The sequence below is a fragment of the Bidens hawaiensis genome, unplaced genomic scaffold (genome assembly GCF_021521415.1).
Source record: "Bidens hawaiensis isolate Kalapana, Puna unplaced genomic scaffold, B.hawaiensis_p1.1 tig00041311_1, whole genome shotgun sequence".
Classification (NCBI taxonomy): Eukaryota; Viridiplantae; Streptophyta; class Magnoliopsida; order Asterales; family Asteraceae; genus Bidens; species Bidens hawaiensis.
In genome coordinates this window covers 41,096-113,184 of record NW_027497321.1, presented here as the reverse complement: position 1 = coordinate 113,184, position 72,089 = coordinate 41,096, and the positions used below count along the sequence as shown (strand labels likewise).

Here is a 72,089-nt window from a genome sequence, read left to right as displayed (position 1 = left end):
TTTCGTACGAAGCAATGAAAGATGCATAGAGAGCAAACTGCTGTTCAGCAGATTTAACACTCATGGGCATCTTAGAGTAGTTGTTGTTAGGAACACTTGAAGAGAAACTACCCTTGGTTGCTTGAGGTTTAGAAGCATTTGTTCCACCAGCTACAAAACACACATCACCATTCATGTTGAGAGATACATGACCTTCATGTGTTGAGTTAGCGCCCGAGTCTCCCTTTGAGTAGTAAGCAGATGATTCAGACTTCGAACTTGAACTTGAGTTAACTTTTGCACCATACATTCCCGGATCCTGAACCTGATCAGTTGGTGTCTCTTTTCGAACCATGTTAAGTTCAAAAGTTCGTAGTTTGTTGACTGCTGTTTCCAAGTCATAGTCGGCAAACTCTTTATCTTCTCTCATCAAGACAGTGTACATCTCCCATTTCGGTGGGAGAGCATCAAGGAGTTTTTCCACGATCTCATCTTCTTTGTAAGCAATGGAATAATTGCTGAGTTCGGTCATTAGGTGATAATATCTCGTGATGATATCATCAAGTGATTCATTCTTCAAGTACTTGAACACCGAGAATTGGGTTTTGAGTAGTTTAATCTTGGATGCACGTATCCCCACATTACCTTCCAATCGGTTTTCAAGTGCTTCCCATAGCTCTCTAGCGGTTTTATACTTCCTGAAGGTGTGAAGAATCTCTTGTGGAAGAGCCATTGTTATCGCAGCATGAGCTTTGCTTTCAGCCTCATACATTTTCTTTTCTTCCTCTTCCATCTTATTGTATTTCTTAATCTGTTCACGACCCTCATACAAAACAGTTAGTGGAATGTATCCATCTTGAATGCACACCCACATCTTAGCATCTTGATATTTAACATACTGCTCAAACCGATCTTTCCACGCCACGAAATCGGTTCCCTTAAGCATCTTCGGTGCCTTAGTAGCTGAACCCGCTTCCACTTCCATTTTCACCAGTTCCGTAATATTTATTGAAGTCATCTTTTACGAAACGAAGACACACAGAAACCCGAAAAATAAAAATTTTATTCTGAACAGTACTGTAGGCGAAGTTAAAGTTAACTTCGCTTAAGTCTTAACTTCGCTTGAATTCTTAACTTCGCTCTCCTTTTTAAATTCGCCTGATTCGGCGAAGTTGTAGATAACTTCGCTTAAGTTAAGCGAACTTGTGAGGTAGGCGAAGTTGTTAATAACTTCGTGTTGGTGCATGATGTCAGTAGTTCAGTGTCTAGTGTCTGTAATTGCGTTTGTAATATTTTATGTTTTGTATAAGCGAAGTTGCTAACAAGTTCGCTGATATGGGCGAACTTGTTAGTCAAGCGAAGTTAATGACAACTTCGCCTGAACATGCCAGGCGAAGTTGTCGTGATTATATAAGCCATCTGTTACGGCTTAAGATTAAAAAAAGAAGAGAGGAGAATTCAGTTTTCGTGTATTTGAGTCAGAGAGAGTCTGTAATCAAGTGATCTTCGTATCACGTGTTTAAGGTTGGTATACAACGTGTTTGATTATCGTGTGTTAATCGTATTGTTTTCTATACTCGTAACGTCTTACGTAGGGATTCCGCACCTGCGTAGTACGCGATATCTCGTGTAGATCCGGCTGGGAACCTACACTTCGCTTGAGATAAGCGAAATTGTGAGGTAGGCAAAGTTGTGGATAACTTCGCTTAACCTTATATCTTCGCCTAAACCCTACAAACAGTAGCGGCAACTTCGCCTGATGAACACGATGATTTTGCAGGTTTGATTTTGACGTTTTGCAAGGTATGCGAAGGTGTAATGGGTTGTTTATGATGGTGGGAGGTGAGTAGGACACAAAAATCGGTAAACTCGTCCCGCGAATAGTCGAATGGAACGATTTCTACACCCGCGTGATAATCCCGAACCACACAATCACGAGCAAATGCTCTGATACCAATTGTAGGTTCCCAGCCGGATCTACACGGAATATATCGTTCTACGTAGGTGCGGAATCCATACGTAAGACGATACGAGCGTAGAAGACGATACACGTTAACACGATCAAACACACTTTACAATAAACAAAGACACGTTGTATTGCAACTAGAAACACGTGATTCACTGATCACCGATTACACAAAACTGAATAACTCGTAAACTAAAACTCGTACAATTAATACTAAACCTAGCCGTAACCTCGTCCTTATATCAGACGACAACTTCACCTAACATGTTTAGGCGAAGTTGTTCCTAACTTCGCTTGTTCCACAAGTTCGCCTATATCAGCGAACTTGTGAGAACTTCGCTTAAACCAAATACAAATCCAACTAACTCGATTACAGACACTATATACTGAACTACCGACATCATGTACCAACATATCATCATCATCATCATAATATCATCATCATCATATCATTATCATATTGTCATCATATCATCATCATCATCATAACATCATCATCATCATATCATCATCATCATCATATCATCATCATCATCATCATATCATTATCATATCATCATCATCATCATAACATCATCATCATCATCATCATATCATCATCATCATCATCAACATCATCATATCATCATCATAATATTAGTTTCATATCATCATCATCATATTGTCATCATATCATCATCATCATAATATCATCATCATCATGATATCATTATCATATTGTCATCATATCATCATCATCATCATCATCATATTGTCATCATATCATCATCATCATAACATCATCATCATCATATCATCATCATCATCATAATATTAGTTTCATATCATCATCATCATCATATCATTATCATATTGTCATCATATCATCATCATCATAATATCATCATCATCATCATGATATCATTATCATATTGTCATCATATCATCATCATCATCATAACATCATCATCATCATATAATCATCATCATCATATCATCATCATCATCATGTCATCATCATCATATCATCATCATACAATCATCATCATCATAATATTAGTTTCATATCATCATCATATCATTATCACATTGTCATCATATCATCATTATCATCATCATAATATCATCATCATCATGATATCATTATCATATTGTCATCATATCATCATCATCATCATAACATCATCATATCATCATCATCATCATCATCATCATATTGTCATCATATCATCAAAATCATCATATCATCATCATATTGTCATCATATCATCATCATCATCATATCATCATCATATTGTCATCATATCATCATCATCATCATCATAACATCATCATCATCATATCATCATAATATTAGTTCCATATCATCATCATCATCATCATCATATCATCATCATCATCATAATCATCATCATCATAATATTAGTTTCATATCATCATCATCATCATCATATCATTATCATATTTTCATCATATCATCATCATCATAATTGTTTATTGTAACACGCCTTTGTTTATATTTTGTAATTTAAAGATTAGATGTTAGCACTATGACCTGTCTAATTTGTTTAAAAATTGTTAGCACTGTTGTTATTTTTATAATTTCTTAGACTATCTTCATTTACAAACCAACCAAACCAACCAAACCACAATTTTTATTATAAAACTAATATCTCTCTTTTCCACCAATTTAATCCAACAAAACCAAACTTCATTATTTTTTATTATATAAATTTAACTTATAAATATTTTTATTAATAATTGTTGTGTTTTTTTTTAAAAAAAAAGTGTTTAAAATAGGTTAAACTAATTTCTTTATTTAAAAATAAACAATATATATTTAATATAAAATTAATTTAAAAAAATATTTATATTCCTTAGAACAATTAAATGAACAATTTCATTATCAACAGTCGCCGTCATCCTACGCCGCGGTAAACGCTTACCGGGGCGGTGAACACGCTCCTCTTGCAGTAGTTGACAGCCTTTTACAGCTTTATGGGATTTCGAGTAACCTTCATAAGCACCGTTAAGTTCTAACCGCGACATTTAGAACACCACAGAAACCACTATATAAACAGGCGATATCTATAGGCTCCATACAACAAAAAATTGTTAATCCCCCACCCATACATCACCGTAATACTTTGGAAATAATAACAATGGAGCCCGAAAATAGCATCTACACAGCCATGCAAATTTTGGTCTGAAATAAACAAGAAAATTGTGGCTGTGTGAATGCTATTTTGGGGCCCATTATTATTAGTATAGAAAACGGTCTCATCGGTCTACGATTTAAGTCCGCTCATCAATATATTACCTGGAAACTAATAACGATGGAGCCCGAAAATAGCATCTACACAGCCACGATAAATTCGGTCTGAAATTAACAAGATAATTGGGGCTGTGTGAATGCTATTTTGGAGTCCATTATTATTAATATAGAATACAGTCTCATCGGTCAATTTAACGTGGTTGGTCGAGCGGATATTGGTGGCTGTGTAGATGCTATTTTGGAGTCTTTATTAAAATCAATATAAAACGAGGGGGATGAACGTGCCTAGAGGGCCCCCTTCATGAATCCCAACAGTCTCGAAAATCCCAAAAGGTTTAAGGGATTTTGGAATTCGGTCAGCTAGGAGTAATGACTGTTGTGCGTCATTACCATTAATCGATGAACAAAAGGTTGCAGGCGGATTTTGACAATTGAAGCAATTGTCGTTAATGTTCTTGTTGTGTAGATGCTATTTTAAAAATCTTAGGACTAGTTTGTAATTACTCGCTCGTTCGTTCTAACGTAACGTAACTTGTGTAACACTATTATTATATTTCACATTTTAAAGATTACATTATCATTGTATATTACGTAAAAGACGAAACGTTTGAAACAAGGACATATTTATCGCCATTTAATATTAGTATACTTTGTATATATATATTTTATATCGAAAATGAGACGATATTATTGTAACAACTCGAAAATTCCAATTAAGATTGTATCCGTAACCCGACCCATTTTGATTTTCTTAGAGAATTTAATCAATGAAAAACCGTGTTTATCGAGTAAATTAACTATTTATTTAATTAATTATATAAAACACATTTATAAACTTTTAAATCTTGGCATTTTTGACCAAAACATAAACTACTACCCCAATATACTTCCATCTCTATATTCAAAGGACCAAACTGCTATATTATGCCTTTTGATCCATAAACCCTTACCCGTTTACCCGTATCCATTTGACAACCCGCAACCCGTTTTGTTATCTTGGACCTTAATTCTCGCCTCAATTTTGGAATCAAATCATTCATCATAACATACATTCCTAATTCGGCCATACCGACAATCGAATTTTGGAAACCATGATCAATATTATGCTTATTGCGTATATGAATAACTCTAAACTTAATTGAACGAACATAGATTGAACGATTTTAATTCCTTCTGGTCTCAGTTTATGGTAATTGATTCATTCCTTCTAGTCGCTCTAACCTATCCTATAATAACCCTAAACTTAATTGAACGAACTTAGATTGGATTGATCGATTTTAATGGTTAGGGTTTAAGATCAATTAAGTGATAATCGACTTCTGGGTTTTTAAATTTATGTTGTTATGATTTAATCAACATTTGACCCTGGCTCAGATGGTTGTGAGGTGTGCGTCTATGTACTCAGCCGGCCAGGGACGCAGGTTCGAGCCCTGGCCAGCCCAGTTTTGGGTAATTTTATTTCTTTTTCATTGTTTAAATCTTTTTAATAATGAAATAAATATCTCATAACTAAAATTAAATATAAATGATATTTTCATCCAACCGACATCCATTAGTTATGTTTTCTTGTCTATAAATTTGATCAGAAGTTTTCGTTTATATGTGTGTCTATATATATATATACACACATACATGTAATATAATTATAAATTAATAATAATAAGCTTTGCTTTATTAAAACACGACACTTCTAATTCATGTATTTTCATCGTGAACAGTTTTATAAAATATGCTTATACTAAATTATATATATATATATATATATATATATATATATATATATATATATATATATATATATATATATATATCGTATGATATAACGTTTGTGTTAAATTAATTAATACAAGTTGTATTTATATGTGTACACAACACCAAATATGTTAGAAGTGTTTGGTTTGTTGTGATAGGGGGTTCGGGGTTTTATACACAATTTTCCACGTGACCTATATACACAATTTTAATAATTATATGTTAAAATAAATATAAAACGAGGGGATGAAATAGAATTACAAAATAACACATACACGACAACTATCAGGCACAGTGATATCATCTTATCAAATAGAATTAGGTCATAACATTGCAATCCGTACGTCGCTGCGTGTTTTATAAAAGAAATCACTCAACATATATCCCACTTGTAAGATGGTAGCATTCCATGTGAGATCACTTCATGCTTGTATTTTTGAGGTGGCACCGAATTCATTAAAAGCCTCGGTCCATCTTCGTGAAGTAGTAGGTAGTTTGAGCTGGTCCGTGCGTGGTGTTCCCCGCTCCAAGGTAGAATGGAGTTTAATGTGCCTGTAATCGGCATTGATGGGATATATGAAGGTGGACTAATTAAGAGTTCTACCTTGCCACAGCTACCCCTACGACTTGTCACCACAAAATAGCGTCTACACAACCACTATATGGTTTTAAGCATATTGGCTTGAATAATTTAAATAGGGTCGATGATTTTTGAATAAATTGTAGGTCGAGAAGGAAATATCGTTGCTAAGAAACATTTTTGAGGGGGATATGGTAGACTAAAGTGTTTGTGTAAATGGTTGATGGTAGTCGTTTTTATAGCCAAAAGTTAGGTGCCGCGTTAAAGGCTTTAGGGGATGATAAGTGTTACCGATGATAACATTATATGCCACCGTTGTGACTTAACGCAGAGGTTATCACCGACATTATTTTTGCATGCTTTGCAGACTTTTTAGAGTTGCTTCAGTCATCACAGTTGTTACAGGCTTTTCAGGCCATATACGCCGCGGTAATGCCTCAACGCAGCGGTAAGACCGACTTTAATTTTGCATGATTTGCAGAGAGGTTGAATACACTTCACACACTTTGTAGATTTCCAGGTTACCCATATACGCCGAGGTGAGATCTTAACTCAGAGGTTAACACCCCTAGAAACCATCTATAAAACATTTAATAAACTACAAGCTAGGTGCAAAACTAGTCAACCCCATACATCACCACACCCATACAACACGATTTAATTCCTTATCCTAGACATAATACCATGCCAAAAATAATATAGAATATGGTTTCGTTGCTCAATATAACTCGGTTGGTTCAGCGTATATTGGTGGTTGTGTAGATGTTATTTTGGAGCCTTTCTTCAAACACGGAAATGATGAACATGTTTATGGGTCATTGATAGCCCCGAGAGTGAGATCAAAGGGATGTTTAAAAAATATATCGGTCAACGAGGAGCGACGATTGGTGTGTACCACATTACTATTAAAGGAAAAAATCTGGTACGTCGATTTCGATATTGGAGCAGTTGTCGTAACACTTTTATTGTATTTGTAATTTAAAGATTAAATTATGATTATAATACATTACATGATGATCGGTTTTGAATAAGTAAATGTAATTGATAGTTCTGAGAGTGAGATTAAAGGCATGTTGATAACATTCTCGGTCAACGTGGATCGAGGATTGGTGTGTACCACATTACTATGAATTTAAAGATTAAATTATGATTAATTTTACTTTTTCATTTAGTTGTTTACTGTAACACTTTTATTATATTTTGAAATTTAAAGATTAAATTATAATTATAACACATTACATGATGATTGGTTTCGAATACATAACTGTAAGTTTAAATTATTAATAACACCCTACCAATATTACATTAAAAAAATTTCTAAAATTGTTGTTGACATCTACGAAATGTTCTTCTATCCTTTCGGGTGGTTCTTTAGAATGTCCTGTGGAAACCGTCTATTGGAACACTAGTAGATGATGACGCCTTGCACGACCGAGGAGGAGAAGTATGATAGACAGGTCTCCTCCGTTGACCCGTCTGTCGGAACACAAGTAGCTGATGGCTGGCACCACTGAGGAGGAGAAGTACGATAGACAGGTCTCCTCCGTTGGTAGCATTACTAGTTGAGATCTACGATGACCTCAACTTGGCTGCTACATCGGGCCTCGACAACCATCACCACCACATGTTACCCCAAAATAGCGTCTACACGGCCAACATGTGGCTTTAATAGTAACCGACTTCATGAGTAACACAGGAAGGTGTTGTTAACAATTTGGGGGTGCTGAGATAAATGTTGTATAGAGGAAACATGGAGGAGGCTTTTATGATAAACATGGAGTAGGGTGTGTTGTATTTTCAAGTTTTGTGTTAGAAAAAATAGTGAATCGGAGGGTGTGTTTGTAGACAAAAATGTTTAGTGTTTGAAAAAATGGTGAATCCTAGTGGGGTTTTGTAGACAAAAATTTTGGTTCACAAAACGCCGCGTTAACAGCATAATGCTGCGTATATATGCGCTGTAAGTTTGCACAATCTCAGATTATTTGTCATTCCAATACTTTTTACTAAATCAATATAATTTTTTAATTGTTTTTTTATTAATAACAGTTGTTTAAGTTATTTAAAGTGTTTAGAAATATGAAAAATAACTTCCTTATTTAAAAATAAACACACTTAAATAAAGTTAACATACGTATTTAAATATGTATAATAAATACATAAAAAATAACTATATTAAACATATGTATTTACATATGTATAATAAATATATACAATAGTTAGGCGCATCATTAAGGGCTTTAGGGGACGGTAAGTGTTACCGACGTTATCATTCAACGCCGCGGTTATGCGTTAACGCCACGGTTGGCGCCGGCATTATTTTTGCAGGCTTTGCAGACTCTTTACAGTTGTTACAGGCTTTTCAAGCCATATACGCCGCGGTAATGCCTCAACGCAGCGGTAAGACCGACTTTAATTTTGCATGCTTTGTAAAGAGGTTGAATACACTTCACACACTTTGTAGATTTCCAGGTTACCCATATACGCCAAGGTGAGATCTTAACGCAGAGGTTAACACCCCTAGAAACCATCTATAAAACATTTAATAAACTACAAGCTAAGTGCAAAACTAGTCAATCCTATACATCACCACACCCATACAACACGATTTAATTCCTTATCCTAGACATAATACCATGCCAAAAATAATATAGAATATGGTTTTGTTGCTTAATATAACTCGGTTGGTCCAGCGGATATTGGTGGCTGTGTAGATGTTATTTTGGAGCCTTTCTTCAAACACGGACAAGATGAACATGTTTATTGGTCATTAATAGCCACGGGGGTGAGATTGAAGGCATGTTGATAACATTCTCGGTCAGTGAGGATATTATAGATTGGTGTGTACATCGATCTTGAAATTGGAGCAGTGGCTGTTGTCTTCAAATTTGTGTAGATGCTGTTTTCAAGTCATTGTTAATTCTCATTTAGTTGTTTACTGTAACACTTTTATTATATTTTGTAATTTAAAGATTAGATATGTATTGTTTAATTTTAAATAAAGAAATTATTTTTTATATTTTTAAACACTATTAATAAAAAAAAACACAACAATTATTAATAAAAAACAATTAAACACTTTTATAACGGAAGATTGGTTTAGGGTTGGTTTGTAGATGGGGGTGGTAAACATAAGTCAATAAAATGTGAACATAATACTACATTCAAATACAACGCCATCTATAAAGTTGGTTTGCCATGTGATGACGGTATCTAACACAAGCCTCTTCAACGTCATCTTCTATCAGCATAGATTTGTTTCTAACAAGGTTTTCCATCATCATGCAAACAAGAACCCCGGCAGTAGAAACATTACCATTATCCTGAGGAACATCTAACTCAACCAAACCAACAGACATTTCATACTTCATGTGGTGAGTTGACCTAGTCCAATAGTGAATATCATCAAGAACCCACGCGAAAAACGAAGTTATCATCTCAATGTAGTACGCAACATAACGTCGTTTTTCATTCCTCCACCTCGTGTCGGTCCAATATTGGGTAATTACCATGGTCCGCATATCAATACGAACGAGGAGCTAGTCCGATTGTTGAATCCATAATGGGAGATAAACGTAATCAACCTCCCAAAATGGAGGGTATGGTTCTTTATCACCGGCCATCTCCCTAGCGGCTAACGAGTTCGCATCTTTTATATGAACGTAGAAATCAGGAGGCAACACCGTCCAACGTTGTTCTTCGCTTGGATATTTTAATAGCCTTGACTGTCTAACACGCATCATTCTAAGTGTCCACGCTTCAACATGTTGTACAATTTCGTGATATAAAAATAATACGTAACAATAATACATGGTCTATATAATTTGTTGTAATATAATTTAAATTTAAATAGTCACTCAAAACATATGACAAACACCCGTTGGACTCGAAACCTAGCAGGGCACCCCAAAAGTTACGATCTAAAGGTTTGGTGATGAAACGAGTATGGCAAAACGGTGCATCCCCGTTGTTATAAAAATCAACGGCATCCTTCGACCAACTCCTAGACTCTTCAACTTCAACCGCAAAAATCTTTGTTTGTTCGGGGCGTTCGACAGGATCTACTTCTTCCGGACCTCCCGAATGAGTACTTGACGACGTGCCTGAAACGTCTACGATAGACGGCCTCCTAACACGCCTCCAATTTTTGTCCGTGATTCTTGCAGATTTTGGAGCCGGTTGAGAACAGAAAAACCCGTCATTATTTTTCTCCATATTTTGCGGAATTTTTGGGGTGTTGGATGTAATGGTCATGTTGGTATATATGTTACACACAAAAGTCGGGGTGCATAAAGTATGTTAACATACTATACGTCGCGTTAAAAGCTTACCGTGATGTTAATCGTACATCAGACAGGCTTTGAGTACTGGAAGATTCCTGACATGTCGGAGACCAGTTGACCAAATATACGCAGCATTATGTTCTTTACGTAACGGTTAAATATATTTTGTCCCTAAATGTAAATCAGCATCTCAACATATAAACATATATGCATCTAGAAAAATTGCTAGTCCCTAAGGAAAAAATGTGGTACGTCGATTTCGAAGTTCGAGCAGTGGCCGTTGTCATCAAATTTGTGTTGATGCTATAATGAAGTTGTTAATTCTCATTTAGTTATTTATCATAACACTTTTATTATATCTTGTAATTTAAATATTTTAAATATTAGATCATGATCATAACACATTACACAAGAACACAATAATATTTTCTTATCAAACGCAATTCTTTCGTACATATTTTGAAAGTGAAGTCACGACAACAATCATCGTCTTCACTATCATCAATTCTCAGTTATAAAGATACAGGAACTTAGAAACACTCTTAATTTAGAAGACACTACAAATATTACATTCAAAAAGTAGCATTTACACAACATAGTATTACATTTTATAGATGTTGTTGACATATACGAAAATGTTCTTTTAAAGGAATTCACTCATCTTTACGGCGCCTCTCGGGTGGTTCTTTTAGATGTTCATTGGAACCCGTCTGTCGAAATGCCCAAACTCTTCCCTCCATCATTTAATGGCGGCCACAGTGCCTGTAAACGGCACTGTTGAGATTTATGACGAGGGATACCTAACAGTTCCATCGGGCAACGACAACCCCACCCCTGCATTTCACTCCAAAATAACATCTACACAACCAACAATAAGTTTTAATAGTAACCGACCGCATGAAACAATGTGAAAGGCTTTATTGAAAACATGAATGAGGGTGTGGTTGAACGAATGGTAATTCGGAGAGGCTTTTGTAGACAAAATTTGGAGGTCGTATAAGCCACGTTAGGTACGAAACCTGGCGGTTTAGGACGACAGGTTACTACATGTTGGCAGATTTTATATGTACTTTGTTATCTTTATACGCCACTTTGAGGACTATACGCGCCTTTATTTCACAAAAAATTCCATTATAAATTAACCCCGAAACCTCACTAACCCTGTATCCATCCAATACATAGATAATTATTATGTTCACCCCAACTCTAATTTCAATGATTAAGAGGAAAATAAGTGTCAACTGAAAGAGATAACGTTGGCCGTGTAGATGTTATTTTGGTCTAGTTATTATTCTTTGGGATAGAAGCTGTCATTAAGATCAACAGTGGGGTGTTGGCATTAAGTTGTTGGAAGAACAACAAGAAAAGAAGAACAAAGTGAGTGTATTGCCACGACCCCGTAATTGGCGTGCCATTAGATTATCAAGGAAATAAGGTGGCGAGACGAAGCTGCGTAGATGCTATTTTAAACTACAATATGTTTTAATGTCTTGTTGTACTAGTTTTATCTATTGTAATCGTTTGTAAATTTTAAGCAACGATTATGATGTTTTTTTCATGCCGGTATGATATATAAATTTTTAACAATAGTATTTTCTAATGTAATCGTTTAGAAATTTAAAACAAATGTTTTTGCCGAGCCGGTTCTATTCAATATTGGAGTAAGCGTTATATGCCGCGTTATTAGCTTACCGCTGCCGATAAGACGCTCCTGCTGCAGCCTTTTCGGACTTTGTCTATTTCGAGTTACCCTCATACGCCACGTCAAGGCCTTAACGTGACGGTTAAGGGATCAGAGACTAACTATATAACAACCGATAATCTATGGCTCAATACCACAATAAATCGTTAGTCCTCAACACCACTCCACCCATTCAACACGATAATAACCTACAAAATAATAACAATGTAGCCCGAAAATAGCATCTACCCAGCAAATCAAATTTCGGCTTGCGATAAAAGATAAAATTGTGGCTGTGTGAATCCTATTTTGAAGTACATTATTATTAATATATAATACGGTCTCGTCGGTCAACTTTACGGCGGTTGTCCAGTGGATATCGGTAGCTGTGTAGATGCTATTTTGGAGTCTTTATTAATATTAATATAAAACTAGGGGATGAAGATGCCTAGATGGCCCCTTTTATAATTCACAAAAGTGCCCCAAAAACCCAAAAAGGAAATCAAAGGAGGGTGTCTAACATCCAAGCCCAGCTATCAGTAAAGGTAAAGACTGGTGTCTGATATTACTATTACTTGTTGACTAGAAATTTGCAGGCGGATTTCGAAATTTAAGCAATTGTTGTTTGTCTCTGTCATGTATAGATGCTATTTTGTTACTGCAATGTCTATCTCAATGTTTAATTTGTTTGAAAACTAGTTTACACCACCTACCCGTTTGCTTCAATTTCTTTGTTTTTTTAATTTTGTTTTTTATTCAAATAGTGAAACAAACTACTCAAAGTTTGCTAATGGGAGTATTCTAAAGATTACAGTATCGTTAAATACTACGTAAATGTGGCATCTTGAAACAAGGTCATGTTTATCGGCATTTATTATTTGTCATACCATGTATATATACATTGTATTAACAATGAACGATATCGATAAAAATACCCAACAAATATCATATTCGAAATAATATGTTGTCATACATATTTTTAAAGACAGAACTCGACAAACTTTATCGTCTCCACTGTCATCAAATCTGAACTACAAATTTAGAGGAATATCTTTCTTCGCAACTTTTTTAGGGGTCAAAAATTTTATTATCATTTTACCCCGCGTTTATGTCTATACGTGACGGTTAAGACGTACATTATTTTCCGCATGCAAACACAGGGTTTCTCTTCAAAGTGAATAGGTGAGTTACAGGCTTTTCAGAGTTTGTAGATTTGCCCCTTACCTACATACGCGACGTTAAGTTCTTAATGTAGCAGTTAGAGATATTTAGGCAATCAATATACGCAAAGGTAAGCGCTTTACGCAGAGGTAAAGGCCGACAATATTTTTTGTATGCAAAGGCTTTTACAGGCTTATCACAGTTTCTAGAGATCCACGTTACCATTATACGCTCCTTGAAGATATTACCGTGGCGGTTAACAATTAAAAACCCTAGTATTCCTATTTATTTTAGTTTATTATAACTCTTTTATTATATTTTAAATTTTAAACATTACATTACCATTATATTGCATTATACAAGAACGCTGATGGGTTTCAAATTTAAGATTACGTAAAACACAATAACAATATTACATTGAAAAAATAACATTTACACAGCAAAATATTACATTAAAAATTGTTCTTGGCAACTACAAAATGTTGTTATGAAATAATTCATCTTTATGGGGCTTCTCGGCTGGCTCTTTTGGAACCCATATGTCGAACGGCAAGCTAGTAGCCAAGCATATCGGCTTGTAAGAAGAATGAAGCGTAATTCCAATCATGTCCTCCTCCGCTGATAGCATTTAAGGTTTCGAAGTTTTATAACCATGGATAACTTGGGTGTTCCTTTGGGCCAACACAACCGCCACCCCTGCATGTAACTCCAAAATAGCGTCTACACAACCAAACGTTGGTTTTAATAGTAACCGACTACATGACTAAAACAGGTTGGTGTTTTGAGCAATTTGGGCGCCGTTAGAGAAACGACATCTAGACGAAACATGGTGGAGGGGTGTAATAGACTGGGTGTGTTTTATGATAAACTTTGGTGTTATGAAAAAACGTATAACGGATTGCCTTTTTGTAGACAAAAACTAGGGTTTCTCAAACGCCACATTCAGCACTTAAAATGTCGGTATTGACACAGTATTTTATTAAAAAACTAAGTTCTCCTTTTTATTACAAAACTAATTTCTCACTCTTCCACCTACACAATTCAATCTAACTCAAATTTTCATACTCATTCACAAACCAACCCAACTAATTATTTTTTATTATACCTATATGTAATATGATTAGTTTTTATCTCATATAAGAAATATAAAACAAAACTGTATATTCAGATTTTTTAGAAAGGTTAAATATTATAAATTATTGACAAAATATCAATTTATAGGTGAAATATTATAAATTATTGCCAAAAAATTAATTTTGATTCTTATTTAATTACAGGTGCCAACCAAACTAGTAAAAGGTTCACGAATGAGAATGGTCTTATAAATAACCTCCGTAGCAACAACATCCATCCTTATTTTCATCAACACAATAGATTCAACATAGAGATGATTACACAATAACATTTGTCACGTGGATTAAAAGACAAAAAATCGTTATTAATTAGAAATTAGAAATTCATTTTTTCTCACGGCCACTTCGTTTCACTATACCCTGTTTGCAAACGGTTGATGATTATTTTAATATAAATACGATACCTAGAAAATCATACAAACATTACAACACATTTAATCATGTCAAATTTAAGTAACACATTACAGTACAAAACACATCACAAACCAAGTACAATACTACTTCCAATGACAATCATCGTTTGACTAGTCAGAATCCCACACCGGATCATTTTCATATGAATCATGATAGTAATCTTCCTCCAGCTCATTGGTGTAGTCGAAAGCTGCTTTCAAAACCTCAGGGTCATAATCATCACCCGGATCTATTTCACGCTCTTCACTTGGTCTAAATAATTCATCATCTTGCACCAAATAAGCAATCAACTCATCTTCTCCCAACTGACATTCTTTGTCTTCCATTTGACTTGCTTCATTGTCAAACTGAACTACATTCACAACATTCTCAACATTCTCAATTTGATCCTTCTCATTTTCATCATGGCTGCAACATGACTGATAATGTGGAAAGTAAATAGATGAAACATGAAACTCTAAACATTAAACAACAACAACAAAGATTACAGCATCCCATACTACAAATACGATGTTATCAGCTAGTCAATAAACACAAACATAAACAAAGAACAAAAACCAACTAATTGCTAACAACATCTTCAAGCTTCTTACTTCTTTGGTTTTCATTCTTGCAACCTCATCTTTCTTGTTCATCATATTCACCATTGCTTGAATTACCTTTTCACAACTAGGGCATGTGGGATCATCGACCCATTTTAGCCATTCACAACTCCCCTTCTGTAATGGACTTAATATGTCAACAAACAAAAACCCCTAATTCGATTAACAGACTAACAACACTAACACCTAAATTTGACCTAAGCCAAATTAAAGGAATCAGCGTCGATTAACAGACTAGAACCCTAATTCGCTAGTAATTAAAGACTTACACAACACAAGAATCGACGACCAGGGTTTGCATCGGTCCTGGATATCCGGTAACATGTGGCGGCTCCACATGGGCATCTCACACAAAGGTCATCTGCACGGGAAGGCTTGGAAGATGACCCAGAGGAATGTTGTCTAGACTTGGATTGAGACATCGTCAAACAGTCGCCGGAAGACGGAATAATACGGGGAAGAGGGGAATCGGTCGCCTGAACAAGAAATATAGAATGAAAGAGGGGGAAACAATATTTTACAGGCTTAAAAATATTGGAACACTAACGCCAAGTCAAGGACTATACGCGGGGTTATTGGTACTGCAAGATTCATGACATGTCGGAAAATAATGGGACAAAAACGTCACGTATACCTCTTAACGTGGCGGATATATATATATATATATATATATATATATATTTTCCAGTTTACAAATCCAATACATTTAAAGCATCTCAACAACCTCCCCCCCCCCACCACCTCATAAACCCTATATCACCAAAAACAACAGCGTATGACACCTCTCTCCCAAACTCATTCACCAAGTTTCACCAAAACAAATACCAAACGTTTTCAAATAAACTAAGTGTAGATGTTACAAGAATATTGCACCCGTCGAACATTCTAAAATGGGCGAAAAGACTACTAATGGTGGTCGTGTGGATGCTATTTTGGACAACTATGTCATCGTGTTCGATTGTTCTTCATATTTAATGATATTCGATTAGTACATAAAATTACATATTTTTATGTTAACTTAATCGCACAGTGCATATAATATGTGGCTGTGATACATCGATTTAAATATTCAATCAAGTGGTTAAATCAACTGTATCACATTCGACTCGCCAACTTGACATGATTCTAACGTACTCGTTTATACGATTTTCATACAAGGCCCTCCAGCCGTAAGCCTCTTCTTTTTGCAAATCTCGCCCAGGTATAAACCGGCAAATGCATCGGGAAATCCCCTTCAAGTTGTATATATAGCCAATGAGTATCTGTAACATTAGCAATGGCCAGTACCGGATGACCACGAAACCGATCTGGTACCTCTCTCATCGAAAAAAAGGTCTGGCTGCTATGCGACTCCAGAAGAATCAGAACACAATTAATTGCTTGAGCGACGACGTATCCATGGGCGGGTAACTGAAACCAACGGTTGCGGGGCGCATCATGAACCGTTTCAAAAAAATCTAACCGGCTACGGGTCGTCTCAAAAAACTCCGGTTGCTCCGTATTTAATCTTTCCCTCCACCAATCTGGGTTCCTATCCATCTCATTCTTCATGGCAACCCTAACCTACCTCCAACTATTTTGACCCATTCCTAAACCCTCCGCAATTGCCCGAAAACCGTAGTTACCGTCAGGCTTTACGTCTATGATCCTTGAGATGTAAGGGTAACTCCAGCTTGGAACAAGGCCCTTATACCGATTTACCGCTGCAACATCTTCCGGATAAACCACTAAAGGAAAACCTATGGCAGCTCCAGTCTCCTTTTTCTTAGACGACTGTTTTGAAGGTTTAGGAGAGGGCATTTTAAGCTGTGAATGGGACTGCGACCGCGAACGCTCCAAGAATTAGGGGGGTTTGGTCAGTGTTTTTTGAGGACGAAGTGGGGTACGAGGAAGGGATATACGAGCTGTGCCTCGTGGCCTCGACCTTTTTTGTTTGTTGGTTTAGGTTTGGGCGCCCGCGAGGGTCCTCCCGTTTCTATGGCTCTTTTTATTTGAGTTGCCGGGAAGAACGGACCAAATCTTCGATAAAAGACTTCTTTTATGTTTTCGATCTTTACGTATCGAAACCGTCTGTTTAAGCTCTTCCATTTCTGCCTCGAAGTCTTCTTCTTCTACCTGTGGGACCACTCGATCGAAGTCAAGCTTCCTCCAAAACGGGTCTATCGATTTTAGTGGAATAGGTACCAAAGTATCAAGGTAACGCTCCACCTCACAAGCACACGGCAAACCCATAGACGTTCGCAACTGGTGTCGGCACGTATGTCCTGACTCGATCATCTTGTCAAGCTTTCCGTACTCCTTTTCTAGTAGTGTAAGAGCCTTAATCGACACTTTATAATGTAGCCTGTAAAAAACCTGAAGGTTATGGTCTCTCTTCAACGTAATCCGGGATTTTTCAAATGTTGCTCCGATTTCAATCTTCTGGGCTTCTATAAGCTCAAGGGCATAAGCCGCAATTGCGTGGAGGGTCTTGTTGGCCCCGTTAAGGTGCCTTTTCAAGTTCGCGTGCTGACTCTCGACTCAGTTTGTTGTAGTCTCGCCGAAGTTTAACCGATTGGCCATCCAGCAAGATACAAACTTTTCCTTGTCTCATACCAGCCGGCTATGATGGATATAGTCCCATACCTCTGAAAACGAAACAAAAATAAACTTATGAAATGTACTACTAGATTAACACTTATTGTATATTAATAATCAGAACGACTTACTTTCTTTCCCAATTTTGAATAACATTTCTTGCAACTTTAAGAAGTTATATTCGTATTCATCGAACGTGGGAGACTCACACAAGACCGTCCATAATAGAGCGAAATCTTCTCTTGCCTCGCTGTCATAGATACCCTTCCACTTTTTCTTTATATTCTCACGTATGTGCCACCGACATAGGTTTCTGGTAGCATTCGGGAATACTTGTTTACAAGAATTCATCAGGGCGGAGTCTCTGTCGGTGACTATGACGCGCGGCTCAATAGAATCCTCGAGCATACCTTTCAGGTGCTCGAGGGCCCATGTGAAATCCGTCTGGCGTTCCCTAAGTAGAACCGCGTGCGTGATACAGAACGACTTCGACGTCTACGTCACGCCAATATACTGAACAAACGGCCACTTGTACATGTTTGTGTTGTACGTGGTGTCAATCAGCAGCAAATGGGGGAACGCACGCCACATTTTATGCGACGTGTCATGACAAAAGAATACGTCCTCTACGCGGTTTGTGGCAGGGTTCTCCCATGTGTGATAAACGAACCCGTTATTAATCAGGAAGCTTTCAAATACCTGCAACCGGTTTTATTTGACGTTAATATATTTTATTGAACATCCATTGCAACAAATCAAATTAAAAAACGTGAACCTGCATTGGGGTATCGCCAACTGTATTTTCTTTTCTCCAGCTCTCTATAAGATTGTGTATGTCCTTGTCAATAACGCAAGCTTCGGGAAACTGTATGCATAACAGTGGACCTATTTTTGATGTCTTCAAGCCATCCGCGTGTAACCTCGCAACCATATCAATCATCTCGTCGGTCATTCTCCTTAGATACGCGTGACCCTCCTTAAAGACGAACGGGTCGTGGTTGTGCGTCTCGTTCACGACCTCAAGCTTCCAAAAATTACTGCCTGTACGCCTGATTGTGGCGGTGAGTTTTGGTTCGCCGCCGCGATTGCATCCAAGATCCACGGCTTTTGGCCTAGACCGCTGGACAACAACAACACACCCATGCTCCCGACCTCTTTTCTTCGCCCACTCCTCCATCTCCTCACGGGAAGAAAATAACTGAAACAGTATTAACGTCAAATTTAAAACAAGTTCAAGCCAACTACTAATTACAAAATATTTTTATTAAACAAAACAAATGGTCTCGTACGATATCCGTTTTATATGACACCCTAGCCTCGCGAATGTAATTATCACCATCGTCGTCAGAATTATGTCTGCCGTAATCTTCATCAACATTCTCGTAGGGGGTTTCAAGAATATGGTCTGGTTCTGGTTGTGACCGATACGCATCACCTACTGGTAATGGGTACGAACGTTGACTACATGAATACGGCTCCTCGGTATTAAAATGGTACGAAGGTGGGCAACGTAATGCGGGTCTCCTGATAAATGGTATGACGGCTGACCGTAATCATGTTCAGGATGTGACAAGTACGAACTGCTGCTAGGCGCCAAATACCAATCCGGTTGGTCGTGCACAAAATATTCCTAACAAAATATATGTTAACAAATCTAATTTCAGAAATTAATGACGAATGGTAACCCAAATAAACATGTGACGATACCTGGTTCAAATTTGGTAACGCCGCCCCCCGTCATAATCTACAAACCCCGCCGGCGCCAGATTCAAATCTGGAATACTTGCCTCGTCGTTTGTCCTCGGCGGGCTCGGAAAATAACCGTCGAACATCCAAGACATTTTCTTGAGTTGGGAATTTGGACCTTTGTATGTAATGTATCCAAAATTTATGTTTCCATGCTAATGTATGCCACCACAAGTCTGGGAATCAACCTAAATAATTGAGGGGTGGAAACGCTACGTTAAGGTCTATACGCGGCGTCATTGTGGACAACGACAGACTTCGCCAATTAAATCATCCATCGACGTCGTGGTCGTCGATCAAATCAGTCACGTCGAATAAACCGCCACGGTAAGGTCTAAACCCAGCGTCTGGTGGGGGTTTGGGGTGTGGTTAGGAGGACCCTTATTTTATCACCTTTGGTTTTGTTTTGATTATGTCTGTGATAGTGTGATCTCACCTATTTATTTATTTATCCTTTTGGGTTTCTCTGGGAATATATGAAAATGTTTGTGATTACACTCTAGCCTTGTAACAATTTGTCTTATTTGTTTTTTCTGTACTTACTAAGTGACGGGCGGTTCAAACACATGACATATTCTGATGGATTATTTACAAATTCGTCGTTTGTCTCCAATTTTTTGTTACAAGTGTTGAGTACACACTTGTTCATGACTTATCATGGGACTTTATTGTAACGCCACCAAAAGCCGCTTCAGATTTCGGTGATTGATGAAAATTGTATGCATATTGAAGTTGTAACTGATTGTCAGTGGTTATATAATGCATCAAAGAGCCCGACGGGGATTCAGGTGTTGTTTTCAATGAATACTAAAATGGTAAATATTTTTTCCATCAACACTAGTTTGGGAAAAAACTCAGATTGAACTTGTTTAAAAATAATACAAAGGTGTTGTTCATTAATAATTGAACTTGTTTAACATCGGTTATCATCGTCATTATTGCTTAGATCAGATTGACCGAATTTTGTTTACTTGCAATCTTTGATGTGTTACATATAGTCATTCAGATGATCCCACGTATTCCAAACCTCTGTTTTATGGCTTTTCAGTTTTGACATCTGATTTCCGACTTCTGATTGTATTTTATATCATGTTATATTAGTGTACGCTAATGATGCTAGGAAGAAGTTGTGATTCGATAAACAATTTATCGTCACTTAAAAACATGGTTGCAGAAGTCGTTAGGCGCTTTCAAGTCAGTCGGCTAGGGAGTTGTGAGCACTCGGCCTAGCCGGGAGGCAGTGGCGGAGCCACCTTTGCAGCTACGGGTTCGCCCGAACCCGGTCTATTTTCAGTTTTATATAGAAACTATAGTACGTATAAACGAGTGAACCAATTCTTTTCTGGCGACCGAACCCATTAATTTTTAAAGTGAAAGAAGGAGAACATTTAAGATAGATAGTTATAATGACAATTTCAGTTTTTCCAGTGACGACCTCTAACTCTGGTTTTAAAAAAGATCATACGGTGTCAAAGATACTAGAGTATAATAAATGCTCATTACCAAAAGTCAAAACCTACAACGGTAAAAAAGGAGCATAACATAGCAAACTAAACTGACAACACGTTGCATTGCATACATATCATTTAATTTAATAGTTTAAAGTAATTTTACATTTTTTCTTATTTTTTATAGATCGTTTTGTTTCTTGATATATCAATTTACAATGAAATATATCAATTTACAATGAAGCCTTATCTTTTTAATTAGTTAACCATAACCGTGATAAGTTTCATACAATGATTATTAATTTTTGTTATTGCTAGTTATTGGTTCGGTTTTGTTAACATTCGACTATAGGACACCCTTAATTATTAGTTAACTTTGTTTTGCTTATTGTCTAACTTTGTTTTCTTTTCGTTTATTGCTACCATAACTTTGTGTTTGCGTATTGTTAACACAATTTTCGTCAATCTATAAGAAAAAAAATATATAATGGCTCATTTTTTAGTACTCATTCGCGGCACCCTTCTTGAAGAAGGCCATAAACAAACCCAAGGATCGAAAAATTCCGAACCCACAGAAAACAATTTGTGGCTCCGCTACTGCCGGGAGGTACTCGGGAATTACTCGTCAAGTACTCGGCTAGTCGGCTGCTTAGACCGATTTTTACGGCACTGCTTATAAACCTTAAAAGTAATACATAAGGTTTCACTATAATTTAAGCCTATCTCTGTATACGTTTGCTCTTCATATTTTGCTCGTAATAATAGATTTGGATCTGCAACTTTTGACATAAAATCTTTGTTAACAACTTTTTAATGAATTCGGGCCAGGAACTTTTGACTTGAAATAATGAATTTAGGGTAAATACATTACCAAACATTAAAAGAAGTTTGGTACAGTTAGGTCACTATGGCTTGGTTCACAGATTCGGTGCGGTTCATTTTGAAATGAGGTATAAATGAAACCAATAATAATTTTCGGTTTAGAAAGAAAAAAACAACTAAGACTTTTAGTTATTTCAGCTTATTGCATCGGTTTTTCTTGTATTTAAATTTGGATGCCAGCACTCGCTTAACATTATGGTTGTAAAAATTGCGTCTAGACGCCGATTAATCAATGGTCGGTACCCCACTAACTAGTCGTCGATTAATTGCTATTTGTGCAAATCGATCAAAATAAAAAATATATATATAAAATTTGGTGTGTGTGTATATATATATGTGTGTGTTTAAATTTGGCATATTACATATAAATTTCAATCCGATTAATCTCGATAACTGTTATTCCTTACCCCACCACCGCCTGACAAGCAATTTCCACAACATGACACAACGTCAACATGACAACAACATTGTCAAGGCGCATCACGGCCCATGTAGAAGCTTCAGACTAGAGCTGTTCACGAGCCAAGCCAAACCAAGCGAAGGTTTGCTCGTTGCTTGGCTCGTTTACAACCGAACCGAACCGAACCGAACGACTAAAATTCGAACCGGGCGAAAACCGAAACGAGCCAATATCGAATCGAGCATTTTTCGATCGAACATCGAGCGATTTCGAGCATTATTTATTTCTTTTTCACTTTAAAATTTTCAATAAGAAACAAATTTGAAGGTTGTAAATAATATATTTTATAAATAAATTAGTAGTTTGTAGACAAACGTGTAATAGATTGTAAATTTTATTAAAAATAATTTTGAAATGAGATATAATGATCATGTAAACAAACTTCTGGTATTATAAAAACTTGAAGCAAAAAAATAAACTATAAAATGACGGAATATGAAAATTTAAAGGGGTAAAAATAATTGTAAGCTTATATTTATGTGTTTTGTCTATATATTTATATATATGTTCATATATAACTATATAAAAAATATATTAGAAATATTCGAGCCGAACCGAACCGAGCAGACCTTTGCTCGTTGCTTGGCTCGTTTACATACCGAACCGAGCAGAGCGGCTCGTTTTCAATCGAGCGGAAAAACGGGCGAGCATATTCCAAGCAATTTCCAAGCGAGTTCGAACGAGCGGTTTGGACGGCCCTACGTCAGACTCCAATTGGCCTAAGATGGCCCAATAGTATTGCGTTTACAAGATAACAACGCATTTGGTTGTAATCACGCTTTACACAATTATTATACAAAAATCCATTTCGTATTTTATTCTTAAAAAAACAAACTCGTGTTCAAAATCTCTTAATGATAGTTACATTTGATCTAACAAATAACAATATATTTTTTCTAATTATATGCCTAGTCACTAAAGATCATGTGAGATGTAGAGGATCAACGTAAGATTATATAATGGATGGTATTGAGTTCCTCACTTCTTCGTCTATTTTGAAGTTCCCTAATGAACTCACACAATATATAAAGTTTTATGTCACTACTAGAAAATAGTCCTTTAATTACGTCATTAAAGGAGTAGATGACACGATATTTCGTGTCAAGGAAGACCATATCATAAGAAACAATGATGTAAATTTGTGTGTCATCTTTTTATGACATGCATTTATGACATACACTATTGACATCTTTTTTTTGACACACGTTTGCGTGTCATGGTTTCAAGTATTATAAAATAGAATGTTTTTGACAGATTTATAATTTCAATATTAAATAATGCCAATTAATGTCTCATAATAAAACTAAAATTCATATATAGCAAAATAATCTATTTCATATAATATTTCAACATACTAACAAACATTCAAAAGTCGACCATTCTTCACAATATTTCAAAGTTTAACATTTAATTAACATCGATACGAACATTCACAGGTAAATAAAGGATGCCACAAAAGTCGACCATTCTTCACGAATCCCATCAATATCAGCATCCGTGTATTCATTATTCCCTCCTCCAACCTGAGAAAAAATTTAGATTAGTTAAACCTAAAGTTCAAATGATTTGAAGATTTATTTATCAGATCCGTTTGACTTTTAACAGTCAAAGCTTCTTTTTTGACCATTAAACTACAATTTTGACCCGTTAGTCAAATTTGCAGTCAAATCCACAAAAAAAAAAATTGAAGTCAAACAATTTCATTCTGAATAACTAACTGGTTCACACCAGGGTATATGGGTAAATTTGTCTGTTTGTACTAGTTGTAAGCTAAAACTTTTACAAATAATAATAATAATACTAATAATAATAATAATAAAATAATTAAGTATCATCTTCAACAGATATGATTCACTTCCTATTATTGTTTCTAAACTGCTTCTGAACATAATACATTTCTCCCTACTAACTCATCATTAGTTAAATCAGATTAATATCCTATTTAAAGTATCATCTAGCCATTCAAAAAATTAACAAATAACAAGTAGTAGTAGTAATAATAATAATAATAATAATAATAACAACAACATTTAACTATCATCTTCAACAGATACCTTTCTCCCTACTAAACAGATCATTAATTAAATCAGAATTCAGTTATTATTATTAGTAAATCATGAATATCAACAACTAATTATTCACAAACATCATCAGCTCTATCACTACTGTAACATCTAATTTCATATTTCATACATCTCATACATAAATATATATAATCCAGTAATTCCTTAGAACCTCTTAATTCTAAAATCGGGTTGCTAACTTTGAATTTCACAGTTAATTAATTCCTTAAAGTTCCATCACTGTATCATAATTGGTGACATGAATAAGTAGATATAATATCAGTCAGTTGCCCTGCATCATCCACTCTACATTTTCACAAGCCCACCGTTTAAAACTTTTGGTTCGGTTTGGTCAACAAAAGTCAAAGCCCATTTATAATCGGTTCATAAATTTACTAAACTGATACAATAATGAAAATATAAAAAGTTGCTGTACTTACATTGTCATTGACCAGTATTTTAATTCCTTCATCAACTATCTCTTTCATGAACTTTAACATAAAGTAGCGACATTCGGTGCTTCCCGGCTGACATGGACACTACATAAATACATTACAAATAGTCATCGTGACATAGATTCATATAATGGGGTTAAAACTACTATTTCAATATGGAATAAAATGCTCACCCTAGCGTTGACCCAATTGAGTTTTACCCCCGATCCACTTTGTGTACCGTACAAGTTCATTGCACTACAAAAATGTTAAGAAATATATCAAACTAGTAAATTGACCCGTGCGCTTCGCTGCACGTGGCATCGTTGCGTGACATCGTTCGATCATACATAAGAATCTGTAGAACAATAAAATTTCAATTCGATTACATGGACATTATTCAAATATGGAAAAATTAATGCACCTACTTGGTCATCAAGGAACACCCAATCTTTGTGTATGATGGATGACATTTCCATGCAAATCTGTGTATTCCACAACCTGTGAGTGCAATCACAAACAGGTCAATAACATGAATTTCCATAGGTACTTGAATAAAATCTTGTTAGAGATGTTTTTACCATTGACATATGAGTTGAAGGGTTGGCTGCTATGCATATGCTTTGGGTAACTACCAAAATTGAACCTTCAACACCATGTCAGCTGGAGTGTACACTTTGTTAAAGACATTTGATATTTCTAATATCTTTTAAATAAATTCGAAAAGGTTACAATTTAAAAAAAAATACTCATTTATTGAAATAATTTAACTTTATGATTCAAAAACAAAAATATGAAACTCGCTACATCATAATTCATAAACATATAAAGAAAAAATCACTGATTTAATCAAGTACAATACAAATGCATCTATCAACGAACATTCAAGAAACTCGCTAATTTAATTAGGTCTGCAACCTATCAGAAGCATGAAACAATTTCAACCAATTCAAGTTCACAATTACAATTTAGAATTATCAAACTATAGTGATTTTGCCTCTTAACAACAAATCAATAACTGACACTCACAATACCTAGCCATGAATTTTGAAGTAACAGGTGGCGTCAATTTTAAAGGAAGAACAATACGAACACTATTAATCGAATCAAAACGATCTCTAAACGATACAGGTTCCGAAAACCTAATTCAAACTCATTTAATCAAATCAAAGTGCTAACAGTTTCCGAAAAACCTAATTCAAACTCATTTAATCAAATCAAAGTGCTAACAGTTTCCGAAAAACCTAATTCGAACTCATTTAATCAAATCAAAATGCTACAGTTTCAAAATAACCTAAATCAAACACAACTAATCGAATCAACTCAAACTGCAATACAGAATCGAATTACACTAAATACGAACCTGAAACCGAACGATCACTAAACAATACCGGTCCGAAACAAAAACCGCAACGGCGGAAACAGATCGGAGGCGAATACGTCAGCAACGGCGATGATATAACCGGGATGATGGAATTAGGTTATAGCCATGAGAGATAGATGATGAGAGATGATGGAATTAGGTTATAGCCATGAGAGATCGATGATGAGAGATGATGGAATTAGGTTATAGAAATGAGAGGTCGATGAGATGAAAGAGGGGTTGTGTACTTAGTTTTTTTTAACCAAAATTAAAAGGTGACACTTAAAAATGACACACACTCAAAGTGTAGCCCGTGTTTTTGAAAAAAAAAAAAAACCTTTTATGACACTAAAACATTAACAAACAAATGTGTGTCTTCGTTTCTTCAAATTTCTATAAAAGACGACAATATTTAGTGACGCGAGGTTTTTATAACGTCATAAAAATACTGTGTGTCATGATTGGCGTGTCATTAAAGGTATATTTTCTACTAGTGTGTGTAACTGTGTATAGGGAACGAAAAATAATTATATACAAATTTCGCCTGTATTAATATATATTTATATAATCCATTGCAATAGTTCATTCCAAAAAAGGTCAAAGAATTAAAGAACGATAATTGCATGTGATTGTGTTTATAACTAGATATCTATAAGTTGTGTTTTAATCATTATGAGTCTTTCGGTATTAAAATTAAGTCGAAAGAAGAGTAAAGAAGGTATCAAAATGTTAAACTATAAACCCACATTAGTTGGCATTTGAGACCTTGTGTTTTGACGTTTCATAGAAAAGAAAGAGATCACTTATGACTATTTAAATGTACATTTTATGATGTGCAATTTAAATGATATTGTTCACATAAGTATGGTTAATAACTCGATTTCAATTTGTTATAGCTGTAAAAGTCGCCACTAACATTTAGGGGTAGTATGTTATATTTGGATCGTATGGTTGTTGTTGGATAAGGAGGGCTGAATATGATGTAGGCCGAGTTAGGCGTTTGGGATGTGGTGCATGTGATGGTCGTTGAGGGTGGCGCAGGGGACGAGAGATGGTGGCCGGCAAGGAGTTGGTAAGATTAAGGGGTGGTGTTTCCAACTAATATTAGGTTTAATAATAAGAAGAAGAAAACTAATAACTTATAAACTAAAAAGCAATAAACCTAAATGGTGTGACATGAAATGGTGACTCAATAACTACTAGATAATAATGTCAACAAAAGTAATTTAAAAGTAATATTGCGTGTAACTTTTTTAATACGCGTCATTTTTACCTTAAAGGGTGATTAATCATTGAATAATAAGTTTTAAAGTTGATAGTAACTCTACGCAACTCAACAAAAAGTAAATCTATTGTTGGTTAACAAGATACATGTTATTCACTGCAAAATACATATAAAACCAAGAAAATTTGTGAACTAAAACCGGCGTAATGTCTAATGCCGTTATATATTCATACACGAACATTTATTTTCCTAAAAATATAGACGGATTAGGAGAGTAAGTTAAATTTTCTTTTCATTATTTTTTTTTAAACGACCAACTAAATAACGCCGGGTACTCCGTACGCGGCCCCCATTGGCTAAAGGTAGCCTGAGCCGTCTAAGAGTCCGGACGGACGGAGCCCCAACGGTCCACCTATTGAGGGATTCTCCGGATAAAACCCGACCCCCACGTTCGTCAAACGGCACATAGGTTATGCATAAAATTATGTTAAAAGTTAAAACCGTATATAATAAACTTTATAAAGTCTCTCTTAATAATATGTGAAATTCGTAGGACAACTATGAAAAGTATATTTTAGTATCGTCCCTGGTCTAATTAAAAGACATTGATTGATATTATATGCGGTTAAGAAGACAAAAGAACAAACAAGAAAATTACCAAACAATTTCTTCATGGCCAGGTGAAAGAAGCATAGTGTCCAACATTGACTTAAAACACAACCAGGAGCACTGTATTCCAATTTTCTTAGGCTTTTTAAATTCTTGTTCCAAATCTCAACCATAATATTAAAAAAATTAAGTTATATAAAATGTTAAGAGAATATATTCCAATTACCTTAATGCTAGAGCATTGTATTCCATTTATCTTGCTTTAATAAATTCTTTCCATAAAATATATATTAAAAAAGGTTACCTAAAATGTTCCATATTTATATAATCACATCATATATATATATATATATATATATATATATATAAGGATAGGTTCTCAAGAGAACTCAAAAGAAGTGGTGAACTCTTCATTTTACATGTAAAAGAAAATTTCATTTTTCATGTAAAAAACACATTTTTACATAATCATTTTAGAGCCTTTTACATATAAACACATGTAGAAGCCTTTTTCAATTTTTTTTAATTTCCATTTTAAAAAACGTAAAAGATTTTTTTTAGAAAATTCATTTTTTTATTGGAATATCTTTTACATGTATTTATAAGCAAAAAGTCTTAAAAAGTTTATACTAAAACTAATTTTTTACATGTGAAATCGAGCTTTATATTATTTTTTATATGTAAAATGAAGAGTTCTCCAGTTCTTCATTTTTTATAAGTTCTCTCTTGAACCTGCCCCTATATATATGTGTGTGTGTGTGAATTTGACATATTACATATAAATTTCATTATTATTAATCTCGATTAATCATTAGTTCTCACTTCCTAACTAGCGATTTCCGCAACATGACACGACGTCAATAAGACAACAACATTGTCAAGGCGCATCTCTGGTCAGATAGAAGCTTCAGACTCCAACTGCCCTAAGATGGTCAATAGTAGTGTGTTTACCGGATAACTGTCACACCCTCAAAATCCACTAACGGAGTTTTACCGTCAGAGGGTGTGAACTATCAGGATCGGAATCATTAGTTACAATCAAACCATAAATAAAGTTTTCAAAACACGAAAACATTTAAGTGTAAATAAGTGCGGAAGCGTAAAAACCATAAGCCAAGCGTTGCGTCACGCAGGACGACTTAAAACCCAATAACAATAGTTTAAAACAAGTTTGCATAAACAGTAACGTTCAAATTAATGCATGATCCTATACCGCGCGCCCGCCTCGGCTACCTGAGAATAACATACTAAAAGTGTCAACACGAGGTTGGTGAGTTCACAAGTTTATATAAAATAAAGCGTTTAGCGTTTTGCGTTTAGCGTTTTGCGTTTAGCGGTTTGCGTTACCAGATAGTGTTAAATCAATTATATATCTATAGGTAGCTAGCCTATAAAGCAAGTATTACTAAGTGTTCGACACTGAAGCTGACTGTTTATCATGTGCCTTGGCACCAGGTCTATCCCGACCATGGTAATGTGTTTAGCCAAGATTACACCCACTCGACCTCCAGTCGAGCTTAGCGTTAGGTGGGTTTGTCAAACCCAGTAGTACTACTCAACAATGACTCGCTATTTTCCAATACTAAACGGTTCGATGTGTGAAGGACTTCAATTATTTCGTTTGCCACTTAGTCTTTACAAGTGATATATAATTTCATAACAAAATCTAAAAGCGTTTCGGAGTATGTTATCTCCCCCAAATGAAAATCGTTTAAAAAGTTTAAAATGGGAAAGTGAAACTCACTGTTTGCGAAGAATTCCAAAAATAAGTCACCCAAGTGATGCGCGTCACAGAAAAACTCTCGCTAGCGTTCTAAAACAACAAGGAGATTTTCTAAGTGTCGGAACTATTATCGAGTCTCTAGACTCGGCACATAATACCTATGCACAAGATACGTTTCGCGTTTCGTTTGTGAATCGTGTGTGTCTCAACAAGCACATTAGTGATACGTTACGTGCGTGAACAACTATTTACGTGTCAAGTGTTAATGGTGTACATTACTAGCAATTATTCCCCGCAAGGGCAATTTGGTCAAAACATAACAATTATCTAGCAATTAGCACGTTTCATGTATTTTCACAAAGTTGTCATGCACATCTCTGTGAATATCTTGTAGCCCTTCAACAAAATCTTTCACCTTTTGGGGTACAGAACCAAGAACATGGGATGACATCTGGTCAAGGGGTCCCCGTGGCTGAGCAGAATAAACCACCTGAAAAGGACTAAACCCGGTACTTCGATTGGCAGCATGATTATGAGCAAACTCAGCTTGACATAACTTTTGATCCCAAGACTTCACATGATCACCCACAAGACATTGTAAAAGATTACCAAGGGACCGATTAACAAACTCCGTTTGCCCATCTGTTTGAGGGTGGTAGGCACTACTGAAGTTAAGCTGAGTGTTCACCATCTTCCACAGGCTGCGCCAAAAGTGACTCAAGAAACGAGTGTCCCGATCAGAAACAATAGAAGATGGTAAACCATGCAAACGATAGACATCCCGAAAGAATAACTGAGCCACATTAACTGCATCCGTCGTCTTCTTGCAAGGAATAAAGTGCATCATCTTAGAAAACCGATCAACCACAACAAAGATCGAGTCGTTTCCCCTCTGAGTCCGTGGCAACCCCAACACAAAATCCATACTAATATCATCTCAAGACTGTGAAGGGACAGGCAAAGGCATATAAAGACCCGCATTAGTAGCCGTGCCTTTTGAGACTTGGCAAATTCGACACCTTTTAACATAACGATCTACCTCTTTCCTCATAGTAGGCCAGAAGTAGGAAGACTGCACCAAATGTAAAGTACGGCCACGACTGACATGACCCTCCCCATGTAAATCCTGAATAATTTTCAACCGAAGACTGGAGTCAGGAATACATAGTTGATTCCCTTTGAACAAAAACCCGTCATGCAAAATAAAGTCTGACTTCTGACCCGCTTGCACATCCTGCAACACAATTGAAAAATACGGTTCAGTGGTTAACTGCTCACGAATAACATCCAACCCAAGCACATTGATTCTCACGAAAACAAGCAGATTTCCCCTTCTGTTCAAGGCATCAGCAACACGGTTTGAAACACTAGTTTTGTGTTTGACCACAAAAGTAAACTTTTCAATAAAAGCTAACCAACGCCCTTGTTTATGAGATATCTTGTCTTGCGTGCGAATATGCCTTAGAGAATCATGATCAGTGAATAAGACAAACTCTTTATGAAATAAATAGTGACGCCAATGCTTTACAGCTTGGACAACTGTATAAAACTCCAGGTCATAAGTACTATATCTCAACTTTGCCCCTGTTAACTTCTCACTAAAATAAGCAATTGGTCGACCCCCTTGACTGAGGACCCCACCAATCCCAACCTTCGAGGCATCAGTATGAAGTTCAAAAACTTGTGAAAAGTTAGGCAATACCAGAATTGGTACAGTGGTGAGTTTTTCCTTGATAACCTGAAAAGCTAACTCTGCTCCCTCTGTCCATACAAACGTCTTTCCCTTCATGCAATAATGTAACTGAAGTGTGGAATGAACCGCCTGTAAAAAGAAGCAAGTCCATGAAAACTTCGGACTTCAACGTATAGTCCGGGGCAGCGGGACCAGTACACATTTAGTGGCTGACAATTTCGTTGTCTTCGGCTATATGAAGGATCCTACGATTTATGGTAGACGTACCATACCACCGGTTTATAAAGTTTTCACGTTATCTCACGTTTGGGCTAAATCCCGGTTTGGGAGAGTCCCCAGTTAACATCCGTATCTTTGGGCCAGTCCCCAGTTTGGGCTTGTCCCCCAGTTGCACGGGCTTGTCCCCAGTTTATTTGGGCTTGTCCCCAGTTTGTTGGGTTTAATCCCAGTTAATATCATAAGTTATTTGCATCAGGTATCCTAAATTCAATTACGATGATCACAAAAGGATCAATACTTATTGTAAAAGGATATACAGCCGGAAGGGAAGTTCCCAAGGAAACTCCAAGATGACAATTATATCCAGCTTGTCAAATCTCATCTGTTTTGCAGGAAGTTTGATTTCAAATGCAAAATGACAACTGTGATCTTATCACAACCGCCATTTTGGGGGCAATTGTTAGTGCACGAAAATTTGACACTGTGGATATGTTATCTTGGCATATAATCTGGATCAATTGTCCTTAGAATACGTTGCAGATCCTGTCAGAATCAGTGATCCTCAGTACTTATTACTTATTAACGATTTTCCTTTATTATCTTGATATTATTGGCAGGTATAATGGCTAGTTACCAAGATTAACCTATAATCTCGCAGTCAAATCAACAAACCGCGTGGATAATTAAGGAAAGAGTTATATTGAAGGCAATGGCGGATTTTTAGGGATTATTAGTCATAATTCCATTGATTTATTATCTTTTATATATAATGGAGATTGTGATCAGTTAGAGAACACATGTATTCTCACACACACTAGAGCAGAACCATATACTCTCTCTACACACTAGTTTACTTTGTAATCTCGATCATCAACTCCGTAACACTTGTAACAACCTTTTATTTTCAATATAATCGACGGTGATAGTTTTCACCGTCCGGGGTTTTTTTTGTGCCGGAGATCACGATAATCACATACTCATCGACCAAAGGTTACCTTGTTGATCCTTGACTGAAGTGATTCGACCAAAGATTATCTTATTAATCCTTGGCCGAAGTCATTTTACCAAAGATTACCTTGATAAGTTTTGACCGGAGTAAGACTATCTTGGTTAAGGGCTTTTTCCCTCGTGATCAAACCTTTGTGTTCACCAATATTACGCTTATACACTTGTCATTATCGAGTTAGCACATTACCTCACATAACAGATTTGGATACTTGATCCTTAGCAGATTTTTGTCCAAAACAATTTGTTACAATTTTTTTGTTGAAGACGATGAACAAACGTCTATGATTAAATACAAATCCAGTAATCATGAGAGCAAAAGTTCATATTTGTTTGTTGTAACATGTTTTTTTACACAAGGTAATATTAATTCACATAAGGCCAAAAAGTTATAATACTTCATCCCTATTACAATTGGTTTTCAGTCATGAACCAAATATTTCTCATTTATAGTTTTTAAAAGTGCAATACACATTGCAATTACTCTACCACAATGCACAAAAATGAGACATCATGGAAGGTAGGGAATATATGTTGGATATGGAAAAGTATTGATAATATGTATTTAGAGTCATCAATGTGGGATTCGTCTACGACTCAATATTGATTTTTACTTAAAGAAAATAATATTTTCAACATGAGGGGGGAATAAGAAGCAGTTGGAAAATTAAAAAGTTGTAATGAATTATCATTATGTTGATCCTCAAGTTAAAAAGTGTAAACCAGAAGTTAAAAAGATAATTCATTTACAAGAATTAGCGAATTAACTACCAAATGCATTCACTGACCTAAATAGAGTGACTAGCTAAGTCACATATAACAACTGCTATTGCTCCAATAAATGTTATTAAAAGGATAACCATACACTGGTAATGAGTTTATGGCACGCCTGAAGCGTGTTAGACTATTCGGTTCAAGAATATAAATCCTCGAAACTGAAGCAAGTAATGAAAATGGTCAAGTCGAGGTATAATGAAAGATTCTCTTTAAGAGACAATAGACATGATGGTTTTAGAAGAGAACCTCAGGTACCTGAAAATAAAAGAGATCTCAACAAACTATATCATGTCTAGATATATATGGAATCGAAAAAATCGACGTCGTTGATAAATTATGTATAGCGCTTGAAATAATGAAAATGTTGAGGATCAAGAACTAAGTTTTGCCGATAAATGAGATATAAAAATGATTGGCCAAAGTGGAAAGACGCAAACATGGCATAATTGAATTCTCTAAATAACGGAAAGTATGTTGGACCAGTAGTCCGTACAACTAAAGTTGTAAAGTGTGTAAGATACAAACGGGTATTGTATATTAGTTATGAAAATTCATCAAGTGATATATTGCAAAATTGATGGCACGAGAATTTTTACAAAGACCCATGATTAATTATGAGGACACACATTCTCCAATGGTGGAAGCAATGACTTTCCGATAACTAAACAATCTGATAATACAAAAAGAGAATTGATATGCGTCCAATAAATATTTTTATTCAGTTTATACTGAGATTTACAAGAAAATCTATGAAGGATTTGAATTATCAAATCATGTAAAATAAGTTCTCGAGAACGATATGATTACAATATAAATTCAGGGTTACTGCATAAAGTAAATATCTTAAGGATGTAATCCCTATGCACCAATAAGCATATGGTGATATTCAATAAACGATATACAAGAATGGAATGATAATTATAACTATGGATGACATATTTGAATATAATATAGAAAGTGATGTGGTAAATAGATGTCAAACTCTATAAGAGTAAATTTGTATACATGATTAGGCAACATGGAAGGAAGTCCATGACGGATTGTAAAATCTCTTGAGTAATATATTGTATACATGATTATTCAATGGGGAAGGATATCTATGACAGATTATATATACATGAGGCATTCATGAAAAAAATTTTATACGAAATTAACAAGTTCTATATGTGGACTATAAAAGTCGAGTTAGACATGGTACAATCAAACTCTGTGATTATCTCATGAAAAGAGATATAGATGTATTTGATCCAAGTGTTTAATATTTTAATTTTAAATTAACAATATCATGTTGATTATTGCATTATATCTCATAAAGAGATGGTATACGGGTCGAGCGTTTGTATAACAATATTTTATATCACTCAAACTTCATTTAGAAGATGTTGAAACATTTTAATGGAATGAAGTTCATTTCAACAAACTAACCTTATTCTAAATATAAATTTTGATCAAAAGTACCATACTTTATTGCAATTGATGCAATATTTCTCGCTAGTTATACACAACTAGATATATTATTTATTTTATTATTGATATAATTTATTATTAATATAATTTATTTCAAGTAAAGAGACATTAATAAGAGTTAAATATAAATATTTTGATACGTGCAAGGTATGAAATATTTGAGTATATATTTTACTAACCTGTAAAAAAGGGTTTGGTTAGTCGTATTAACACAGGAAATGTAATTTAGCAAAGTCATGGATCTCATGTTTACAAGATGAGGCACTACAAGTCATACATGGAGATAATGCCTCATTCCTCTAAATAAGGAAGCGTACACTACAAGATCAAGCGGTGGATTGTTTACTACAAAAGTCATAAACAAACTTTCTCACAAGATCGGAACATGTCACAATGATGTATAAATGAGGTGGAGTATAATACGTGTTGCACTCTTTTTCCCTTAGCTATAGTTTTATCCCACTGGGTTTTCCTAGCAAGGTTTTTAATGAGGCAACATCACTAAGCGTATTTCATTATATGGAGAGTCAATGGGGAGTGTTATGAATTAATCTTTATTAGAGTGACTCTCCACATATTTTACCATTATATGATGACTCTTCATCATCTTTGTATTACTCTTGTATTAATGTGTTGAGCCTATATAAGAGGCTTTGTATTACACATATTAAGATATCAATAAAAAATCATTCTCCTATTCTCTCTATATTGCTAATAGGTTCTACTTGTTTTACAACAAATATTTAATTTTGGTAATTTTTTATAGTATTTTAGGGCAGTCGGGCTTGGATTTCAAGATGTATTTATTGTGAAAGTTGTACAAGTTTGGTAACTAACATTCTTGTTTATATTTTACATTATGTTGATGGTTGACAATACATTCTTGTTTATGTGTGGTAACTAACATTCTTGGATTTCAGGACATATACTGTAGTATGGAACTTTGGGCAAGTATATTATTATACTTTATTAACTTAATTTCAAGATTGCAATTTTATGCTTAAACGATCTTGTTTCTTTTGAATTGCTAACAAGTTCTTGTATAACATTCAGCCATATACATGTTTGGATGCATTATGAGTTTAAGGCCGTCTTTTGAACCGACAATGTACCTTTCAAGGTTTGAAATTGATTAATATTTTTTTCTAAATTTTAAGAGAATACTGATTCATGAGTATAATATTATTTCCATTCGCAAGTATTAATTTGTGTTGTTGGTGGAAAATGCAGCATTGCATGCAGAACTTCGAATATTGCATTGGAATATGATCAAAACATAGGTGTACCATGGATAATGCGCCAGTAATCGGATGCTCCAGATCCAGTGGTAAGGTCCTAATGGGCCTGATGCATATAACCCGATCATAGTCATGACTCAACGTCAAATAAAGCCCATTTTATAATCTTTACAGGTCACTACTTGTAAATCATTTTGTTGTGATGAGTTAAAACCGAGCTATCCAACAATGCCCAAAAGATGGACCGAGAATTGGCTAGCATGGTATGTAAATTGATTTGACAATATGAATAATAATAGAATATTTATATTATTTGCCCTTCAAATTAAAAGTTATTTTTGTTGTGTAGGCATAGGTTCAACACATTTGGCGGAAGAGATCCGTATCGTCCTCTGAAGGTTGAAGTGTGCACAATTATTATATGGTATTATTTTGATGAGTTCTTAAATTCATAAAGGCAATGTTAGTTTGACTTTGACTTTGTTTTTCGTGTTGAGTTTAGTTTCATGGTCGGATGAATTTCGAGCGTACTTATGGCGGGCGTTTTATCACCACAAGTTATGATTATGATTCACCAATTGACGAATATGGTAATACGAACCATATGGTGTTGTTTGTAGTACTTTGACTATTGTTAATCGTTAGTCACACACGTGACTATTTTATAAGTAAATTTAAAACCAAGAAACAATGTGATGTTTGGTTTGTTAATTAGTTTTATACTAACTAGAATTTATTATTGGTTGTACATGCAGATTTACATGGTACAAACCCAACAACACATAATTATTTACCTATTTATCCTGTATGCAGCTTTACATGACTCTAAAAAATGAGATGAGTATTGTTGTTTCTCTCTTCTTTGCTCTTGTTATATGATTATTACTGATTAATGGCTGTAATGTCTTTCTTTTCACAGTAGTCAATCCTTGCATCTCATGAAGTTCCACCAAGAAAATGAAGAGTGATGCAGCTGGCGCAGAAGACGTCGTTCATTACCTTATCAGATAGAGCTGACCACTTTGGTATCGATTCTGAGAAGACGCCCCACTGGCCAGTTGCCACTTCACTAGCAGCCGCGAAGGGCGAAGGAGATGCATTTCTGGTACTGGTGGTATTGGACAAGAAAAAAGGGAATAATTTCTTTCTTCTTTCTGCCTTTCTTTCCCATGACGACTAGGAACGGGCAAATCAAAAATTTCACTTCGAATTTCGGACCTCAACATCCTGCTGCTCATCATGTTAATTATTTGTAGTTTTGTACAAGTGTTATTCCATACAAGAATACTATAAATTTGTTGGCATGTTTTAAGTTACTTTGCTTCAAGCACGCATATGGTTGAATTACTTTTTGGTTGAATTATTTATCGTTTGTCTACTTGGATATTTGCTTTACGCTAAACGTTAGTAGGTTATGTTTTATAATTTTGGATGTGCTTGAATCCTTTTAAGAGTTTGTTACTTTATTACCTTTTATCTTAAATTTAGTGTTTAAGTATCTTTTATTAGCCATTAATATTCTAGTCACAAATATAAAATAGTTTATTGATCGCCAACTCTTAAGAAAAAACATGCTTTATTCAATATCTTTGGCCAAATGTTTTTGTCCTTAAGTATTTTAGTCTGGTTGCAAAGCTAAAACAACCGCATCTAAAACTGAATCATACTCGGAAACCAAAAACCAAATTATCCAAAACCATTAGGTTTTGTGAAAAAAAAAAGCAAACTGTTTTGTAGAATTAAAAAAAAACAATAATTTGGTTTTAGGTTTGATTTTAGCCCAAAATAGCACTGAATCAAAACTTGTACACCGCTATCAAATTGCTCAACCTCTTGATGGAAGATAACATATCTTGCAGAGTTGCACCACTGAGCAATACTAATTGAAGGTATTTTTATAATATCCCTTTTGTCATCTTTATTTATTTACTCTAACCACGTCTATTTGTATTTCCAAGTATCATTGTATCAACTATTTCTATTTTTATAAAGGACACAATCTTGGAGCTTGAATTTTTTGGTGTCGAGAAGAACTTTACCATGCATCAACTATCACTTATTTTAACAAAATGATCAACATTCTTAAGTTTTTAAATATTGTGTATTTGATTTTATATTATCTATTTACTTCTTATTCATATACTTGGCCTATACGTACACATTGGCCTGTTGCATCAAAGCTTGGTGCCAATACACCTCTTCTTAATCGTGTCTATCATTAATTTATACAATATTTACTATGATTTGGTTTTTCATCTTTGACCATTAAAACTTAAAAGGATAAACATCATAAAGTTTTATAAAATACAATACGAAAAAAAACTAATATGAGTATTATAAAAATCACAAGAGGATTAATATCCCGTTGTAAATTATAGTATCCGCCGCATCACGTGGGTGTTCTACTAGTTTATTTTATAAAATCCATGTTCTTATCTTCTCCACTCCACTTTCTCTCTCTTCCAAGATATCCATACTCCATGGATTTCAAGCTAAGTGCATGTTTTCTTTAAACTTTGAAAGGTTTTATATTTTTTACGGGTAACATAATATAATTTCAGGGGTAACAAAATGCATAAAACGTAAAAAAGGTTAAAAATTTTGTTGAATTGGTTGTGAGTAAAGGAGAGAGAAAACTGTAATAAAAACTGTATAAACTAATATTATTTAATTGAACATGAAAGAAAAATGTTGTGTTTTGTAGTGTAATTATAAAGATTGGGATGAAGAACGGGATGAGAATGCTCTAAGGCTCTAACGTAGCCCTGACCCTCCATAAAGTTTCAACACACGATATGAAAACTATAAAGTTACGTCCAACACCCTTTATATCTGAAAAACAAAACTCAAGTTTTCAACAACTGCCTTAAAGACTCTTATCACTTGATTTGTGTTACATCCAATATATATATATTACTAGTGCTGACATACAAATAACATGTAGTATTTGAAATGCGGTGAACAGTTTGCCAAGCTAACCTGGATTTGGCTATTGATGTACAATCTACTTGCACCTTAAACGCTCCAATACAGTCTTCCATCGATTCCTAAGATCAACGACAACTTGACAATTCTTTAGTCACTTTTCTGATCATATGATGAAACTCACCAAATTACTAAGTTATTATAAATTTTGGCAACTTCAGTTGTGAGCATTCTCTCATTCTTAAGTATATGAACGCGTGGTTGTTTACTTCATATATGTTATAACCTTTTCAGAAGGTCAACCAAATTAATAAGTTGAAGTAATTTAACTAAGTTTGACCGGTCTATCGCTTTTTATGTAAAATATAAGTTTATAAGCTAGTGTTCAATCAATTATTTTGGTTCATAAATATTTATTAGAGGATGGCTAATTCACGTCAAATAAACACCAACATTTTAATTACGCTCTTATCACACCCGGAAACGTGCCTTGATCTTTCATCCTTAAAAATCCACGTTTCTTTCTTGAATCATTTATTTATATGATCATAATATATCTCGTATATTTCCGTAGGATATTATATGTAACTAGTTTTAATCGTATTAATCATGTAAATCCATTCCTTAGATAACTTTCTATTATAAATATGGTGAATATTAATGAGAAATGGCGATCAGTTTAAGCCATTCTAATATGGTATTAGATCGCTATCACTGTTGTTGATAATCTTCCATTCATTAGTATGGGTCTTATCTACAAAAGAGAACAAAAATGAGAATGGTGAGAATGATTTCTAGCCACACAAAAAAACCCCTAAAAATAAAAAATAAATAAAAAAATCATAACTAAAAAACTTAATGAAAAAAGTAAAAACACAAAAATGTTTTCACCGTTTTTCTCGTTCTCATAAAAAAAACACAATGGTAAGTGAAAAAAATCTTTTTGTTTATCATTGTGTTTTGTGTTTATTTTCGTCATTGATTGTGTCTTTTTTTTCTTTATATTGTGTTATATTACTCAACATTGTGTTATATTTTGTTCAACATTGTGTTATATTTTGCGATCGATTGTGTCTTTGTTTAGTTATAATTATGTATTTTGTTCATTTTCGTCATTGTGTCTTTGATCTCATCATTATGTCTTTACGTCAATTTTTTTAATTTTTTGTATTTTTTAGTTTTTTTAACGGGAATGATGGCGAAAAAATTTTAATTATTTAATTTTTTTCTTTTTTTATTTATATTTTAAGTTATGATTTTTTTATTATTTTTTTGAATTTATTTTTAAGAGATTTTTTTGTGTGGTCACAAATATTTCTCATATTTCTCATTTTTGTCTCCCTTTGTATTTTAATTTACCTTCATTAGTATTAAAATCATATAATAATAGATAATCTTTTATTCACCTTAATTATATTATTTGATAGCTACGTAATTTGCATAAGACCAAATGACGTTTATCAATATTAAATTTTACTAGTCTTCGAGTTTATAATAAAATTTAGAGTTAATTACACGAATTCTCTATTTGGTAAGACGTTATTGCACATTTGCTCCCACCTTTTTAAAACTATACCTAGCCCCTTACCATTCACTTATGACCATGTAAAACATAGCCATTCATGAGAATACATAAAAAAAATTCAGGGCTTGAGGCATGTAAACGAAGGCCTAAAAATAAAGACTCAATAACTCAAATATATATATATATATATATATATATATATATATATATATATATATATATATATATATATAATAACAATAATCCAAACAAAAGTATAACTCTAAAAAGTTAACATCCATTCAATCCAAAAAGTATTTGCATTACGGTGCGCAAGCAATGAAGAACGAGATAAATCTTTTTCATTTCATAATAAACTATTTAAGTTACATTGAAACAGAAAGAAAACAAGTAGCAAGTTGTATCGTTAACCCCTTTGAATTGTAGAACCAAGTCTTTTATAAACTATATTGGCTGATCTTTGTGTCATAACATTGTTACGCATAACACATTAAACTCGATTAAGTAGCTCCATAGCCTCAAGCGTGATAAACCCAAAAGTATCAAATGTAAAGGGAAAAACTTGTGTTGGTTATCGATGCACACTTTCTTATGTTTGATCACTTTGTATGAAGCGGCTTTTAAGACAGTTGACTCATATTAAACACGATAGTCCTCATACACATAAGAAGAAAAACTCTTGTTAGGTCCACACATGAGGGAACATATATGTAATTTTTAAAAAGCTTAGTATAGCAAACATGCAACATATAAGGTATTACCACGTCAAGCGTCAATGTAATTAAAACTAAATTTTTAATAAGAAATTATCACGTGTTTGTATCATATTTTTCCTCGGATGTTTTCAAATAAATATGTAATATGTATATAATCTCATAGTGTCTAAATCTTCATAATTTCATCCAGTGAATTTGTCGGTTTAAATAACCTTTTATGTCCCCAAGTCAAACCGAAAAAAGTATTTAAATCGTGTTGGGTCTTTTTTAAATGACATAAAAACGTGTTCAATTCGTGTAACATATATTCTTTTTAATAATACATAAAAGTCAAACTAATAATATGAAAAAAAAAACTAACAAAAATTATGTCTCTAAAATGTTTATTTAGTTACATTCATAATGCCATTCTACTCAAATAAAGAAGTCTTAAATAAAGGTAACTTATAATTTTCTTAAATAAATCAAGTATATAGGAGCCAAATAATTGCACACTAATTTTATATTATTAAACACGCCATGTTACTTTGATATCCCGGGGTCCTTTTGTTCATCATCGATGCCCAGTCATATAGGCAGCCACATACACATATCACGTGCATATAAATACGCATGTCACACTATCCCTGATTTCTTGTAGTTGAATAATGTAACAACAAAAATATGCTTGTGCCAATAGATAGTTTTGAATGAAAAAAAAAAAAACTAAATTCAGTGACTCCCTTTATTTTTCTTTCTTTCTTTCTTTCTTTCTTTCTTCTTCTTCTTTACTGGTAAAATATTACACTTCATACTAGCGATGTTCAAAGTCGAATATCTCTACTTTTCAGATAGTAGATTTCACTATCCGAATCCAGATCCAAAATTTCGAAAAGCCGAACGGATAATAAATCGATATCCGAAATATCCGAAAATAATAATGATTATAAAAAGTTTTAAATGACTACTTTTAAAAATGTTTCGGATGTTCGAAATATCCGAAATGTTTTCCGAAAAATCTGATAAATTATCCGAAAATTATCCGAAAAATCCAAAAAATTATCCAGAAATTTTCCAAAATATCCAGAAAATTATCCGAAATTTTTGAATTTATCATTTAATAGTGGAAAATTGGTTTTTATTTGTCTCAACTATCGACTTTTGGTCACTGCCGGTTCCAACTAACGAATTGGCTGCTGACGGTCCCAACTTTTAACGTATTAGTTCCTAACGGTCCGCGAGTAACAGATATCTAACGTCGTTAGCTTTAGGTCGCCGGAAAAACGTTTTTGGCCGGAAAACACACATTTTGTCTCGAAAACTCAACAGTTTTGTCTCAAACACCATGGTAACTTTGTATCGTACCTTTAGGAACCCTTTTCTAGTAAAAGCCTCAATTATTGAGGTCGCCGGAACCCTAGAAGTATCGTCGGAATCAGTTGACGGTGCTTAAGTGATGGTGGTTGGTTGGCGGTGAGTCAATTGGTGGTGGCGGCGGTGTTCAGGTGGTGTTTTCCGGCAAAAAGAGTTGACTTTCCCGGCCAAAATCTTTTTTCCGGCGAGCTGAGACTAACGGCGTTAGGATTCTGTTAGCCGCGGACCGTTAGGAACAAATACATTAAAAGTTGGGACCATTAGTGACCAATTCGTTAGTTGGGACCGGCAATGACCAAAAGGTAATAGTTGGGACCAATAAAAACCAATTTTCCTTTAATAATTAAAAAAAATATTTCGGATAATTCGGATCCGAATCCAAAATTTTGGATATCCGAAATTCCAGATAATTCGGATTCAATATTTTTTAAACACACCTACTTCATAGGGTACCATCTAATTAAAGTGGGAACGGCTCATATTGATTATGTGTTTAAGAAACATAATAACATGTTATTATGTAACATATCATTGTTTCATGCTCAACTACCTCTAATATAGGGATAAGCATTTTGTCCCAAATATCTGTATTCATACTCGTATTCATATCGATCCCTACCCCTACTGATTTAGCGACAAAACAAACAATATGACATATATATGTATATCTATATTTTTTTTCATTTATTCAAACGACTGTTCTTACAATTTAAAAAAAACTAGATTATTTTTAGACCAACAAGACCTAAAAGATTCATAATAATGCGAGAGCCGAGAGGAAGGGTGAGTACCTTAAAAGAAGAATTGCAAAGCAGCTCGACGATCTTTAAGATTTTTCAATTCCTTATTATGGATTCCGAATCAAATGTTTCAGTAATTTCTTTTTCTATGTAAACCACCAAGATATTCGCGATATACTCATCTGACATCTTCTTGTGAAGGCGATTCTTGAATATTTTCATCTCTGAATCATCATGATTCACTTAATTAGCATTTGACTGTGGTTGTGGAGCTTCCGAATCACCATGATTTTCTTGTTGATTTAACTGGTTAAGATCCACATCATTAGTATTTGATTGTGGTTTTGTGGAGCTTCAGAATTAAAAGGCTCACTAGTTGAAGCTATGTGACATTTACTCGTTTGTTCATCATCCGTTTTTTTGAAAAAAGAATAAATAGTATCTTATTTTTTCATGATTTACCTAATTAAGAAAATTCACTAGGGTGAGTTAAAGTAAAATGTTACCACACAATACCAATTACAAGCTTAGTTGATCAATTTTCCCAAATCCCCAATTCCACAATTACAAGCCCTAATTTTATAATCCTCGAACATTAACAAATATAAATAAAATACAATGTTTAACAACACCACACAGATAAACTATTACCTTGCTAACAGTGCTGAGCAACGGGCAGTCGGCGGTGGACGCGGTGGACAACGGGTGCCAGTGGCTGTGGCCTGTGGTGGTCTCCGGTCCGGTAGGAACAGCCGATCAGGTTATAGGGGCGCAAGTGAGTTTTATAAAAATCCAAACCTTAATCAGTAATCAATCCGCTTTCTTTTTTTTATGTTTTGTTTAAACAAGTTTTTATTTTTACAAATAGCCTCCTCAATATTGAGTTTTATAAAAACAAAGATTTTTACTATATTTTGTAACTTTTGTTCATTAAAACTACGAGATTTTATTAAAAAACCAAACGATGTGGAGATTATATTTTCAAAAAAAAAATCATTGGTGACCGGTAGCAGTTTGGAAAAATACATCGATGGTGACCGCGCTTAACACCTATAAATATTTTCGGGGAAAATCATGAAATTTACCATACTAACGGAGGAAATGTCAGTGACCGGGGCCACCCCGGGTCCCCAAAGAGCTTCGCCCTGGAGATAGTCAACTGATTATCAACCAAAAAAATTTCTGACCCATGTGAAAAAAAATTCTAGGTCCACCACTGATTATTTATATCTATATTTTATGAGCCTTCAATTCCCGTTGATGCGATTGGTATATATACCTAATAAATAAGTAGGGTTTGAATCAAATACAAAAGAAATTAACGTATCAAGTAAAGTAATTAACGTGATTCTCAAAATTAACACGTTAATTTCTTTCGTACATTAGCTTTCCCCTAAATAAGTAAATATCCAATGTCACGCGTTATATTTATGAATCGGTCTAGATTTTCTTTTTTCTCTTATATCTACTTTCACATTCATATTTTTAACAACTCTTATTCAACGCGTGTACGTAGTAGTGTAGTACAGTTACCAACACGTATCGTTGAGAGAAACAAAATCTTCCAGGTAGCATATCACGTGTTCATAGTTTCATTTAATGAATATGAACATCTATTTCATAATTTTAGTAGAATTATTTTGTCAAGACTCTAATTGATAAAGGAAACAGAAGAAGAGTCAACCTTAAAGACACAATCCGACACAATCCAAATGTTATATCATGTCCCAAAATAAAAAAAAAATAAAAAATAAAAATCCTTGATAAACCATATGTATACATGCATGCCTTATGTATATATATGCATATAATCTTTAGAGAGAAGTCGAGAACCAATACAAATGGCCAACGGTAAATTTTTCCAAGAAGTAGAACTACCCGACCAAAAACATTACGGCAACGGCGTTCGCTTTCCGGCTGTGTTGTCACCAACCACCAACACTACTTTTACCGAAGAAGCAAATGTGTTAGCGTTTGAAAAGGCTATAAATGATGAGAAACCATGGCTGGAATCTCTTCTACAAAAGAGAGGTGCTATTCTTTTCCGATGCTTCCCTGTTACCTCTCCTTCCGAGTTCAATGGCGTGGTTGAGGCTTTCAGCTATCCTGAAATCGTCTACACAGGAGGTCGAGCACCTAGAACCAAAGTCATTGGTCGGGTTTACACCGCCAATGAAAGCCCCCCGGAGATGAAAATTCCTTTCCATCACGAGATGTCTTATGTATGTTAAACAAATCTTTGATCCTTCTTCCTCGGTTTGGTTTCTCACGTTAAGAATTGTTTGGATTAATTAGTAGGTGGTTTATGATTAAGATAAATATTTCTAGACGTATTTTGAAAGTTCTTACTTTGCTATTTGTGGCCGCTTAGGTGGAAAGCCAACTCCATAGAGTTTGGTGAAATGTCATAAATGATGTTAGTCTCTATAAAGTTCGCTTGCCACCCAAGCGAACTTACTGATTGTTTACCACACCAACAAACTTCAAAAGAATTGTCTAGCTTGCATGAGTCCGCTTGCAAGGGTAACAAGTAAAAAACTTCAATAAACGCCTAAAACTAATTAGTGGAATCCTTAACCACCTATTAATTCAAGAAAAGAATATTTGATTTAAATATCATATTAGTAGTCCTTGATGGTCCATAAATACTCCGAAAACATGTGACTTATTTGGATCTTATTTTGTACTTGTGAAACAGCTTCCGAACTTCCCTACAAAGTTATTTTTCTTTTGTGAAGAAGAACCAAGAAGCGGGGGAGAAACTCCGATAGTTTTGAGTCATATCGTGTACGAGAAAATGAAAGAGAAGCACCCGGAGTTTGTTGATAAACTGGAGGAGCATGGATTAAGGTTTATAACTGTAACAGGTGATGAGGATCATTCATCTTCGATTGGTGGCAGAGGTTGGAAGTCTGTATTCATGACAGATGACAAGAATGTTGCAGATGAAAGGTTCTATCTTGATAATTTATCTTCATTAATTAGATAACTTAGATTAGATTGTTGTAACTAAATCTTATAAGTTGCAACACAAGAAAACTCATCAACTTTATATTGATACATAGCGATTAACATCAATATGAAAATGTGTAATATTAGCCTTAGTTTATTATCTTTATATTATTATTAAATTAACGTGCTAATTGTAAGAATCAAATAGTGTAATTATATATACACATAATGTAATTATGTAATTACATCGTAGTGTAATTATAAACTACTTGATTCTCACAAATAACACGTTAATTTAATTTGTACGTTAACTTTCTCCTAGTCTACTATTTATTAACTTAAGTTTGTTTATTAGTAACTATTCTATCTTTTGTATAAATATTAGAATAGTTGTTAACATTTTATCATTATCATTGTTTCCTTACTTCATCATTACTTTTATTTTAATCTTTAATTTTCAATTACTCAATACACACAAAATATTATGGGAAATCAAAATATATATTTCTGACCAAAAAACTCTTTAAAATAATAATAATAATAATAATAATAATAATAATAATAGACCAAAATATGCATACCATTAGAATTTTAACATATAAATGATATAATCGATCTGGTATTCTTAGACACCAATATTGCCCAAACGAAATTCCATGCAAAAGAGAGTTGATGCCTCTAATGACAAGTGTCTTAACAAGGCTAGATAGAATGCTTAAACATGAATAAAGAGGCTAAGGTATCCGTAGTGGGACGACAAATGCTCATAAATTGGGCGATTTTGGGTTTGAACACCGTCCTCATGCGATAAATGGGGCGATAGGGGGTGAGGCGAGGGGGTGTGTTTTTTGTCGGCGGATCTTTTGAAGATTATTATTATTATATTGTGTTGTGTGTGGTATATATATATATATATATATAGTGGAGGGTTATTCTAAAAAGAAGAAGTTTCCTAGGAAGACTATGAATAAATCTTAGCCATTAAATCATGTTAATCAATGGTTGGAATTTAAAATTACCAAAAACCGTCATAGTTTCCTAGAATTATTCTTTCACCATAGGTTGTAGTGCCACATGTCAAAAATCTATTGGTTCTTATCATTCTTAGAAAACTATTTATTCTTATTTGAACCCTTTTCTATATATATATATATATATATTGGGTTACAACATCACTACACCTTTAAAACAAAAACTCACAATTTGCTGACTGGGCGTCACATGACACAAAACGTCATATTTTGTATAGCCCCTACACTACACATAGCCTAAGATAGATGATAGATGGTGCCCTGCATCCTTTCCAAGAAGCATAAAAAGTTGTATCGGGCACCGCCTAAGAGCATGTTTGGGATTACTTCTTAAAAGTGCTTATGGCTTTTTGAAGAAGCAAAATATCCAAAATGCCCCTCCAAAAGCACCTAAAAGCTCCAATTTGGAGCTTTGGAGCTTTTAGGTGCTTTTGGAAGGGCATTTTGGATATTTTGCCTCTCCAAAAAGCCATTAGCACTTTTAAGAAGCAATCCCAAACACCTCCTAAGCCTTCTAGATGTTTTTACCGTTTTTTTTAATAACCTGTATCGGTTCAAGCGCATGAATTTTAAACGTTTTTTTTTTCTTTTTATTTTTGGTTTTATGTAATGTATATCTTTCTAGTTCTCATGAGAATGTTTGATTTACAGGGCAAAAAGGCTAGGAACAAAGTTGGAATGGATAGAGAATGGTATAAGAATCATAACAGGTCCGGTGCAAGCCATTAGATTCAACAAAGAGACTGGACAAAAAACTTGGTTCAACAATCTTGCGACGTGTAAAATAGGTCCAACAACTGGTATAATTCAAGATCGTGACCCATACGTTGAGCTTGGAAATGGTGATCTTGTGCCTGAAAATGTACTCAAAGACTTGCTAAAAATCATGGAAGAACATTGTGTCGCGATACCTTGGAAAAAAGGTGATGTTATGCTTGTTAATAATTTGACCGTCCTTCACGGCCGACAACCGTTACTAAAGCCTCCTCGCCGCATACTTGTATCCCTTTGCAAGTGATCAAAACATACCGGCCATGTCGAGACGGTCTATGTTTTCGTTCATGTTCGTCTCACGTGGGGTGTGTTCTAGACTCGAAGATGTAGGCGTGAATTTGTATACAACTTTTTATATTACTTCGTTTTTCTATAAATTCAGAATTACTAGTTTATCTTGCTGTAGAATAAGCTTTTTTTTATAATAAACCAATTATTAGCAATTCAGCACTTTTGCGTGTTTATATGAAAATTTTTACGTAGGGTTAGAAATGCCTTGATGATTAGTCGCAATCTGCTTGGTTATTTATGTGAAAATATATCCAACAACGACTATGAAGCCGACAAAGTTATAGACTCGAAGGGTACGTGGTACGGTTTGGTCTCATTGGTGGTTTTGGTGGAGATCATAAAAGATATAAAGCTCGAGGCCTGAATTAGAAAAAACATTATTACAATTTGTTTGATAGATTCCAGATTCCAGATTCCCGTCCAAGGTTTTTTTCTTTTGTGAGGAAGAACCAGGAATTGGGGGAGAAACTCTGATACCTTTGAGTCATATTATATACGAGAAGATGAGAGAGAAATACCCGGAGTTGTTGCACAGACTGAGGAGCACGGATTGACGAAAAAAATAATGTGTGACAAAGAATATCCGACGACCACATAAGGTAGAAGTTGGAAGTCCGCATACATAACTAATGATAAGAATGTCACAGAGCAAAGGTTTAGAATTTATGCATCACCTTTATATATGCTAATCCATTACATTAGCTAATGTGTTAGTCGAATTTAGAGTAAAGTGTCATTTTCGTTCTTCTGGTTTGACAAATAATGCAATTTTAGTCCAAAAAGTTTATTTTTGCATATAAACCCTCCACGTTTCTCAGTTCTTGCCAATTACATCCAAATCACTAACCCCGTTAAATTTAATTGTTAAGTCAGGAGTATAAATGTCTTTTCACTATTTATATACTATAATATTTATTTTAGTGAACTGCGGTTTTCGTCCTTATGGTTTGTCCAAATCTGCGGTTTTAATCCAATAGTTTCAAGCTTGCAATTTCATCCTTGTAGTTTCATTTCACTTGCAATTAAACACGATTCTCGTTAAATCTGGTCGTTAACCCATTTATGTTTCGTCCTTGTAGTTTCATTTCATTTCACTTGCAATTTCATCCTTGTAGTTTGTCCAAATCTGCGGTTTTAATAATTTATATTTGTTATAGTAAATAGTCTATGTGTTTTGAATTTTAAGATAGTTATTACTTATTATAGTATCGTATCATTATCATTAGTGGTTACTGTATCACTATCATTCTCATTGTAATTTATTTGTATAGAGAGATGGTTTTCATGACTCACTCAGTATACATAAAATATTATTTATCAATACAGATTTATACTATTTTTAAATTCTTTCAACATGGCTCACTAGAAAAATGATCGATTGACAAGGCGGCGAAGCTGGCAACGAAGCTGGAATGGATGGAGAATGCTGTGAAACTCGTAACAGGTCCACTACCAGCCATTAGACTTGACAAGGAAAGTCAACGTAAAACTTGGTTTAATAATCTTGTGTTGAGTAACACCGATCCAATGTATGATAGCATTGATAACCAGGACACGTATGTTGAGCTAGGAAGTGGCGATCCGGTACCTGATACTCATGCCATCAAAGACCGCTCGAAACTCATGGAACAAAAATGTGTTGTCATACCTTGGAAGAAAGGTGATGTTATGCTTATTAATAGGCCCGGCTCCGAGAAAGTAAAAAAAATTGGGCTGGAGGCGAAATTTTTTTCGGGCCTTAGTTAAAAATGAGTATTTTGTTAGTTTAAACAATTAAATATTGACATACGTTTAATTGGTTATAATTTGGAATGTGCAAAAAAAATTTGTATAAAAAAAGAATTAAAAATGTCTTAAAAGAGACTCAAACCTATAACCTTTTGGTTGTGAGCAATAACCTTTTGCCACTAGACCAAGCTAGTTGTCATGTAATTAAGTTTAAACACTAAATATATATATTGTTTTTAATAAAAATAAATATAATTTTTTAAAAAAAAAATCGGGCCTAATGGGGTGTCGGGCCCGTGGCCGTCGACCACCCCGCCACCCCTATGAGCCGGCCTTGCGTATTAATAACTTGATGGTCCCAGAGCCGGCTCAACGTCCTCGGAGGCCTAAAACTAACTAAAATTTTGAGGCCTTTTTCTTTCCTTTTCTTTATGCATATAGCGTTAGAGAACATACAAGAAGTATAGAATATGGATGATATGTTGTGATAATGAAATGAAACAATCCTTCTTAGCTTGTGACCCATTAAGGCTGTAACGTTCATTCTTAGTATGATTCAAATTTGGCCAACAAACATTGGGTCCGTTTGAATCGAATCACTACTTAACTCAGGTCGCGAGGTGTTACGACAATCCATATGAAAAAGTTAAAATGTAAATCAGATACAAATCATATATATATATATATATATATGTGTGTTCCGGGAGAGATTAGATGTAGCTAACATATCCGACAAGATAAGAGAGTGGAGACTGAGATGGTTTGGTCATGTGAAGAGAAGACAGACGACGAATCATGTTAGAATCGTAGAAAACATTACTATAGAGGGGAGGAGGGGTAGAGGCCGACCTAGATTGACTTGGGAGGAGAGGATTAGGCAGGATTTGATAAACCTAAACCTTTCAGGGGACATGGTTGAGGATAGGAGTTCTTGGAGACGTAGAATTAAAGCTAAGGATTTTTAGGGCGATATGAATTATTAAAGGAGCTACTGTTTACCTATTTTGGTTGCACACCATTATGCTATTTTAATGTCATATATTATATAGTTTTATTTATTAGTAGTTCTTATTCTATTACGGGCTATTACTAGTTATATTATTGTTAAACTTAATTTCCTCCTATATCCCCTCAAACATATTTTTTAGAGCCGAGGGTCTCCCTGGAAGCCACCTCTCTATCCCATCTGGATAGAGGTACGGTGTGCCTACATCACACCCTCCCCAGACCCTACTTATAGCTTGCTATGGGTGAGATCCCACTGGGTATGATTGATTGATTGATATATATATACTATCCTTGTCTTGTGTTCAAGTGGTGTTATATTATAAGTTATTTATATCATATTCGTAGCATAAATGCATAATAATATATTAACATTGAAAACTTAAAAGGCCGGGTATCTAATGAGCTTAATATACCGTTAACATATGTCCAAAAAGATTCTACATAGTATAATGAATAATCCAGTCCACAAGAGACAATTGTCAAATGGCCACCGGAAGATTCTTCCAAGAAACAAACCTGCCAGAGCAAAAATCTTTCGGCGACGGGGCCGACGGCAGCCTTCTCTTCCCGGTGGTGTTGTCCCCAATCACTAACACTGATATCACAGTGTTTGAACAGATTGGAGAAGCAATGGCTTGAGTCTCTTCTCCAAAAAAGTGGTGTTATTCTCTTCCGAGGCTTCCCGGTTACATCTCCTTCCGACTTCAACGACGTTGTTGAAGCTTTTGGCTTCCCTGAAATGGTCTACATGGGTGGTCGGGCCCCTCGAACCAAAGTCGTTGGTCGGGTTTACACCGCCAATGAAAGCCCTCTTGATAAGCAAATTCCTTTCCATCATGAGATGGCTTACGTACGTATTATGTTAATAGTAGTTTATTACGTAAGCCTGTAATGATGATAAAGCTAATCAACTGATGATAAAGATAAATAAAATTATAACAATTATTATTATTATAATAACCTCAACTAACAAAGTTAGCATACTTTTTCTCTTAATCTTGTTGACAATGAATTAAGATCTTAAAACCATTATTACAATTTGTTTAACAGATTCCAAACTTTCCGTCCAAGGTTTTTTTCTTTTGTGAGGAAGAACCGGGAATTGGGGGAGAAACTCCGATTGTTCTGAGTCATATTATATATGAAAAGATGAGAGAGAAATACCCGGAGTTTGTTGCACAAATTGAGAAGCATGGATTGACATATAAAAAAATAGTATGTGATGAAGGACGTCCGATGTCCACAAGCGGTAGGTGTTGGAACTTGGAAGTCCGCATACATGACTGACGATAAGAATGTTGCAGAACAAAGGTTTATGATTTATGCCTCCGCTTTTAATATGTTAATCTATTACATAGCTAATGTGCTTATTATCATTCGATTTATCATTTATTTTTATATCTATATCATTTATAGTAAGTTAGTTGTTAGTGTCTTATCATTATCATTAGTACTTTGAATATTAAGTTTGTTGTTAGTGTCTTATCATTATCATTAGTTGGTTAACTTTATAACCGCCATTTTCATTGTAATATGCTTATATCATTATCATTAGTTGAATCTAGTTTTCACTGACTCAACATATATACATGAAATATTGTTCACCAATACGGTTTTTACTACTTTTAAATTCAACATGGCTCACTAGAAAAATGATCGATTGACAGGGCGGCAGAACTGGCAACAAAGCAGGAATGGATGGAGAATGCCGTGAAACTTGTAACAGGTCCATTGCCAGCCACTAGACTTGACAAGGAAAATCAACGTAAAACTTGGTTTAATAATCTTGTGTTGAGTAACACCGGTCCAATGTATGATACCATTGATAACCAGGACACGTATGTTGAGCTAGGAAATGGCGATCCGGTACCTGATATTCATGCCATCAAAGAATGCTTGAAACTCATGGAACAAGAATGTGTTGTCATACCTTGGAAGAAAGGTGATGTTATGCTTATTAATAACTTGATGGTCCTTCACGGGCGGCAGCCGCTACTAAAGCCACCTCGTCGGATACTCGCATCCCTTTGCAAGTGATGGGAACCAACACTATCATTTGCATTATTAACTATTCGCTATGATCTTCAAAACAAAAGGTGTGGTTTGTGGAGTTATTAAATTTGTGTTTCTGTACGAAACTTCAATAAAGTTGGGATACATGTTTTATTAGATATCCATGGGATCTATAGTGGTTTTTTTGAGGTCTTAAGTTATAACTTGGCCTATTGTCATCCGCGATTTCACCCGCGCTCACGCCTCTCCACATCCTCATTTGTGCCTGTCTTCCCACCTCCCTCTCTCTTCCACATCATCACCACGTCGGAGATGTTCTAATTGTTCAATTGTAGCTCGTGTGGTACACATTGGTGGGGCCGGGGCTACTTGTTGGTACATATCAAGTACTATAAACGGTAAACCAAATGAATGATAGCCTACTTAATGTTTCATCTTTTTATTACAAGGAACCCTCAATAACAAACCATCATAAATAAACAAATACATGTGTACGTATAAATGACACTATACCAAACCATCTACTCGACTATTTACACACACGCAGGCAGTGTAAAGCTGAACACCGAGAATAGGCCCCCTTCAAAAACACAAGATTAATATTCTAGAGAAAAATGACACCGTGGGGCCCAATGAAACTACCGACCTTGAACGAGGCCACTAAAAACCTGGCTGTTTCCAGCAAGAGTAGCTTCCCACTCAACAGATGATAAAAGAATCTGAGACAATGAAATTACAATTTGCTTCATGTCTGGTCTCAAAATCGGGTCGTCCTCGACACATTGTTTTGCCAGCATGGCCATCTGCAAATGCAAATAATAATTGATGATCGAGTTGTAATGTTGCATACAAAACTGTTTAGAACCAGAGAAAGATATATATAATCTCATATGGTACCTTGAAAACACAGTCATGAGGGAATAAATCCAACAGGTTGGGGTCAATATGGTCTTTTAAGCCCGACATACTCATTGAGTCAGGAGAGTGTTTAAGTGCTGCCAACATCTGCAGTTACATACAACAATTTTACAAGATTAAGAATCTTCAAAATTAACAAATTCAATATTTTGAACTTGGGAATCAACTTACAATGGATGCCAGTGAGCGTCTGTCGGTGTTTTTCTTCACAACAGCATCTGTTCGTGTAATGGCTTCCTTTCCCGATATTAACTCAAAAAGAACAACTCCAAATGCATATACATCACTTTTTGTTGTAGCTAAACCATCCCTCAAGTATCTGTGATATTAAAGGATCAAAATGTGCATAATATATTGGTATTTAATGCAAAAGCCATTTGTAGAAAGTTATAAACTTACTCAGGAGCTAAATAACCGAAAGTTCCAACAACTCTTGTAGTTGAAGCTTCTCCATCGTTAGTTATTCCAACAAGTTTTGCCAGCCCAAAATCTGAAATCTGTTTAAAGAAATGTTGTTTAAACGTGCTAAGTGATGGGATTTAATATTTACTAGTGAGGCAAGTAAGATAGGTATATACCTTGGCTTTGAAGGCACCATCAAGTAAAATGTTGCTTGTTTTAATATCTCTATGAACATAATGAGGCTTAGTGTGTTCGTGTATGTATTCTAGACCTCTTGCTGCATCTAATGCGATTTGAACCCTCATAATCCAAGATAATGTAGGATGACCTACATGATATGATGCATTTTTGTTTATTCATTTCACATCTTAATGTTTTGTAGGATAACTGTATGTTGAAATTACAATATTACCCTTGGTTTGAGGATCGTGTAAGTGACTTCCGAGAGAACCCTTTTGAGCATACTCATAAATGAGGAAAAGCTCATCATCACTAGCTGCATAACCCATAAGTTCTACCTTGACAACAAGAAAACCAAACAAAGTCAATACTTGAAACTTGAAAGACATTAAAAAAATTGAGATTTAGAATTCTTACCAAATTTGTATGGTGAACCTTGCACAATAGTTTCATTTCTGCTATGAACTCTTTAGTTTTTGTTGCAGTCATCCTTTTGACAGCAACTTCCTGAGATAATATCAAGATCAGTATAATCGAGATAGTGATAATCATTTCACTTCAGTTATATGTAACGCTTTAGGTCTAACGGGTCAAACTAGTCAAACGGATTGAAAGTCATTATTCAAATGCATACAAACAACAAACCTGCTCACGAAGTAAACCATAATACACAGAACCATACGTCCCGTGGCCTAAAAGATTAGACTCTGAGAAACCATCTGTGCATGAAAAAACTTCTTCATATAAAAACACAACAGGTTTCTCTACATCAAACACATCTGTCCCAATAACTGCAATAACAAAAAAGAACAACACCAGATCACGTCAAAAATCAAGCTTGCAGTTAACAAATAAAAGCTTAATCGATTAAACGAGTCCAAACCTTTTGGAATGTTAGTATGGCGGTCACTGGTTTCCTCAACTGTTTGCTCCCAATCATTAGTTTTGCAGCAGAGTCTCCCTGAACCACACCAAAAGCTTGAATTTCTCAATATATGAAACTTATGAGCCACCTGCTCATTTTCAAGATCCTTCAACTGATTCCTCTGTCCATCACGGAACCAATTCGACGATCTCACACACACAAAAAGCGCCACAACCGCTACGATCAGAGCAAAACCAACACCTAAACTCCCAATAATCCACCAATGTTTCGAATCACTCTTGTGATCACTTCCAGTTCCCTCTACAAAACAAAACTTTACAGTCTCAATCAATCCGTCCCGTGTAAGTTATCGGAAACACACAACTTACGGCTTACCTACAACAATTGCATCAGAAGACGGCGATGGAGCGGGCGCAGGTGATGAGTTATTCTTAATAGGATACGGCTCACCCGGAACTACAAGATTATAAACTAATGCAATCAGATTCATCTCTAAATAAGTTAACTAACTAATTAACTAACTAACTAACTAACCTGAATTCAAAGGTATATAATAAAGCGCACCAACGGTAATATTATCCGGATTATTAATTCCGTTAACGGTCTCAATACTATCCATACTAACACCAAACCGACTCGCTAACAACTCTACACTATCCCCATCCTGCATCACATAACTCATCAAATAATTCCACAAACCACTCGAACAACCGCAAAACATCTGCAACGAGACGACCGCACCAGCACGAGCCGGCCGAGTCGAATTCGACAAGTACGCCAGTCCACCGTAGGCATCGACCACCAAATCATAGACAGATCCGCCGGTTTTCCGTACAGTGTAAGTAGTATTAGTCAAGTAATTGTGAACCGGATAATTAGAACATGAACAGTTCTTTCGAACAAAGACGTAATTACGGCCGTTGCCTTCGACAGTGAGGTCGTGTGGCAAGACGTCGAACATGCTCATGATGATGTCTAGGGTTCGGTTAGCGGAAGGAGTGAAGGCTAGGAATGAGGTGCATAGTCGAGATGGTTCAGTGCAGTTTAACGGCGTGGGGTATGCAGAACATGGTGAATTGAAGAGGAGTAAGAGGAATAGCAGCATGGGATTGAAATTGAACATGTGGAAGTGAGTTTGAATGATGAATTGGAAGTGAATTGAATTAGGGATTTGATTTTGATTATTATTATTATTATTATTGTTGTTATTATTATGTTATGAATGATGCCAGCGAAGAAGAAAGAGGAAGAAGACGGAGGAGAACAGGGGTGGGTACTTTAACTACTGCTGATATTGACGCCTCGTGCGAGCAGTAAAAAGTAGAAACATAATATTATAATTTATAAACGTACATGTTACATGTAGTTGCCTTTTGTGTTCGGATTTTTTAAATAAATTTTAAATTTAAACTCGTTACGAGTTACATACAGCTATGTGTTGTAGATTAATTTTTTTTTGTTTGTAAATATTTGTAGTGTAAGGGGGAAAGTTATTGTATACGGAATGTTTAACGTACGATGCGTACATAGTTTTAAATATAGGTCACGTAATTATTTACTTCATGCGCAATTAGTTAACTTTTATACATGTTTTATTAATTCAAGTGTAACTATGGCGCATGAGGACTTTGTATGTTAAGTGTGGGTATTGGATTATTTACCAAGTGTGACTGGCATAGTTATAAAATTTTTTTGAAAAAGATTTGTTTACAAGGTGAATTGACGGAAATACTCTTTTGGATAAAGGTATTGCTAGGGTTGTAAACGAGTTGATATCACCAGTTGTGCTCGTTTACTAATTTGGTTGTTCCGGTTTAATTAATTCACTTATTTTAATGAGTTAAAATCTTGAGCTTGAGCTTGAACTTGACTCGAGCTTGCTCCTTATTTTTCAAAATCTAAAAGTTTTGTTTTTTAACACGTGATATGTTTATAACATACATCATTTTAGCCTTAGTGATATCTTCTGATTTTGAGTTGTGATAGTTTATATATACGTTAAATTTGAACATTAAAAAAATGAGTGAATTTACAATTTTATATTGCATCGAACTCGGCTCTTTTACTAGAGTCGACGATTTGGCTTGTTTTAAACGAGTCAATCTCAAGAGAACTTCTAACGAGGCGTAAGTCGTGAGCTTTTTACACAACCATGGTATGCGTCATATTTATATGTATCAAAACCACGATTCTTTTATCTAACATTTTTTAAGTATGAAATTATAATCATACTACATTTCGAATATTATGATCTAATACAAATATAAAAAGGTAGGATAATGATTATACACAGGGAGGGTAGTGGCCCACCAAGAGGGAACATGAAAGCTAGAATGCATGTGTATCGACTAAAAATAATACCAAGGAAGGTGGCACCAATGTTTTCCCCATATTCTAATAATTATTTTGGATATGTTTGTAGCTTTGTACACTCTATTATTCTGTACATGTCCAACTTTCAACCTAATCCAAAATTTACATAGCAATTTAATTCAGATATCAAAACTGACGTCATAAATACACAATTATTTGACAAGTTTTTAAAAAAATTTCTCATAATATAATGATATTTTAGATGTTTACAAATTACAATACTAGAAGATGCAATCATTTTGGCCGTATTTTCATAAAAATACAAAGGCCATCAATGTGATAATATTCGATTATGACTATTTATTAGTTTTAAACCGTATTAGATCAATAAAATCCCATTGGACGGAACATAAGGCTAGGAACGAGGATGAGTCGGTCAAGCTATAGGTCAAAATCAAACATACAGTTGATCTCTATTTATTTATTTTTATTTATTTTTTTGCTTTTATAATCGATCAGTTTTTGTTAGAAACGGGTTGATCAATAGAAAATATGGACTGGTTTACCTTTGGTTTGAATGTTGTATGGATTCAGGATAGTTTTAATTAACGAGTACAACGCCAATAAAGTATCAACAATAATTTCATTAATCACAGAAGAATAAACAATGACAACTATGTTATACAAAAAATTGTCGCAAAACCTTTACGTCGTGTCTGGTTGAATAAGTCGGTTATTTGTTCAAATATAGTAATAACTTAATTACAAAAGTCGTTTATCAAAGCAAACATAATCGAACTACCATTTCATTTATTTCAATTTGATTTCTTTTCTCGTTAACAAAAACCCAGGATAGATTCGCTTAAAAAAATTTGATCCTTTATGAATTATAATTGTTTTCGACAGACATTAAACAACTTTTTGAAATACTTTTTATAAAACTTTTTATATTTATAAAGTATAGATCATAGCTATTTAATAAGCTAACTTTTAATAAAATAAAAATAAAATGTGAGCATGACCATTTTTTATGTGTTATAGGTACATCCAACGGGTGGTCTAGGGTAACCTGCTTTTGAGTAGTTTTGTTGTTCCGTACCAGAAAAGACGGAAAAGAAACGGCGTTAAGCGTAGGGAAGGAACAAAACACAAGTAGCAAACGGAAGGAATAAAACACAAGTAGCAAATCAAATCGATCTTGACCGTTGAAGTGATGGTGTCAAACCAGAGATTGACTAGGACGTCAAAGTAATGCGACGAGTGTTTAGTAACGGTACGGAATTATATATTCATAACTTTGGCTATCTTAAATGGTTTTATAGCATCAGTGTAGCATTCATTTTTTTAATAAATATAAAATGTCTAGGTATTTTGTGCGGAGTTATCTAATGTCAAAAAGTCACCGCTGGCTAACCCAACTAAGTCGCACGGAGCTCTTAAGTGCCTCTAAGTTATCTCCAGTTCCGGGGAAGACTCACTTGCCCGAAGGCTCACTGGTGGTAAAACCCGGACGCCCTTATCATCGAACTGTAAATCACAAAGATCTCAATTCTTCATTCATTGAGCCACCCATGTCCTTCCAAAATGTTGTAAGTCGGGATTAAACTTGGATCTCTATTGATAAATTCATGTTTTCTATCACTACATCACATTGGAAATGACATTAGTGTAGCATTCATAAAGAATGATATTGATCAATATCACTATATAAACTGATACTCCCTCCGTCCCGGTCAAAGTGTCTTAGTTTGAAAAACACAAAGTTTAAGGTAGATTAAATTATTGTTTTCTTTGTTTACCAAATGACAATAATGCCCTTGGAAATTGGGTCCATAAATATTGTTTATTAATGTTAGTTGTGTGTGTTTAATGGTAAACTTGGAAAGTGACTAATAAATTTTAAAATTAAGCATTTGTATTAGGACAAAATAAAAAGGAAAATGTTAACACTTTAAATGAGACTGTGGAAGTAATTCTTTTTAGAAACTCTATCTAGCTACGCAACAATTGTATAAATTTCGGATAACTTGATTTATGAAATGGTAAAATGAATTTTACCACTTTGGCTAGGGGTGGCAACCTTGACCCAAACCATTCCAAATGGGTCAATTTGGGTTGTTTTAAAATTCAAATGGGTTGATTTGGGTCATAGGTATTAATTAAATGGGTCAAAATGGGTCAATTTGGGTTGTTCTAAATGACGCTTGTTGGGCCAGCTAGAGCGTGGTTCGATCGTCTACCGGTCAACCACATCTACGACTGGGCAGACTTCCAGCAGAAGTTTAGCCAACACTTCAGCCAACAAAGAAAGTATACCGAAGAGCAATGGACAATCCTCAAATGCATTCGAGAGGAAGATGAATCTTTGCCAGACTTCATCACTCGCTTCAATTCAAAGAAGCTAAGTCTGGGTAATATCAGCGAAGATCTTGTTCGCGCTGCTTTCATCCAGGGCGCGAACGACCCAGAGCTCATCCGCACCTTAACGGGTAAAGATGGCATGCCATCCACATGGGATGCCATCATGACAGCAGCAAAACGCTTTGCGGAAACGGAGAAGCAACTGGGTAGAGATCTCCCACAGAGCACAAACCTCTACACCCAGAAAACAAGAGAAGACAACGTCCTCACCGCCCGACTAAACAAAAAACGGAAGCTAGGCATTTGGCAGTCAAGGGTAAACTTTGACACCTCATCCGGCTTGCAACATCGGTTAGGCGGAAGGGATAACGTACAGTCAAACAAGAACTCCAGATGGACGCCACTCACCAAAAGCGTCACCGAGATATTCGCCACTGAGGAGCTCCCATGGCCAAAGGCTCCAATAATCCGACATCGTCACAATGCTGATCGGAGCAAATACTGTGACTTTCACAGGACAAAAGGCCACAACACTTAAGAATGCATAGACGTAAAGGACATGGTCGAAGCATTTGTCAGAGATGGGACGCTCGCGCATCTCGTGGCGCAATGAACGTTGTGCAGGCTGATGCGTGTAGAACCCCAGTTGGGGAAAACACGAATAAAATTGCAGCTTCAATGTTGGAGACTACATACTGCGCAAACAACGAGATCCCGAACCAGGAATACTATTCAGCCGGCTACACCTTCTTGGAAACCTACCTTCGGCTATAAATACCCCAAATGGTATGATCATCTCATCTTATCATATTATCATCATATACTATCTCGTATTACATATTATACCTGATATCTGCTCTTGCAATCTCTTAATATACATTTATATTTAAAGAGCAATCTAGTCTGATTCTCACGCCGGAGGGTGGTCACAAGGAGGAACCCCCCCCCCCTTCTCAGTGACGAGCTCACGGTCTGTTTTGCAGGTTATCAGAAGAACCATCTTTGCCGGGTCCAACCCCTCGTGGGAAGCATCTATCTAACCCCCAGGTTACCCGTAATCTGTCCGGGGTCCGATTAGTGTTTCTTCATTGGCGCCATCCGTGCATAAAAGCTAGAACTTCATTTCTTTTCAGTTTTTTCAAACTTCTGGAAAGATGGTTAAAGAAACTCCGGTAACCACAACCCCAGCTACTGGGGGGAATACCGGCTACACAGTCTTTACAAACACTACCCCGGTTACCCAAGCCGGGGCAAGTGAAGTAAATTTTACGAACACTACCCCAGTTACCCAAGCTGGGGCAAGTGCAGTAAATAATCGCTCACTGGGATTCACCGATACCCAGTTAGAGAAACGAACAAGGCTCCATCGCCAAACACTCGATGAAGTTAAGGCATGGGCGGAGGCACGTCAGAAGGAATTCCAAGCTGAGTTGGACGAACGCTTGCGTTCCGTCCAACAGGCTGACGAATTCGAAGAATACTTGGACGATGATTCGGAGGAATCCGATAGAGACGCAAACCCTCGTCATAAGGCGAAAGGGAAGCGTAAAGAAACGGACTCCCAACCGAGAAGGCGTTTTGGGGAAGCCTTCAAACCAAAAGACGCAGGTGGAAGCCCACGTGACTTCTCCAAAACATTTAGACCAACTGTTGCAAATGCGGGAACGTCCAAATTTGCAAGGGACATTGCGGAAGCAATTGCCCCAAAAAGTGCCAAACAAATGTCCAACATAGGCACATATGATGGTATATCTGATCCAGACGATCATTTGAACAGATTCATAGCGGGGGCAACCGTCAGCAATTGGACGGAACCCACGTGTTGTTACATGTTCTAAATGACGCTTGTTGGGCCAGCTAGAGCGTGGTTCGATCGTCTACCGGTCAACCACATCTACGACTGGGCAGACTTCCAGCAGAAGTTTAGCCAACACTTCAGCCAACAAAGAAAGTATACCGAAGAGCAATGGACAATCCTCAAATGCATTCGAGAGGAAGATGAATCTTTGCCAGACTTCATCACTCGCTTCAATTCAAAGAAGCTAAGTCTGGGTAATATCAGCGAAGATCTTGTTCGCGCTGCTTTCATCCAGGGCGCGAACGACCCAGAGCTCATCCGCACCTTAACGGGTAAAGATGGCATGCCATCCACATGGGATGCCATCATGACAGCAGCAAAACGCTTTGCGGAAACGGAGAAGCAACTGGGTAGAGATCTCCCACAGAGCACACACCTCTACACCCAGAAAACAAGAGAAGACAACGTCCTCACCGCCCGACTAAACAAAAAACGGAAGCTAGGCATTTGGCAGTCAAGGGTAAACTTTGACACCTCATCCGGCTTGCAACATCGGTTAGGCGGAAGGGATAACGTACAGTCAAACAAGAACTCCAGATGGACGCCACTCACCAAAAGCGTCACCGAGATATTCGCCACTGAGGAGCTCCCATGGCCAAAGGCTCCAATAATCCGACATCGTCACAATGCTGATCGGAGCAAATACTGTGACTTTCACAGGACAAAAGGCCACAACACTGAAGAATGCATAGACGTAAAGGACATGGTCGAAGCATTTGTCAGAGATGGGACGCTCGCGCACCTCGTGGCGCAATGAACGCTGAGCAGGCTGATGCGTGTAGAACCCCAGTTGGGGAAAACACGAATAAAATTGCAGCTTCAATGTTGGAGACTACATACTGCGCAAACAACGAGATCCCGAACCAGGAATACTATTCAGCCGGCTACACCTTCTTGGAAACCTACATTCGGCTATAAATACCCCAAATGGTATGATCATCTCGTCTTATCATATTATCATCATATACTATCTCATATTACATATTATACCTGATATCTGCTCTAGCAATCTCTTAATATACATTTATATTTAAAGAGCAATCTAGTCTGATTCTCACGCCGGAGGGTGGTCACAAGGAGGAACCCCCCCCCCCTTCTCAGTGACGAGCTCACGGTCTGTTTTGCAGGTTATCAGAAGAACCATCTTTGCCGGGTACAACCCCTCGTGGGAAGCATCTATCTAACCCCCAGGTTACCCGTAATCTGTCCGAGGTCCGATTAGTGTTTCTTCAACTCGTGAACAACTAATAGGTAAATTAACAATGGTGGGTTTAACTTTGAGTTGTTTAACAAATTGTTATATTGGTTCGGTTTGGTTGGTACGTTGGTTATTAGACTAGAGGTCTCGAGTTCGGGTCATCCTAGATCGGTTTTTGGTATTGTTTTCTTGTTATACTTAATAAATTTATCATTACTATTAATATTAACATAAATACGTAAAGATTATTATTATTATTAACTAGATTATTATTATTATTATTATCATTATTATTATTATTATTATTAACTAGATTATCATTGGTATTATCATTATTATTATTAACAAGATTATTATTATTATTACTATTATCTTTTAACAAAACTATTATTATTATCATTATTGTTATAAATATTAAAGTTGTTATTAATATTATTAAAGATCATATTATTATTTTCCTCATATTATTATCATTAATTATTAACAATAATATCATTATAGTTATTTTGTGAACTAGTTTAGACATCGAACCAACATCGTGTATGGTAACATTATTTTCTATCAACATTACCTATTATTATTACTATTTTATCAACAACACTTTAAATTTATACCAAGATTTTATTCTTTAACTATTATTAATAATAATTATTGATATAATTATTATACGATATTAGTATTATTAGTAATAGTTATGGTTATTATCATTAACTTATATATCTATATACATATATATATAACATATTTTAAAATCATTATTATCATTTTTATCTTTAACATTAATAATATTATTATAAACTTTATTATCAGTTCATTTTTATACAACTGAGCTCTTGATTTAAAACTCGTATCGTTTTCTTTTAATATTGGTTTAACTATTTAAAAGCCCAATAAAATAATATTATTTTATTTTAATTGTCATTTAAGTACGAGTCCCTAACCATTAACAAATTAACCGATAATCCGATTTACAACCGAACCGTCCCATTCAATGTTTCCTATATAATTTCATTATGGTTTCAAGTTCATTAATATATTTTATTTATTCGTTTTCAATTAGCTTTCAAGTTGGATTCGTTCGTTTCGTTTACAAGCTTTCTATATGTCGATCACTTATTTAGTTTCTCAATTCATCAATCGATGTGAGTAATTTCATACCCCTTTTTCCATCTTCAGTTTTGGGGTGACATTTCATACTTATCAAACTAAATGCTTTATTTACTTGAATTTTAAACCCACAAACGTGATTGTATACATTACTTAAATACTTGCTTGATTTGGTGTTCTATGCTATATGTCTATGTGTTTATCGCTTTCGGTTGGTTGAATCTATAAATACTAGACTACTTGGCATCCCCTTGTAGCAAGGTGTCGTTAACGTAATGCAATTAACGATATTCTATTAAATCCTAGACTACTTGGCAACCCCTTGTAGCTAGGTGGCGCTAACGTAATTCTATTAGTGATTGTCAATTTATCCAAGTTGTTGCTTTTATTTATTGTTTTGTATATAAGTTTTGTGGCTTTTTATTACTATATACTTATATGCTCAAACTTATGAATTGCTCACCAACCTTTGTGTTGACAAACTTTATTTTATAAAATGTTACAGGTTTGACTTTTGTTGACTCGAGGACTTGATGAAAACGTTACCAAGACTATTAGGATATTAGTAAAACGAATAACATAATTGCTACTTGTATTCAACTTGTTTGTGTGGACGAGATGTGTTGTTTATTGATTTGTTGAAATAAAATGAGTTGATTAAATATTGTCATTTTAAATAGTGTCTTGTGTATTTGTCCAATCACGTTGCACCCCGGCGTGTTCCGCCTTTGGTTGGGGTGTGACAAAAAGTGACATGTTCGGGTTGAAACGGGTTTTAGATTGGAACAATATCAGTTTAGGTTTCGGCTCGGATCAGCTTTCGTGCCGACACGAATTTTAGCACTGGACGGGTTGGGTTTCGGTTTCTTTCGAGTTTTCGCACTAGACGGGTCGATTTTGGTTTTTGATTCGTTTTCGTCGACATTTCGGTTTCGGTTAATTTGTCGGGTTTTTTTTTTTCGATGAACGAGGATAACGGCGAAATTATTTTAGTTTTTTTACTTTTTTCGTTATTCGTTTATATTTTGAGTTATGATTTTTTTATTGTTTTTTTTTAAGAGTTAATGGCCATTTTCGTCCCTGTGGTTTGCTGTTTTCGCCATTTCGGTCCAAAGTTTGAAATTTTGTCAATTTCGTCCTCACGGTTTTAAAAACTGGCCAATTACGTCCCACCGTCTAACGACATCCAAATATGTCGTTAGTTTCAGGGGTATTTTCGTCTATTACGCATTTTAATAATTAAAACTTAATTTATATATATTCCTTATACATACATACATATATATATATATATATAACCTAAAATAATATAAACTCTCTCTCTCTCTCTCTCAACCGGATGTCCGACAGCCACCACCAACCTACAACCACTTATGACCACCGCTACCACCGCCTATGACCACTGCATCCTATCAGCCCCACCGCGTGTTACCAAGGATCCACTCTCATTATCTCAGCCAACAACATGCTCAGATCCACAGTAATATCAACCGCTGGTTGCATTAGACCGTCCGCCGGAGCCATTGGAGCATCTAGGATCTCCGGAGAAACCACCTGAACCTGCGGATTCACATCCGGTGCGTAAGTTTCAGCGGTCGTGACTGCCGTTGCCGGAGACGGTTGGAATTCAGCCATGGTGGTTCTGGTGGGGGATTTTTGAGGTTGAGGGAGGGAAAACGGTTATTAGCTTAGAAAGCGTACACTGTACGCCAGATTCATGGTTATATAGCCCAACAAATAGAAACGTGTTTGGTAGCACGCGGTGGGGCTGATAGGATGCGGTGGTCATAGGCGGTGGTTGTGGTGGTCATAAGTGGTTGTGGGTTGGTGGTGGCTGCCGGACTTCCGGTTGAGAGAGAGAGAGAGAGTTTATATTATTTTAGGTTATATATATATATATATGTGTATGTATGTATGTATAAGGAATATATATAAATTAAGTTTTAATTATTAAAATGTGTAATAGACGAAAATACCCCTGAAACTAACAACATATTTGGATGTCGTTAGACGGTGGGACGTAATTGACCAATTTTTAAAACCGTGAGGACGAAATTGACAAAATTTCAAACTTTGGACTGAAGTGGCGAAAACAGCAAACCACAGGGACGAAAATGGCCATTAACTCTTTTTTTAATTTTTTTTTGAGGAACTTTGATCTTAATAGAAACCATAAAAACAAATTAAAAAAAATTAATAAAAAAATCATAACTCAAAAAATAAAACAAAAACAAAATGTAAAAAAACTAAAACGTTTCGTCCATTTTCCTCGTTAAAAAAAATCGACAAATTAACCGAAACTGAAAAGTCGACAAAAACGAAACAAAAACATGCTGAAACAAGCTGTTAAGTGATGAAACGAACTGAAAAATCGCTTAAGGAAGCTGTTAAGTGCTGAAACGAACTAAAAATTCGCTTAAATGAGCTATTAATTGCTAAAACGAACTGAAAAATCCCTTAAACGAGCTGTTACGTGCTGAAACGAACTGAAAAATCGCTTAAACGAGCTGTTACATGCTGAACGAACTGAAAAATCGCTTAAACGAGCTGTTACGTGCTTAAACGAACTGAAAAATCGCTTAAACAAGCTGTTACGTTCTAAAACGAACTGAAAAATCGCTTAAACGAGCTGTTACGTGCTTAAACGAACTGAAAAATCGCTTAAACAAGCTGTTACGTTCTAAAACGAACTGAAAAATCGCTTAAACGAGCTGTTACGTGCTGAAACGAACTGAAAAATCACTTAAACGAGCTGAAAAATCGCTTAAACAAGCTATTACGCGCTGAAACGAACTGAAAAATCGCTTAAACGAGCTGTTACGCGCTGAAACGAACTGAAAAATCGCTTAAACGAGCTGTTACAGTCTGAACCGAACTGAAAAAATGCTTAAACGAGCTGTTACACGCTGAAACGAACTAAAAAATCGCTTAAACGAGCTGTTACGCGCTGAAACGAACTGAAAAATCGCTTAAACGAGCTGTTACGCGCTGAAACGAACTTAAAAATCGCTTAAACGAGCTGTTACGCGCTGAAACGAACTGAAAAATCGCTTAAACGAGCTGTTACGTGCTGAAACGAAATGAAAAATCACTAAAATGAGTTATGACCAAACCCGTTTTGACACGTTCCAACCTTGACCCGTTCTAACCCGAACCTGTTGACCCTAACCCGTTCCGACCCGAACCAAAACAACCCTTTTTATAAGTGATCCGTTCCGACCCTAACCCGTTTCAACCCTAACCCGTTCCGACCCATGACCCGTTTCGACCCAACCCAACCCATTTGCCACCACTAATTTTGGCATACAAAGTAATTTTTAAAGCTTTTACATCACAATTAATTTGTTGAATATTGAAGAGATAGGAACCCTTCTTCTCAACCAAGCAAACCCTAAAAAAAGAATTGTAGTACCATCCGTGAAACAACCCATATCACCAAGGAATTGGCGAGTGGAATAGTACTCTTCCGTGGATCAAAGGTCCATTACCAGCGGATGCTCGCCCATCAGCTTATAGAAGCCCCGCGGGTGTCCCCTGTGTGTTTATGCTTAGGTCAACTCTCCTACGATTTTTTTTGAACGACCAACTAGTGTTTAGGTCAACTCTCCTACGATTAAACTAGTGTTTCTTCAAATACACATGATTATAGTTATGTGCAAATATTGTAATCACATAATGACAAACATGATACTAATTTACAAGACTTTGCCCCCAATGCTGCTACGTTTGTTAAAAGAGTTCAGCGGGTCGTGCACAGTAACTCAACAAAGCCGAAGAACGTTAACTTTGTTTTCTATAGGATCGTTTTGTCATTCAAAATGGGGTGCGACGCAGCTTGTTGCCCACTTAACTGTCTCTCTATTGTTATTAAATCTTTTATTTGTTTTATATGAAACCATTCATCATATATTTTTAGTTTGGAGACCCCACTAGTAGTTATATTAAAATTTAACACGGGGTGTTAATGTTCAGAGGTACTATCCTAAAAACGATATGCCATGAAAGTGTTAATGTTTTCATATATACTAAAAATATAACAGGGGGTATGTTCAGAACCGAAAATACGTTAATAACTATAAGAATGACATATTGACATGGTACTATGTATATATTTTTATTTAAGTGTGACACAAGACGGTTATATAACCACATATCCCGTATTCTTTTTTAAGTCTTTTAAATCATTAATCTACTACGAAAAATTAGTATCATGTTTGCTTGTATGTCTGTATGTGATTATTGCAACTCTTTAACATGAAATTAGTTCCGACAACAAACTGTATCATGTTTTTTAGTTTATTTGCTAAAGTAAAACCGACCATTGTCGATTTCGGGCGTGGAGGTGGTGAGACTACACAAATTCGGTCGGTTTCTGTCACGTTCGTTACGTTACCATAACTAATAAAATTTGGCATAAGGTCGGTTTTCGTTACCGTATCGAAATTAAAACAAAACGCTTTGAGTCTGTGAATTTGGTCGGTTTCGACTACGTTTGTGACGGTACCGAAACAAAACAAAAAGGTCGGTAAAACCCGGTCATTAGTAAAATCCGAAAGTTGTCGGTCCCGGATCGACGTTGCTATTGCGAGTCGACGTGAATAACATGGGGTTATTAGATTTAAAAATGTGTGGTTCATATTTAATGCTTTGTTATCAAATTCGAAAAATGTGTAGTTCATATTCAATGTGTAGATGAATAGTAAGTTACGTGAGTGTGTTAAAAGTTGGTTTTTAATATATATATATATATATTAGTTTTAGTCCCCGTATTACGGGGGTTGTTTTATACTATTTGTTTATAATAATTTTTGAATTTATATTTTTTTTATTGTATGAAAATTAATAATATACTTATGGTTTGATGATAAATTGTTTGACAAATAAATGAGATGTTATAACCCGATTTAAAAGCTATATGGTTTTGATGAGACCCAATACCCGTTTATTATTTTTACTATCAAATTGGTTTTTTAATTTAAATAATATATATATATATATATCTTTTTTAAAATAAATAAGATATTAAATTTTATTTTATCCTATTTTATAGGATTTTTACATCAATAATTGGTGAAAGTAATTTTTAATTTAATGAGATGTTATAACTCGTTTAAGGAATATCTGAGTTTGTTAAGACCCATACCCATGAATTCAGGTCAAATGCATGAGAAGCCTCCATTTAAAAATCAAGCAAATCTGGTGACTCCAAAAAAAGGGGGAGCGACCACATCACGACACGTAGGATTTTTATGTCTTCGTTTATATATATTATAGATAGATTTGTGTAATAATATATAAAATTGTAATTAATCACAAACTGTTGGAATCTGATGGATAAACGATAAAGTTAAGGTAACTTTCCAAAATTCATACTTTTATAGTAGTGCTATGATCAAAAGTAAGGTTACTTCATTTTCATTTTAAGTTGGTGGATACAAAAAAGATCATAACCTTTTAGATCTTTTCAAAAATTAATCATCCTCTTCAATGAAACTAAGAGTAAAAACATAACTAAAAAACAATGCATTACTAAAGTTTAGTATTCATGTGGCTGATAGTTTAAGAAAAATTTATTATTTGGCACAATGATTCATAAACTTTTGTGTTTATTTAAAAACATTTGTAATTTTGTTAAAAAAACACTTATAATTTTGTTCCCTCATATTTACGCAAGTTTTGGTTATTCAAGAAATACTTACATGTTTACCCCTTCATTCATGCCCATATATATTAAAACGACCATGTCACACCTCCATCTTAGGCCTAGGAGTGTGATTATTAGTTGATACCATATTTGTATATAAATCAGAGTAGCGGGTTAATGCGGAAGTCTTATAAAAAAATAAGGATCGATATTATAAATATTTACATTACAAAAGGACGAGACGAAAGTCTCGTTTAGTATTTACTTGTTTATAAGTTTACAAAACTATTATATTTTAATATTTAAACAAAATTATCCGAGCCATCGGATTCTTGAGCTTCTTCGCCTTCTTAAGCTCTATTCTTGATTACCTGCAAAATGTTATAAAATACGTCAGCAACGAATGCTGGTGAATATGCTGACGCTAAAATATTTTCTTTTACTTAATCACCCGGTCGAGACCACGTAAGTCTCGGCCCATCTTGGCTTAGGAATAATCAAGTTAAACAATCATCATAAACTCGAGTCTCTACACTAGGTCACCTCAGCAAAACACCGCAGCGTTTCGACATAACTTAGGTACCATAAATATACACATGGTCAGTCTCACTCGGACATAACTTAGGTCCGGCCCATCGTGGCTGGAGGTCGTGACCAAGCGTGGTGCGATGTGCCCACTGCGTTCCACATATGTAAGGATCCAGACAAACGTATACCACAACCTGAGGGCTAGGCTTATACTCTTATTTACAATGTTTTTAGAGACACGTAGCCTCATGTAAAGTTTTACACATAACACGTTTGATTGTTTGAAAACAAGTTTGTAAAAGTGGGGCGTATTCACCTTTTCAATGGGATCGGCTTCCAACACCGTCCGTGAGTCTTTCCTTTGCTATCTCGTACCTATAGTACGAGTATAACTTTCATTAGTCGGATACACGATCCGGCTTAAGACCTTTAGTCTTTATTTATCTCGATGAACCTTTAGTTCATTGTCTCTTTTACTTTAAAACCTTTAGTTAAAAAGTAATCTTTATAAACTTTTAGTTTATTTATAAAAACCCTACGTTTCTTCTTCTTTAAGAAACATATTTCTTTCTTTATTATTTAAGTATACTCATTATACTTAAACAATATATTTTATAATAAAGAGTATTCATATACATATATACTCACATATATACATTTCATTTTTCTTTTCTTTATTTTCTTTGTTATATATTTCTTTGTTTATCGAGAATAATTTCGACTTGGGGTATTAAGCCATTATAATATTTTATTATTATTTTATTCGGGCATTATGCCTACCTTTGTCGGCTTATAAAACCCTATTCACTTGAGCAGCACTTCGTCGCCGCTTGATCACTCACTCTTTCTACACTTGGTACGCTTCTCGAGGCACCAACACTTCTTGGCACGCACTTCGAGACGATCG

At 35.2% G+C, this 72,089-nt stretch overlaps 2 protein-coding genes, 1 long non-coding RNA gene and 1 pseudogene across 4 annotated transcripts; 2 read left to right on the top strand and 2 right to left on the bottom strand.

Moving 5' to 3' along the window:
• Positions 1-24,211: 24,211 nt before the first annotated feature.
• On the bottom strand, positions 24,212-25,689 carry LOC143592865 (uncharacterized). Its single transcript, XR_013145998.1, has 3 exons — positions 25,607-25,689; positions 25,419-25,517; positions 24,212-24,438 (listed from the first exon to the last, which is right to left on the bottom strand). It is a non-coding gene; the product is annotated as an uncharacterized LOC143592865 (long non-coding RNA).
• A 20,142-nt stretch (positions 25,690-45,831) lies between these two features.
• Positions 45,832-48,991, top strand: LOC143592864 (clavaminate synthase-like protein At3g21360). Its single transcript, XM_077072669.1, has 3 exons — positions 45,832-46,212; positions 46,689-46,942; positions 48,625-48,991. Exons 1-3 carry the CDS (start codon positions 45,832-45,834, stop codon positions 48,989-48,991), a joined length of 1,002 nt encoding a protein of 333 aa, XP_076928784.1.
• A 3,247-nt stretch (positions 48,992-52,238) lies between these two features.
• LOC143592868 (clavaminate synthase-like protein At3g21360) lies at positions 52,239-54,228 on the top strand (annotated as a pseudogene). Its single transcript, XR_013146000.1, has 3 exons — positions 52,239-52,624; positions 52,825-53,085; positions 53,442-54,228. The product of XR_013146000.1 is annotated as a clavaminate synthase-like protein At3g21360 (transcript).
• Positions 54,229-54,297: 69 nt separating this feature from the next.
• LOC143592867 (lysM domain receptor-like kinase 3) lies at positions 54,298-57,495 on the bottom strand. The gene is made up of 11 exons (XM_077072670.1): positions 56,708-57,495; positions 56,549-56,629; positions 56,171-56,473; positions 55,933-56,078; positions 55,705-55,794; positions 55,520-55,625; positions 55,284-55,435; positions 55,105-55,202; positions 54,877-55,024; positions 54,685-54,792; positions 54,298-54,590 (listed from the first exon to the last, which is right to left on the bottom strand). The coding sequence occupies exons 1-11, from the start codon at positions 57,294-57,296 to the stop codon at positions 54,426-54,428; spliced, it is 1,986 nt and encodes a 661-aa protein (XP_076928785.1). The 5' UTR covers positions 57,297-57,495; the 3' UTR covers positions 54,298-54,425.
• Between the last annotated feature and the right edge of the window lie 14,594 nt (positions 57,496-72,089).

Coding starts and splice junctions, on each gene's coding strand:
- LOC143592867 (XM_077072670.1), bottom strand. CDS start 57,296: ATGTTCAATTTCAATCCCATGCTGCTATTCCTCTTACTCCTCTTCAAT. Junction 56,474..56,548: donor TTCTGATGCAATTGTTGTAG/GTAAGCCGTAAG, acceptor TTTGTTTTGTAG/AGGGAACTGGAAGTGATCAC. Junction 54,591..54,684: donor CTCATGACTGTGTTTTCAAG/GTACCATATGAG, acceptor TTGCATTTGCAG/ATGGCCATGCTGGCAAAACA.
- LOC143592864 (XM_077072669.1), top strand. CDS start 45,832: ATGGCCAACGGTAAATTTTTCCAAGAAGTAGAACTACCCGACCAAAAA. Junction 46,213..46,688: donor TCCATCACGAGATGTCTTAT/GTATGTTAAACA, acceptor CTTGTGAAACAG/CTTCCGAACTTCCCTACAAA. Junction 46,943..48,624: donor AAGAATGTTGCAGATGAAAG/GTTCTATCTTGA, acceptor TTTGATTTACAG/GGCAAAAAGGCTAGGAACAA.